Genomic DNA, 53,790 nt, shown 5'->3' with positions numbered 1-53,790 from the left:
CGGTAAATTCGTTTCCACAGACAGATACACACAGTCGAGTCAAACTTATGACACCTCGTCGCTTTTGCGTTGGGGATCAATAAAATAAAACCACATTCCGTGTTCGCCTTAAAGTTTTCCTATTTCCATTTCTGCGACACGCGACTCGCTGCGAATGTGTGGTCCCATGATGACTGATGCTAAATAAATGGCAGAGGTAGATGCTGTATTAGCAGATCAAACTTTTATTTTTGCTTCCCATCGATAAAATGACTAAAAATTTAAAATCTTAAAAGCTGTCTAATAACTATTTAATAATTCATTTCAAATCCTAAAAACTAAGAATATATTTTTGCATGTGAATCCACATATTGCTCAAGTATTAGAGCGATGATAGCCCATTGGGTAGGACTTCAGGGTGCCGACTTCAAATCCCAGTGCACCTCTAACTTTTGTAAGTTATATGCTATAAAAAAAACACTATCTTCGGTGATAAAGACATAGTGAGCGGTGAAGGAAAACATCGCGAGGAATCTTGCATGCCTGGGGGTTCTCCATAATGTTCTCAAAGGTTTGATTCCGCCAATTCGCACAGAGCCAACGTGGTTGACCGGAATGGGTTGATAATAATGAAAATGCTGACAATAACGAAAATTAAGTTGAAAACACAAGTGAAACCGCGTAATATTGATTAACTAACTTTATTAGTGAAGCTATAAATGCTCAAGTTCTCCTGAGGTATATAAGTATTATATATTAGGCGTTTACTTACTTTGCAGGGTGCAAATATGCATTAAATAAGTAAACTAACCGCTTACTTAACTACTAAGCTAAATTCCGGTCAAGGTTGGACTGATATTGTTCTACCTAATAGTTGTCGACGACGCGGTCGCAGAATAAAGTGTTTGGCATTGGTTTACGATCTATCATAAAATTAAAATACGATAAAATTATTAGAAGAGCAACCTGGTTAGAGCAATAATTCACACCCAAGCTTTTTTATCGATAACGTAGTCCTTTATACTATAGTAGGACTTTTCTTATAAGCTTACGTTTAATATAAACTTTGAACTTTTTAAGAGACATCTCCAAGATGTCAATGAGTAGGTTATTGTAGAATTGTATGCAATTTCCTTTAAACGAATTATGAATTTTATGTAACCTAGTACATTGGTAACATACGCATAAAAGTGCCACCTACTTGAATAAAGATATTTTTTACTTTGACTTTGACTTTAGTGCATAACTATATTTCATATGGATGTTCACAGGGTGATTGCCTGTAAAAATATTATATCAAAAGAAGCATATTTACTTTTTCATTCAAACTAATTCAAAACATTATAAATTATATTACTATTGAAGATAAAATACCGACACGTGCATAGTAACTAAGTTATCTAATAAAATGATAGGAGCCACTTGATTTTACTTTTGCATGGGATTTTAGAGCTGCATCTGATTTATATGAGTATGGCAAAGGTTTACTCAAAAACTATTAGCGTTTCGGTTTCACAGATAAGTCTCAGAGACATCTGTATAATAATTTCGGTTTTCATTTACACATATTTTATTAAAAAAGTTTTAAATATGTATTTAGAAAAATAAAATTGTTCCATGCTGGGGCCAAGAATTGTTAGGTATAAGGTTCTGTTCATACTTCCCAATTGCCTGCCCAGACTTGGGTAATTGGCAGTGTCCACTCCCGTACCTCAGAGAGTACGTTAAGCCATCGCCCCCAGATATTGTAACATGAGATAGTTTTTTTTTTTCCTCTACAAGTTAGTGATTTCAATCTCACCCGATGGTATGTGAGACAGAAATGTATCTTCTTCCACAGTTTTATCAATTCTCCAAGCATTTTCGCAGGGGTTTCGCAAACATTCAAATTCGAAATTCATTTCTTTCAAGTCTTTCATTTATTTTAGGTGACTTTTTCTATTTTAAGTGACTCTAACGCCTATTCGGAAGGCTGATTCTACCGAGAAGAGCCGGCAAGAAACTCAGCAGATTGTCCTTGTTGAACATCATTTTACAGTTTCACGATCTTTATAATTTTTCTATCTTGTGCAAAATGAGAGAATATTTTCCAAATAATATACATATAATTATTTAAATCGGTTAACATTTGACAGAATTATGGTATAAAATCGTCAAACACTTTAATCCCCTCTCCCAAAGGAACTAAGCTGAATTCGAGGATAAAAAGTATCCTTGTCTTATCTCGTAGTATGAACTCAAATCGTGCCAAGTTTAATTTTAATTCATTCAGTAGTTTTAGCGTGATGCAGACAGGCAGACGTACGGACACGAATTAAAAAAAAATACAGTTTTGAGTTCTCGGTTATAGAGTGCCCCACAAAAAAACTACAGAATTTAACCCGTTACAGTTTTAATAAGAACTAACAAATAATTTGCATTAAAATAAAATTGCAGCTAATAATTGAGTTGTAACCTATCCTATCTTAAGTCAAATCTACAAACGGTGCGTACCTAAATTTGATTGAAATCGGTTAAATATTAGTAGTCCATCGCTGACAAACAAAGTGACGCCTTATTTATATACATTAAGATAATGAATAGGGGTTAACTTATTATTTCCGCTGTTGCCGTGCTTTGGCAGGTGTCTACCTGCGTTTATTTCACCCATTGTGACGGAATATAATCGAGGGATATAAATTTTGGTAGCCGTGCAGTTCACATACAAAAAACTCGCGTCGCTAACTCGTGTCTTTGTTTTCCAAATGGGATTGTTTTTCTTATTCAAGACTGAATTGACAGAGTCATTTAAACTACTTTCAAAGTAATCACTACTATACTCTGTGACTCGATGAGATATTCCGAACTCGCACAAAGCCTTGGATTTATCAACAATTGCTTTAACAATGCCATCAGGCGTTGTGCTTGTGGACTTTATCCGCCAGTTTGTCTACCCTGATATGCAAGCCGCAAGCCGTGTGCAAACGTTCATCCATGTCTTCAGATCCGTTATGGAATGGTCTACACTATACTACTACGCCGGAGCGTATAAAGTAAACTTTCCATTACACTTTTTTCGGAGAGTGTGCTCAGGAGCTATTCGATTTAGTTAAACCATCTCCTTTCTACAATCGAACTGCGACGTACCGATAGAATCTGCACCGTTACGTTGTTGAAATACCACCAACACGTACGAAGCGTTTTGCTTCTTCCTTTCCGACACACCGCAAAGGTTTGGAATGCCCTCCCATCTTCCGTCTTCCCCGATACCCGATCTGGGTACCTTCAAATCAAGAGTGAATAGGCATCTTCTAGGCAAGCGCGCTTCATCTTAAGCTGCATCATCACTTACCATCAGATGTGATTGCAGGCAAGCACTTGTCTATATATTAAAAATAAAAACACAACAGCATAGAAACCGATGTCCGAAAAATATCGCCTCTCCAAAGCCAAGGATCTTGAACAGTTTCGATGATATACTGAAGATCCTAGCTGACAGACAGAAAAGTGCAATTAAATCACTCTGGGTGCCAGCCTTTGTTTATATTAATAGTATATCCACTAACATAGATAACAAGTCTAAGTTACTAACACCTAGGCTGATTTGATATCTGATCATAAATAAATTAAAGAGCCAATAAACTCTCATAACTCTTATAGATTAGTGTGCATTCATTTCCAGGGTTGCTTCGGCACATTCCACTAAGTGAAATTGCATTAAAGTCCTTAATTTTTAATAACTTTAACTAGGTTTTAAAATAAACTGCAATATTTAATACATATCTTTTCATCATAGATTACAGCAGTGAATGATTAGTTAAAATAACCCTCTTCCCAGTTAAAATAATTTCTTCGTCCCTCTTCTAAGTTCGCCCAGTGGCATGCACGGAATTTCTTACCAGGGTATGCATACAGCAGGAAAATTGCATTGCAATTATATTTTTGTCGGCCGACTGGCACAGTGGGCAGTGACCCTGCTTTCTGAGTCCTAGGCCGTGGGTTCGATTCCCACAACTGGAAAATGTTTGTGTGATGAACATGATTGTTTTTAAGTGTCTGGGTGTTTATATGTTTATATTATAAGTATTTATGTGTATTATATTCATAAAAATATTCATCAGCTATCTTAGTACCCATAACACAAGCTACTCTTACTTTGGGGCTAGATGGCGATGTGTGTTGTATTGTCGTAGTATATTTTAAATTTTATGGTATGCAGTAATTTTGTGCATGAATGAAGTGCAAGCCACTGCCTCTCCCCAAAATAAATAAGCCATTATCGTTAAAAGCACACATTATTAAATCAAAAGCAAACTTAGTAGCTTCTACTTCAAAAATGAAATGCTTATAATAAAATTGTTTATAAGATTTAGGTCAATAAAGTTTTGTTATGTTTTATATCTTTGCAATTTTTATATGAATAACGTCTTGTAGAAATTACCTACCATCTCAAAATATGTTATTTGTGTGACAAAAATGATTAAAGGTTAGGAAGGAAGCGTAAAAAAATATTTTAAAAAGTTTATTATAAACATAACTTAAATCTACAGCTTAATAATAACAGAAGTTTTAAGCCAATTCAGACAAATCACGCAAACAAAAACATCCAAGAGAGCAAATATCATAAAATACCAAATGGATATAATGGAGTATCCATAATATATTTTTTTTTTATATAATGGGCTATATAGGCCCTCTCTTCTAACCTTTTTGAGTCTTATATTATAATATTATATTAAGGAACCATTGACATAAAAAGCCAGATATATATACTCACTCATAGAAATATAATACCACTATCTTACATTTTTCTCATTCATTAGCTTAGATACTTACCGAAAACCTTACTTAAAATAACTTTTTAGTAGATTTTTCCACTCAAATCATTAGTGTGCGAATGATGTTATCAAATCACAATTTTTTATACAAATTAAGACTTTATATCATTTACCTACGATTTATATTCCCGCAACGTGTTACTTCAAAGGTTTCAGGAAATACACCTATTCTCTATATAAATAACTCTGAGATGTATTATTTTCACCAGAGTCGAAACGTATAAGCATAGATTTGCTATGTTTGAGTAGACTGGCACTTCAAGGTTGTTCTGTTTAAAAATTGCAATTGTGTGCGGGGACTCAGTTAATGTTTGAAAAAAAAAATTCGTGATAAACGCCAAAGAAGAAGTTGGTAGAACTTCTTACGTGAGTAACATATTGTTTTGTATATCAATGGTAATAAAAACTGTTCTATAATTAGTTAAGAAGTCAAAAAAATATAAACACAATTTTAATAGGTATCTTATAGCGCATTTTCATAATCAAAAGCAAAAGTTCACGTCCAGACTAATATATTTTATGTTTGTGTGTCGTAAAAAGTAACAGATGACACAAAAATCAATATTGACAGAAATATGTTATTCTGGACGTGACCTAATTATTCAAGTGGTATACAAAAATAGTACATGTTAAACATAGTATATGTACATGTGTTTTACTGAGAAAAATCACCACACAGAAATAGCAGTGTTAAATTAAAGTAATACCTATTTTCATGTATGTACTTGAAATATAAAATTTCGGTCACTCTTTTATCTGCTTTTATCTGCCGAAAATGCATATGTGAGAACCGCACATATTAATTATAAGGTATTAATGAATAAACAACGTGCAAACAAAATGATTCTTCACAGGCTGTAGAGTTACATTATTTTCTGTCTCTGAGACTTATCTGTGAAACTGTAAACCTAATAGTTTTTTTACTAAACCGCTGCTATAGTTTTTACTGAATCAAATACAGCCCTAACAACACATGTTAAATTAAAATCATGTGACTGCTGTCACTTTAACAGGTATTATGTAGTAGCGTAGGTATTATGCGCTCATAGGTCTTTTATCTTCAATAGGGTTGTCATAAAAAAAAACACTTAATAAAAAAATGGTTTAAATTCGCGAGCATAGAAAAATAAATATGCTTCTATTGATTTAATATTTTTACAGGGTTCTTTATGAAATATACTTATACAATCTTCAAATTTATTTTGTAATTCGGTAACACGTTGTATAAACAAAAAACTTCTTCGGAGTATGCCGTAAGAGTTTCTAAACCTCAGACTTTGTTTAGTTCTGAATTACGCGAACGAGCACGCGGATGACTAAAATCTCGATGTAAGGGGAGCTAGGCTAACGAATATTCCGGCGAATTATCGCAGTTTTGTTTACTCATATACTTCAATTTAATTTTGACGAATGACTATGGGTATGGTATATCTAAGGAATTGTTTGTTTCTAATTCCTCGATGATGTGAAAAGAACCTTATTACATAACATATTTTCTCTTACGATTTAGTACAATTTTATTCCTAAATAAATGTCGTTTTAGACTGCGTTTTGTAAAGCGGCCTTATTTGACAGATTTAAAACTAAACTCTACCAAAGTACAAGGCACACAAGATCTGTGAAATAAACAGCGAAACCTAATCGAGCTCATTACTTTTAAATATCACATCACGTATCACTACACCCCTAACACTAATATATAACACTATTAACCTAGCCCCACAGTAGTTAGCTTAATCACAATAATAACAAAATATCTTTAAATACTCCATTAAAAAGAGGTAGAGATTTATATAACACATATATTCTATAGCTCTATGTTTGAAATCATGACTTTATGGACGACGCTTATTTGTGATTATAATTTTCTTTTGCAATAAAACTATATTGTTCAAACATGTAACTTCAACTTTAAAATGCTCGTTTTGTTTGCTATCTTCTGGTTTCAGTTATAAGTGAACGAAGTTGCGGTTTTTTTATTTGTTTCCTTAAGGACAGGCAAAGATCAGTGACCATACAGCCTATTCAATAGTATTTATATTTAAGATTTACAAAAAATCCGTCTTATTTACGTCGAATCACATACCTAACTTTTAATCTGAAATATAATATCTTATAAAAAATATATTAAAAGGTTTCTAGTGTGGGCCTAGGTTTCGAGCGCGCTCTATTTATCAAGGGAACAGCTCTTTATATGTAAACTTCGACGTTATTTTATTTGCCATCTCCGTAAAGAGATCCGCGAGACTTCTTTCCAAGACTGGACTGATCTCCTGAAGGAAAACTTGGGAGTTCTCATTGATGACCCTGTTTGTCGCTGGTCCCAGTACTGGATCGCCGTCGAAGAGGTTAGTGAGATATATGGAGGATTCTCCTACGCGGAGTTTAACCTTCATCGGCTCAAAGGTAAGATACTCTTCATCTCCTCTCTTCTCTTTGTGGCCGCGCATTGTAACATTGCATGCGTAGTCCTCTGTAATAAGAAATGTATCTATAATTATCTTAGCAAATAGGAAAGCCTCTTACTTTTCGGAGTTATGTGCGTTTTTTATTTAAGCAATTAATACACCACTCGCGACTTTGCGTACGCTTAGAATTCTGAGACGAAACTGTTAACCGGTCGGTGATTGGTTTTATTATGATGAAATAGGGAAGCCTAGAGAAAGAAGGCGGAGTCTAAGAAAAATTTCATAGCGAAAACAAGGTGGTACATGGTGGTAATGGCCCAAAGACCCGGAGCAAACTACTCCTACGATTACTTAATAGGATACTCATGTGGTTTACACTGTGCAATTGGTCCCTAAATGTATTGGAATGCTTGGGCATTGTAAGACATTAAAGGACCGTAATAACAAACCGACGTCGAACTGAGGACAGTTTCAGAAATATCGACCAATATATGCCTAAGACCAAACCAAAGAATGCGTTCTTAGCTCGACGTAAGTTAATTAATATGGACCTAGATTCCGCGTTTGCAAGAATGTCGCGCAGTTTCGACAAATAACATGTTACGTATTCACATATTATAGGTGGTTATAATGGCACAAGATTTGAACATCTGTGTTGTAACTGCAATCCCTGAACCCCAGCTTGATATAGTTTTCGTGCCATACAACCAACGAATATATAACAACAATAGTTTACAGCACCCGATGACAAAATGTGTGTTAATCGGTTAACGTTACGCAGCAAGTCTAACGTGAGTTTTTGCTGTTACCAGTTACGACTCGACGCAAGTAGGTTAAAAGGCCCTCGCGTACTACATCTACCTATAAGTATTATCCAATATCCTAAACTGTTGTAACCTTCTCGATGGAAATTTACTCAGAATTTTCCAACAGAATGAGTGATATAAATAGTTCAATTATGTTATCTAGTTCTACTAATATTGCTAAATAAAATAGTGTCCTTTTCCTATCAGCGTCTTTGGCCTAGTGCTCAACCATGGTACGTTGATAGGCAGGCGATGATGATAACAGACTACTGAAATATTACATGCGTGTGCGTCTACGTGTGCGTGTGCGTGTGCGTGTGTAAGTGACTGTCTGTGGCATCGTAGCTCAAAATCGGATAAAACGATTTTGATTTCGTTTTTTTTTGTTTGCAAGTCGAGTTAGTCAGGAGTGTTCTTGGTCATGTTTCATGAAAATTGGTACAAGAAGACGCCAGTACAAAATGGTGGTTTATGTATTTATTCACAGCTTCCTCAATATGGGTATCAAATGAAAGGCTTCACTACTACGATACTATATGTACCATAACAAATTTTAAATCCAAGATGGCTGCCACCACAAAAAGACAAATTAAATTTTTAAATTACAATATTTTTTTTTTTCAATTGAAAGGTTAAGACCTTTCAATAAAAAATAAAAAAAAATAAACTAGAAGGCTTGACTTGTACAATAATGTACACTATTGTAGCAGGGGATTTTTTAAAAAAGCAAACACCGCTGTACAAAAGGCGAATCTAGAGCTAAGTATTATCTACCAGTAACCTTTCAGTGTGCTCAACGGGCATACAGAAACATCACTAAGAAATAAAATACAACATAACTTTTCTTCGTAAACTTCCTTTTGCAAGTTTATTGCGAAATAAGACTACATTTTAATGACTTTGTTCTTTTGACTTGTCTCGAAGAATACATATCTAAAGCCGTTAGTCTTGGATGCTACTACTAACGATCAGGATAGTTAAGCCGGACAACTGACATTGGAGCAGCACGCTACCTCTCTCGAATGAGACAGGAGACCCATGTCCTATGACTTATAACTCATAAATGGGCTAAGTATAAAGAAATGTACAGAAAATACAATCTAAGTTACATTATTCACTGACAATTAAAAAGTTAAATATTGTATAAGATAGTGGGGCTGAGGGGCGACCGTAGATGTCAATCTAATCTGGACCTGTAGAAGGTCAAAAAAAATCTAGTCTAGTAATCTTTTTCTAGTGCCCGTAGAGAAAATGATAACAAATCCTTTAGTCCACATGTTAGTGGCACTTTATCTAATGTGTAATTCTGTATGCCAGTTTTGCGGATTCCTGCCCCTTTTTTCGAGCTGCCCAGATTATCTTTGGAATAGATATCTCAACACCTATGAAATCGATATTAGATAGACCCATACAACGTTACTTGTATTGTTAAATGTCACGCTTAAAACACTTTTGATAATTTTTCAATATGACCAGAATTCTAAAAGTTCTAAAAATCTAATCTCTCAAATAGCAGCGTATGTCTTATGAGAAAAATCTGCTAGTTTTAAGTATTAAACCTTTCCAATTAAATTCGTATGACAATAGCCCCAAAAAACACAAGGTTATTATAACTACTACTCTGATCTGGTCTGGTGGGAGGCTTTGTCCGTGGCTAGTTACCACCCTACCGACAAAGACGTGCCGCTGAGCAATTTAGTGTTCCGCTGCGATGTCGTATAGAAACCGATGCAGGTTAGCCCGCCACCACCAAGAGCTAACCTTTAGTGGAATAAAAAAAAACAGCTTGTAATAATACTAACTGAAGGATCCCGTGATGTTTCCACGCCCCTGGAGCCGCAACAGCAACACTTGTATGTCCATCTTGTACTTCCCAGCGAAGTCAAGCCGTGGCAGCAGCAACTTGAAGTCAAACCGGTTCTTGTCCAGGTCTGACCTGTAATTTTAAACGTAATATATGATATATTTTACATAAGAGTTATACATATTATCATAAAAGTTGGAAATCTGCCTGCTGAAATCCGTGGAAGTAATTACATTTAAAAGTCGTCTGAAGGACTACTACCTCTCTTTGAGTGATGGGATTTGAAGTTGTTCCTTTATTATTGTTTGTAAATTATGTATTAAAATCTACTTTGATATATTATGTATGTTATATATTTTCATACATTATGTATATTTTATATTTATATATTACGTATATTTATTTAAATTATCTGTGTATATGTATCTATACATTTTGGTATTTATGTATATATTACATCACTATCCCGTCTCTGCAAAGGTTGCCTGGTTGAGTTTGCTTGCAGCAATAAGGCCGCCTTTGCATGTCTTGATTGTTTACTGAATACTCCTTACTGTTTCGTTTCATGTATGTTTTACGTGCAATAAAGAGTATCTTCTTTTTCTAATTTAACTTCTTACAACAGTGATTTGCCCGTGACTAATTCTCCATAAAAGTCCAAATACCTAACATTTCTATCCGTGGTAACCACAGAAATCTTAATATAGAAAGGAAGCTACATATAAATAAACTTAACTTCCTCAAAATAAGTTTAGTGATTTATGAGAAAGTTAAAAATAAAATTTATTTTCTATAAAACCTTCCAAGCCCAATTATGTTCCCTTCAGGATGAATTTTGTAAAATCGTTTTTAAAATGTAGAGGTCAAGATGGAGACCTTATTTGCAGAACTCAAAAATAAAATGGCGTCTTTAAATGGCGACTTTTAAAAGTAGATCGATATTTTCACGATGCAGCAGTAGTTGCTAAGACTGGTAATAACGCCAGAAATAATTAATTAATCTAATCCTAATCAATATTTAGATGACAAATTGAACTAAGTAGTGCTATCGTTTTCTACTCTTCCCTGTAGATAAGAAAGTTAGCAAGGCACACGCTTTCTGAGATTAGCACCACAGACGCTGGATTGGCCCGTGTAAAGGAGTTTAGTCAGCAGGAGTTAGAACGCATATTAAAAATTTCGCTCATCGCTTCCTCTAACTTTAACAGTGATTTTTGTGTTGGATAGCACGTTTTTATATTTATATATATATAGATTATAGATATTTTCATATTGATAGGCGGCATACTTGACGGCCGAGTGGCGCAGTGGGCAGCAACCCTGCTTTCTGAGTCCAAGGTCGTGGGTTCTATTCCCAAAACTGGAAAATGTTTGTTTGATAAACATGAATGTTTTTAAGTGTCTGGGTGTTTATCTGTATATTATAAGTATTCATGTGCATTATATTCATCAGCTATCTCAGTACCCATAACACAAGATATGCTTTCTTTGGGGCTAGATGGCGATGTGTGTATTGTCGTAGTATATTTATTTATTTTATTTATTTATTTATACATACTAATTAATAGATCAGTCAGTCACTGATAACTGGCTGATCATGAGGCCTCTCCACTGAATTAAGAATATACAGAAAACGTGTACACGACTAATATTGAAGCATCAAACACCACTCCACTTTAATAGTGTTTCTCGAACAGGCGGTGAATGTATGAAGAGACTCTTCATACATTTAGCAGTTGACAGTAATTATTTTACCTCTAATGTTCTAAACGGTTACCAAAAAAATGGTAAAGAGGGAAAAGTTTGTGAGCTAGCAAAATTCTGCGAGTTTAAAGTGAGGAGTGCTCGGGGCGTCTACTTTGTTTTTGGAGACAATGAACTGCATGCAATAATGGATGAATGCGGATTCTGTATGTTCTTAGTTCTGTGGGCCTCTGCCAATGGGACGGAATGGGGATCGCAGTGGATGATGAAAGTAGTAGCATAGAGAACGCTGCTGCCCGCTTACGTTATATAACCTAAGTTGCCTCGTACGGCACCCGCGGGAAGAACAGGGGTGGTGAAAACTATATTCTGATCTGCCGTCAAAACACGTAATAGTAGAACTATTACTATACCTTAAGAATCTGGATTAGATACTTACTTTAATTCTTGAATGATAAAGTTACTGGGTCCCAGCACTTTAACATCATTCACGACTGCAGTGAGCTTCGCGCCTTGTGGACCGCGCGCTAGGGCAATCTGGCCGAGGCTCAGTGGTTCAATGCTCGGCACATCTAGCTCGGGGATACCCTGAAATTATAATAAAAGAAACCTGTCATCATCTTCATTATTAACCTATTGCAATCCACTACGAGGCACGGGACTTCTCTCAGAATGAGAAGGGTTTGTAAGGTAGTAATTGTAGACCCACAAGAGCTACATAGTTACTTTAGTGACTCAGCTCTTTAAAAGAGATTAAAAAAAGAGAAGGGAGCCACCACGCTCCACATTTAGATTAGAAGAATTCACACGCCTGCGAAAATATTACGGAGAATTATCAGGCATGTCGGTCTGCTCACGATGGTTTTCCTTCACTGTTTAAACAAGTGATATTCAATTGCTTAGAACGTACATAGCTCCGAAAAGTTTGAGGTACGTGCCACGTTTCGAATTCGGTCCCCACGAAAGGTAGGCCCAAGTCCTAAACACTAAGCTATCACCAAAAAATTGTTTGAACTAAATAATCACTGAACGTGGTTTTGGTTGCTCGAAAACAACTGACTTTGCATAGATCCTATAGAAACAGTTCGTGGAGTTCTTTAAAATATAATTTAATTGCAAACTTTCATGTGAATGATTATAAATTAATGAATCTGATATTACTGAATAAACATATTTTTTAATTATTAAAAGGCCTATTCAAGTGCAACTCGGAGACCAGGCCTACTGTCTCATAAGAGAGAGAATTTAAGACCATAAACCCACAAATCTCCTCATATATTAGAAATACTCGTAATATCCGCAACTAATATCGGGACGCCGACGCGCGATGGGGTGGATACGGAAAATTTGTTTAAATCGAATCGAAGTCGAATAAAAGTTTGTTTTTACAAATAACCTCTATAAAATTTTTGGTGCTGCCAGCCAATTAAAAGATTTTAAGAAAGTTACAAAAAGGAGGAAAGAGGTTTGTAACCTCAGAACTCTGTTCTTTATAAAATAATTTGAAAAAATCTTTTATTGTTGCAATGGTTTGAGGCATTTGGTGGAACCAAATGTTTGCTGCTGATTTTACGTTCCGTGAGTACGCTGGTACTCATGGTACGCACTCACTCACGCACATTAGCCTCTGGTTTCAGGTACTGATCTTATGTCTTACTCAAAATTCAGAAAGCGGGTCAGGGAGGGCCGGATTAACCAATTATTCCTTACAAAATAATTAACCTATTCGCAATCACGCGTTTCGTAATAACCGATAATAAAGTTAAAAATAATCTACGAAGGCCGAATATGACAGGTCGATTAATTAAATGCAACCCTTAAAAGGATCTAAAGGATTTTGTGGCAAATAAATATTAGTCTTTAATTAATCATTTAACATTATTTTGGATTAAAAAAAATCTTTTCTTTTTTTTTATCAAAAATAATGTTAAATATAATACCATTTTATGTTTACGAGTCCGTTCCATTACATTAGCTCTAAACAATAATATTAGCTCGCACCTAATTAATAATTCAGCAGATGCAGAATACAAATCTGTAGTATGTTTATGTTTGTTTGTCTTGACATACTTGTTAGTTATGAAATTGAGTGACAATGACATACTTTCCAATTGGCTTCAAAAGCATTTTTTACGTTTTGACTTAATGCGAACGTAATCGAAAGTACTACTAACGTGACCTTTGTAGTACGCACGAGTGATCCTTAAACGTATATGATCTTCTAGTATTTACTATTAAGCATTACTTATCTGCAATTAGTACATTATGATATTGGTGTGCTCCAAAGGTCATATCACAAAATTCAAAAAATTCAAAATTCATTTATTTCAAGTAGGCCTAATATAAGCACTTTTGAAACGTCAAGTCTGTCTGTTGGTAGTGATTCTACCACCGGTTCGGAAGGCAGATTCTACCGAGAAGAAGCCGGCAAGAAACTCAGCAGTTGCTCTTTTCCAACATCAACAATTTACATTTTACATTTTAACATTCATTTTTCTATCTTGTAAGAACTGAAAGCGGAGCCGGATGCTTCCAAGCAACCTTGTCACACGGAACTGTATATGATAAGAGAGGCATAGCAAACCGTTTACACGAGAAGGATTACAGTTATTTTAATATTACTAGTCTACCCAATCAATCGGTCTAAACAATCTTTATGTTATTATTTAGTGTAAAGTATATTTAAAACAAAAATAAGAAGACTAGCTGATGCCCGCGTTCTTCGACCGGTTTTATTACGGTTTTTTTACAGATCCGTCCGAAACGAAAAGTAGCTTATGCTACTCTCCGTTTTTTCAATTAACTCTTATGCCATAAATTAAGTTCATTGGTTGCTTTGTTCCGGCGTGTAGGACGGCACAAACAAACACACTATTGCATTTTCAATACTAATATGGATAGGATAGGATTATACACGAGGCTGCATAAGGCTGATAAGAGGCATAGCACAACGTATCACACGAGAAGGGTCACAGTTATTTTTTTATTACCCATGTACCCAGTCCGTCCAAATAATCTTTTATTATATATAAGTGTAAAGTATGATTTATAAAATATCATCAACGTGCAATCTCAGCTGTACACCCTTTCTGTCTGGTGTTAGACACAGACATTTTTACAATGTTGTTATTTTTGTTTAACATTATTTGAATTTTTAAAAGATAGCTTTACACTTAAAAACAGAAAAGGTTCATTATTATAATAAACGTTAGAATATAACTATTATATATATATATATAATATATAACGTTTATTCTAACGTTTATTATAATAACGTTAGAATATAACTATTATATATATATATATATATATAATATATAACGTTTATTCTAACGTTTATTATAATAATGAACCTTTTCTGTTTTTAAGTGTAAAGCTATCTTTTAAAAATTCAAATAATGTTAAACAAAAATAACAACATAATATATATATATATATATATATATATTATATATATATATATATGTTCCAGTCTAGTATATATATGTGTATTCCATCAACCAAAGAAGATACTTTGTAGTCTTAAACCTACGAGCAATTTGTTTGTTATCGTTTGTGCAATAAATGACAACAAATTTAATTAAACATGTAAAGTACAACTTACTGTAGCGAATTTGATTGTATTCATTGATAGTGCACTTAAGTAAACACTATATGCTATTTAACATAGTTTCAAGGTCAGTTATCAATGAATTAGTAGCAGTTCGTGTTATTGCGCTCAGCAGGATATCCGATTACGCCAAATTACGCCAAAAATTGCATCAGCAGACCGAAGTATTGACTGTTATATGAATATATAACTTCAAATCACGCGAAGTAAGGAAAATTACAAGTATACAATTCAGTGGGTGCTGAAATCAACTGAGATTTGAAAACAACTGTCGGCTGATTTTAACGCCCAAGCGTAAACGATTCCAATTCTTACTTAAACAAAGCTGAATGTATAGTTAGGAGGCGATCTTTTTCTTGTTTAAACTACATTCAAATTCACAATCTGTCCATTTTTTGAAAAAAGGTTACCGCTAATTAAAAACTTAGCTTAGCAAAAAGTAATTGTAATGTTCAGAAGTTTTTCTGGTGAATTAAAAAAACTAAAATTTAGCCAACATATTAAATTAGAGACACGTTTGATTTTAACGCCCAAGCGTAAACGATTCCAATTCTTTCTTAAACAAAGCTGAATGTATAGTTAGGAGGCGATCTTTTTCTTGTTTAAACTACATTCAAATTCACAATCTGTCCATTTCTTGAAAAAAGGTTATCGCTAATTAAAAACTTAGCTTAGCAAAAAGTAATTGTAATGTTCAGAAGTTTTTCTGGTGAATTAAAAAAAATAAAATTTAGCCAACATATTCAATTAGAGACACGTTTGATTATTTTTCTTTTGCATCAACTGATTGCTCAATGAATAGTACATTGATTTGCTATTGTCATCAATGATCACCGATCAAAAACCTATGTTTACCTAACTGTACGTAACAATCATTATCGACCCATTACTGGGCCAATACAGAGCAAGGGTCTCAGCATGAAAAGGACGTAGGTCGTAGTCCAACAAGCTGACTATGTGCCGATTGGTTGACATCACACCCCTTTAAAAACATTATGGAAAACTCTCAGGCATGCAGGTCTCCTTAACGATATTATCCTTCACCATTTAAGCAAGTGACATCTAATTTCTTAAAACGCACATAACACTGAAAAGTTAGAGGTTTATAATGGAGATCGAACTCGATCCCCCAAAGGTAGGGGAAAGTCTTAACCACTAGTTTTTAACTTACAAGGCTTTAACTGAATCTCAAAATTTTTCTACAATACAAATGAATGGTGGAGTAAAAATAAAAAATAGTATTTCAATGTGTTTCCTATGAAAAATAAATATATTTTAAACATTAACTCAATTACCTCATTTACCTACACCTGACAAGAAATATGTTAAATAGCTGTTTTCAATATACAAAATACGTGCTCTTTACCGTTTTGATAAAATGTGAGAGCGTGAATCATTTCTAATGGACAAAGGACTATGTTGTCTTATCATTCCTATGTATCTTAGTATATAAGGCATAAGAAAAAATGTCTTTGGGATTCTCTAACAAAAATGGGGCTGCATAACGTTGTTATTCTGCTAGCACTTGGAATTGTTTGGCAGGTATGGTTTTTACATGTTTTTATTTTTAAATTATCAGTATTAGATCTTTTTAACCAGCACCTTTAAGGCAAATATCCCCGTGCGAATTATGCGAACATGCGCAGTTTTATGAGTGTGTTTAGATTTCAATTATTATGATATTTTTTTTCCTCGCTTTCGAATAGGTATTATTCCAATATGCATTTTTTTATATTGGAGCGTTTATAGCTCAATGGTTAGGACTTCGCCTTTACTTTCAATGGACCAATTTCGACTCCCAGCATGCACCTCTAACTTTTCATTAAAATATCACCTGCTACAACGGTGAAGGAAAACATCGTGAGGAATGAGGGACTACGGCCTAAGCCCTTCTTATTTTTGAGGAGACCCGTGCCCTGTAGTGGGCCGGTAGCGTTGATTTTTTTAAATTAGAATATTTAAGTCTCCAAATACACATATAAACCTCATCAAAGATTGCAATAAGCAAGCAATACTAAGATAAACCTACATCAGACGCCATTAAAACTATTAAAAGAAATTAAATTAAACAACGAAACACCATTAAAAGAAACAAACGAACAACAAAAATATATTTAATCTACACTCCATGATTTCTAATTTGGCCTCTGATGTAACTAATCTATTTATTACCTTTGTACCTAATGCACTACCATGTAACAATGTAACTAATCTGTTTTAAAAATATAAAAAATAAGTGCAATAAAATAAATAAAAAAAGATAGAATAAAATGAGATTTTCTTTATGTAGGTTTGTTTTTATTATTTTCTCAACAATTCGAAAATAAACTTTAGACTTAAAACAACAAATAGATTGTTTACATTGTGAGACAAGTAAGAAAATTTACCTATTAGATTTTCGTAAACAAATAGTTTAGCTCATTACGTTATTTTCTTTCAGAACGAATTAGCACAAGCCCGTGTATGCAATGCACGAAGTACTGTGATACAAGTGAGATTGCCCAAACGAACAAACGTTACGATCAAGTATCCTTCTCAAGTGGATCCAGTGAAGTTCGTGCCATATCCATACGCCCAGTCGGGCAATAACGGCCAATGTTACCAGTGCCAAGGATCAACCTGCCAAAAGTGTGGCAGCTATAGCCCAATCGCTCCTTCTCAAAACTTGACACCTGGTACTAGAACGAATATTATAATAGACATAGCCAAGTCCAATAAGCCAAGCAAACCAGACAATAATAGTACCAAACCAAGCAAAGACGATGGCACATTAATAGTTGTGCAAGACAAATCTACAGCATCCAGCGCCAGTAAAGCTGCAGCTCAAGGAGATGGAGGGACAGCCTCTGCTGCTGCGGCATCTACTTCCACGTCTAATAGTGCTGTTATCGCCGCTTTAGACGACAACGGATCTAACACTAAACCAGATAAGCAAAATATCTACGTGGAAGATGATACCCAGTCAACTTCGAGTTCATATGCTACTGCTACTAGTAACAAGAACCCTACTGCTATGACAACTCCACAAGAAACACCGTCTCAAAAACCTCAGAAGCCTATTAAATCACCGCAGCCTGAAATACCTATACTACCAACGTTGCCTGAGATGCTTATGCCACCACCACCACCTCAGATGCCAACACCGCCACCACTGCCTGAGATGCTCATGCCAAAACCACCAGTTGAGAAGCCTATAACACCACCACAGGATGAAAAACCTATGACCCCACCACCGCCGCCACCTCAGAAACCATCGCATCAGGTACATCCAAAGCAAAAATCAGAAGAACCAGCTTCACAACAGAGTCCTTCAAATCCCAAACAACCTCTTCCAGAAGCTCCAGCCCAACCAACAACAGCAGAACCTTCAACCGCACCGGCCCAGCAACCCAGCCCAGAGGCCGTTGAGAAACCAAAGTCAGCAGAAACGGGTGAGCCAGCAGAACTCACACCTAAACAGGCACCCGAACAATCCGCACCTAACCAACAAGCACCTGCACAAACCGCACCTAAAACACCAGAGGCCGAAACCTCGGCGCCTCAACAATCGCCGCCTGACAACCCGGCGTCTCAACAACCGCCGACCGAAAACCCGACGTCCTAACAACCGAAACCAGCACAAACGGGCCAAGACGTAGGAAAACCCACAATAACAGTTCAACAGCAGCCGCAGCGGCAGCAGCGACCGCGGTAGCAGATGCGAAAAACAACTAAATTATTTATTTATCAAAATAAATACTATATTCTTATATTGTAAGTTATTAATGTCGTTCGTAACTAATTATTAAATTCATATGCTTTTTGTGTAAATTGTGTTTTATTATTCATTGCTGGACAAAAGTGAAACTGTCAATATTTACCTGTGGACAACAGCTACGCACTGGAATTTCTTTCAATTTATAAGAGAGCGTTTATACGTACATAATCAATAAATCATACTAAAATTCATATAGATGGGAAAGTGAGTCTGTTTGTTTACATCACAGCAGAGGTGGTTTGTGGCTAGTAGCGGTACATGATCAATATTTATATTTGGATAGATATATCTTTTATAGATATTATTAAAGATAGATATATATTTTATATATAGACTACTAATTTTTTCATTGCCGAATTCTAGAAAGGCTATTACATCACACTACTATCGTAAGAAGTAAAGCAATGGGTGAGTCTTGGAAAAATAGTTTGCATCAGATAAATTAAATTATAAAAAGTTTTCCATTGACGAAATTTATTATCTATATTAATAAAAGCAAAGTACATACATTTTTCATTTTCGGCCGAAGCTCCTCCACTGAGTTGATGATGCATTTGTCTACATTTGGATCGTTTCGTTGACAAACTTTTATGTAAGGAGCTGAAATAGACGAAACAAAATTATGAGCTTAACGTTAAATAAGCTTTTAATTATTAAACATGCAATATTTACATGTCACTTTAACTAATTGCCATCGACCATATCTATATTATACCTACCGTTTATTTTTAATTAAAGGCAAAGGTACAATACCATGCAGCCTCACCAACAAGATCAATTAAAATGTATTAAGTATATTATTAAGAACAAGGAAAATTTAAATTATTATTTAGTATTTAGATAAAATTACAAACAATACATAAATGCAAGCGATGTAAGTTATTTTTGTTGCAGTATTTAATAGTAATTTCACAATTAAATCTCCTACGTGACATAACTATGAAATGTTTGCATTGGTAAGCACGGAAGTACCTACTCGTGCCCAGTATTTGCATCCTCTTTGCTTGTACCTACGCGATAAAACGAGAATAGAATAACATCCGATATTCATGGCCTTGTATCAGCAAAGTATTGAATTTCTTTAAGTAAGATGATATTTTATATCTGAGACTTTTTTATCTAATAGGTAGCCCATGATCGCAACGTCGTTTGTAGAAAAAAAACTATTTGAGACGAATGTACCAGCTACCTACAGTCTCTTGTAAGATATTAACGCAAAACCCCAAGTTTGTATACATTTAGGTTAACTTGTATCTTCACAAAGCGTAGCGTATATAAAGTTTTGATTTCTGAGTCCTTTACGAATTCCATAGGCTTATTTATGTATACCTGATAACACTGGTTAGGCAATCTGATAAGTCACGGTGCAGTTAAAGATGGATTATACTGATGGAAGAGTTATAGAAATATATTAAAACCAAGGCTTGGTTCCTAAAACCCTATAAATTGAAGATAATAATCCTCATACTCCTTAAGTTAGCACTACCCATACATTTTTTTTGTAAGACGACTTGAGAAAAAATTGTATGAGTAGTGCTTGTAGGCATATATGAAGTGGACACCACTCAATTTTTTGTCTGGTGGGAGGCTTCGGCCGTGGCTAGTTACCACTCAACCGACAAAAATGTGATTTAGCGCTACGGTACAATGCCGCGTTGAAACCGATATAGTTTCAATATAACTGCTATACTCCTGGGTTGGCCTGCTACATCAGATGAGCAGTCAAGGGCTAACTTGTAGTAATAGAAACAAAAATGCGCCAAACTTATATTCATGAAGGTTTTAGATATACTCGTAAGTATAAGATATATAACTAATATATATTAGGTACGAGTATATTAATAAAATGGCCTTCCAGCTTCGGCCTTTTCATATCCCACTGCAACTGGCCATAGACCTCTCTCTCAGAGGAGAGAGTTCCAGAGCGTAACCCGCCACGCTGCTCCAGTGTGGGTTGGCGGTTGATAAAAGCAATCGTTATATGAATCAACAACATAAAGTACGAAATACGGAGTGACTGTGCATCGAAGTGGTAGACTTTATTTATAGGTATTTTGTGATTGAAATAATCATCATTGGTGTCGACGAATGACACAATATACCATCATGGTATCATCTAGATTCTAGTCCAACGCATCTGTTATATAACTTGCTCTTAACAAATGTCGTGCGCTATTCTGAAGTACTAAATTAACTTTAAATTGTTTCCTATAACTTTAAACGCATAAGATATCAATATTGTAATACACTGAACTATTATAAACTCATCAACCTCAATATACTAGTGACCCACAGCTGGAAAAAGGCCTACCTTTTATTTGAGAATTAAAAAAGTCATACTCCAGGTTGATCCGAACCGTCTTTAAAAATGATAATCACATGACCGTAAATTGGTATAAATTTACTGGCATGTTATTATCATTTTTTAGAACCTTCTAATTAAAATAAAATATATATATATATTTTAACTCACTGCCTTTAGAAATAAAACTTTAAGACCATATTGATTTTCTCTACTGATCGACTGATATTACTAATGCAATAGTATAATCCCCGGTAGTTTGTACTCAATATTACTTATGCGAAATTATTTCAAACACATCTATATAGTTATGAGTGAATTTAAATTGAAAATAACACTTGCTTCGACGGTAAAGAAAACATCGTGAGGAAACCTGCAAGAGTATCCATAATGTTCTGAAAGGCGAGTGGAGTCCAGCAATCCGAACTTAGCCAGCGTGGTGGACTACACCCTTAAAACCTGCTCATTTTGGGGAGACCCGTGTAGTGGGTAATGGGTTTTAGGGTGTTACTTGGTATTTGACTATTTAATTAGGATTTTGAAGAAGGCAGAAATAAGATTTGCTAATGATGATACAAGGTTGAACTTTCATGAGTAAAAGCTCAAAGTATCAAGGTTGGTCATGTGCATGCAACTAATGTTACTACATAATTTGGGGAACTGAACTGACGACTCGATTATAATTTGATAATCCCTACTAATATTATAAATGTGAAAGTAAGTTTGTTTGTTACGCTTTCACGCATAAACCACTTAACCGATCCTTATAAAACTTTGTACACATATTCTTGGAAGTGTTAGAAGTAATATAGGATACTTTTTATCCCGACATTTACCTCGGTTCCTTTGGGAGAGGGGATGAGTGTTTGACGATTTTGCACCATAACTCCGACAAATTATAACCGATTTAAATTAAATAATTATTTTTGTACTATAGAGGTTATTATATATTTTTAATTTTGCCCAAACTGTGGTTGGAGATAGAACAGAACTCCTCAGCGGACAACAGCAAACCCCTCATTTAAGGCTTAGCGATACTAAATACTTTAATTGTTTTTAGATCTACAACTAAATTTTATGCCACATCAAAAAACTAAATCAAACGCCGACGAAGTCGCGCAACAGTTAGTAATAAATATTCTATTTTTGACAAAGTAACAAATATGATGTCCATTACAAGGTTCATCTCGCAGTATAATTATTGATGCGAAATAATTGCACGAATTTATAACTTGAAACCTTTAGATCGCAAATTAACAACACAACTACATATTGAATAGAAGCAGGCATTACTTTGCGGAATTCCATGATATATTATGAAAATTAAGCTTAATTTGCTATACTCAGCGAAAAGTAGAAGAATCTGTGTGGTTTAATTTATAAATTCTTCAATCTTTACAATAAATAATTGTTAACCATTTTTCATTGTGTAATCTCCTGAGCAGGCTCCGGTTTCGGAGCGAAACGTGTGTGAATTATCGAAGATCTGTTTGATGTGGAGTATAAAGATTGATTCACCATACATTCTCCATTTTTCGCGGAGTATAGCAAATTAAGCTTAATTTTCATAATATAACACAACTACAATTTTAAATAATAATTGTGCTGATCATAAGCTAACATTATGTTTATTACTTGGAATTTTGAATAAAGTGAATATCTACCAAGTTTTTATGCCCGCTTTCAGTAACGACGAACAAAACAATGTCTAAACAAGTAACGCCTAATCTAAGGAGATTCCTAAGCATACATCAACCGTTCTCTAATAGTTATCACCTAAGAGTTGGTAAAACGTTTTTTTTTCTATATTCCTAGGTTTCGTGAAAATGGGCATAAGTCAATTCCATAAGGAACTCGCTTAGGCTTCCGGTCCTAAATCTTAAGTGATATACACATCTTATGAAATGGGGACTGGGGAAGGACAAGATCGCTCTTGTTTATGAATTTTAATTTAATGAAATTTAAATTTGATTTAATATGTTATTTCTATTTCTGTTAACAACTTTTTTTTTACAGCATGCAATGATATATGCCTATCTGTAGTATTATAACCTTGCACCCCATAAATTGCACGACTCATGATGCGAAGCATCAGAGAGTGCTTTACGATCGAAAAATTTTTTTCGCTTCATTTCGGCGGCTATTTTTATTATTATAGCCTTGTTAGTTCACGGAATCAAGATATTTTGCATACTATTGTCGAGATAATTTAATGGAGATTAATTCCATACTTTTAAAAAATTGATTTACTGCAATAGAATTGGAAAAAAACACCAAAATAGGTCAAAAAATTTTCCTGTCCGTCATGTGTGAAACCCGAAAACACTTGTGAAAAAATCCATTATTTGAGTTAAATTTTTTTTCAAAAATTCTAATCGACGATTGTAGGTCACTGAATGCGAATGATTAATTAATTCAGTGTAGTTTAATTGCAATTAATAAAAAACGAAAACTGCAAGACTGTATATCTATATATATCCCTGTAAAATTAACATGGATGGTGATATATCTATATCTATAGATATTATGTACATTTTATTCCACCAGGGGCGCCTGTGCATCACTTTCCTAGTACAGCTGTTTTAAAAATTTTTTTTTTCTTTTTATTTTGCACGACTCATGTGTTTTTTTTTCGTTATTTATTGACAAATAATTGGATAGCTATTTTATTAATGAGTCGTGCACTCTTGGATTTTCTAAATTTCTTATCTTTATATATATATATTTCTTATATGCGTGTGCATGTCACTGAAGGAGTCCTAGACGGCTGGCCCTATTTTAATGAATTTTTCGGTATGCGTTTAGGTGGCACACTGGATGGTTTAGATTCACGAATCAGCCCGACAGATGGCGCTGGGGTCAGCTAGTCTTACATATATATATTTCTTGTGTGTGTATATGTCACTGAACTCTTCCTAAACGGTTGGACCGATTGGAATGAATTTTTTGGTATGGGTTTGGATGTTAGCCTGGATGGTTTAGATTCACAAATCAGCCCGAAAAATGGCGCTGGGGTCCGCTAGTATTATATAAAACATTTAATAGTAATGTAGCACATACTCCTATACAATATAGAATGTTGGTTCAGAAGGTGCAGGGAGTTCATAACATGCCATCTGGTTTAATTAAAGATGTCAAGGGAGTTGAATAACCTACATCACGAGTGCTTGTTAAAATTACGCAAGTGTTAATGATGTGGTCTATATTTACAAAACAACATTTTTACGACGTGCAGTCATCAAAAATCAAAAACACAAATATAATTACTACATACTTAATATGAATTACTTGTCGAGGTACTATAATCCATAAATAATAGGTACTATTAAAATTGAAAATCAGAAGTGATTTACACAGAAATAAGAACATACAGAACCCTCTTAAAGCAATTATTGCATGCAGTGTATTGTGTCCAAAAACAGTGAAAACGCCGCGCGCACGTCTCACTTCACACCCACGGAATGTTGCTTAATCACAAAATTTGCCCATTTTCCCCATTTTATAGTAAAAGTTTTCGAACATTTGAGATAAAGTAATTACTGTCAACCGCTAAATGGAATGAAGTGACTAACCGCCTGAAAAACACTACTAAAGTGGAGTGGTTTTTGATGCTTCAATATAAGTGGTGTTCACGGTTTCTTTATGTTCTTAATTCTGTGGTGATTTCAAAAGAATTCAAAACGAATACACAATTCAAATTCATAATTATCTTAGACTTATTTATTTGAACAAAATGTATGGCATCTTTTGCTAATGGATGGATATCCATGTTAAAACTATTTAAATTGATAATTAGTAGGTATAATCAGGTTTCATTTAGTCCGGAATCGAGATACGTTCTGTTAAATGGACGGGCAAGAATACCTAGTAACATATCCATGTTAAAACTATTTAAATTGATAGGTAGTAGGTATAATCAGGTTTCATTTAGTCCGGAATCGAGATACGTTCTGTTAAATGGACGGGCAAGAATACCTAGTAACATATCCATGTTAAAACTATTTAAATTGATAGGTAGTAGGTATAATCAGGTCTCATTTAGTCCGGAATCGAGATACGTTCTGTTAAATGGACGGGCAAGAAATCCAGTAACATATCCATATTAAAGCTGTTTAAATTGATAAGTATTAGGTATAATCAGGTCTCATTTAGTCCGGAATCGAGATACGTTCTGTTATTTGGACGGGCAGGAATACCTAGTAACATATCCATGTTTAAGCTGTTTAAATTGATAGGTAGTAGGTATAATCAGGTTTCATTTAGTCGGAAATCGACATAAGTTCTGTTAAATGGACGGGCAAGAATACCAAGTAATCCATGTTAAAGTCCATGTTAAACCGGTTTAAATTAATTATTAGGTATAATCAGGTCTCATTTTGTCCGGAATCGGGAACATTCTGTTAAATATACAATCACACACATAATGTCTTCATAACATAATTCCATAGGAATCAGGTTAGATGCGGTTTAGATCTAAGTTTACAAGCAGTGATAATTATTTTTTTACTAATTTTAACAACATAATTCTAAAACACCATACTGAATTTAAAATAATTTTATTATATTATGAATTATCTGCATAGTCCACCACGCTGGCTTAGTGCAGATTGGTGGACTCCACACAGGTTTCTTCACGATGTTTTCCTTAACCGTGATTGTGTTTGTGAAGTGATATTTTAATTGGTTAAAACGCACATAACTTAGATAAGTTAGCGGCTGGATTCGAATTCACTCGAAAAGTGAAGTCGAAGTCCTACCCACTGGGATATCACCGCTTCGTATCGCATATCACCGCTTTTATCTAGATACTACACCATTATATTTTCATCAGACAAGAATAGCATAAAGTTATTCAATAATAATTAAATTTCTGATTCACAGACAAAGCCATGGTAATAGTTAACTTAAGTATTTGACTATACGTTTGAAGGCCGATTGGCGCAGTGGGCAGTAACCCTGCTTTCTGGGCCCAAGACTGTGGGTTCGATTCACACAACTGGAACGTTATCGGGTGATGAAGATTAATGTTTTTCAATGTCTGAATGCTTATCTGTATATAAGTATTCATAAAAATATTCATCTTAGTACCCAAAACACAAGGTACGCTTACTTTGGGGCTAGTTGCAGATATGTGTATTGTCGTAGTATGTTTATTTATATTTATTTATTTAAAAAAAAATTGTATCAAACCGCAAATTTTACAATTATTTGAGCCATGCCGCAACAAACTGACTACGCTTTCTACAATCGAAGCGATAATTGATTACCTTTAGTTTTGTAGACAGTATTACTGAGAAATTCCGACCTTGACTTACTTTAACTTGAATTATAGTAGCTTCTTTTATTATCCATAATAATATAAGTTTAAATTCCAGTGTTAATAAAAAAGTCTAGCCAGTTTATCTTTAAAAAAAAAATTTAACTTGAGGCACATCATAATTTCTTGCGAGTAACAGATAATGTGTCTGGGTGTTCTTATAAAATACTCGTCTTTTTTTTAAATTCTACTTGACTGCAATCTCACCCGGTGATAAGTAATGATGCATTTTAAGATAGTAAAAAGCTAACCTGTAAAGTGTATGGCTGCTTTATTAAACCCATAGAACCTGATCGGTTTCTACGCGACCTCACGCATTGACGGTAGATAAAATTAAGAAATTATTATTTACCAAATTTTCCCCAACGGAGACCCAAATAACTCCCACTTATAATGCAGACACACATAAACACTTAGCTGTACTTTTGTCATAGCATCAGACAACGGATAGTTTTCACTGTTTAGTACGCAAATATTATTCCCAAAATATAGGCAATGCAAATTACGATATAAGGCCAATTATGAAAGCTTCCTTTGAACCTATGCTAAGCTTGGGTCAAAAATAAAGCGATCATATTGCACATCTTTATAAACAATCGCCTGAGGAAGGATCATTAAATTTATTTTTAGTTTTCACGGGATAAAAAGCAACCTATTTAAATCTTCTGAAAATTCAAACCTTGAGGAAAAAACTTTCGTAAATTAAATTCATCAATGCCTTTGTTCTCTGTATCTTAAGATTTAATTTCTAAGTCATAATCTATAAGTCGGTCCAGGATTCATACATAAGTAGAAATATAAGTAGAATGTAAAAATTGCATCGTAAGTAAAAAAGGTATATGATTCCCAGATTAGACCAAATGATAAAATGTTTGTTGCTACTAAGCAATTCAGAATTTGGCGATGTCCACCCTCGTGCCTCTGAAAGCAGGTTTAGCCATCTTTACTGGTTATTATCATTAACATGTGTGATAATAATAGTTAAAGTCCGCTAGGTCGCATTAGAAAAGCGTTTCTTAAGCCCTCAGTACTATGAGAAAGAAGGCCTGTGGGAAATTATTAGTCTGAGGTTTATGAAACCCTTGCCTTTAAGAGTCTGCAAAGCACAATAGATATTTCTAATAGATTCCGAAAGTGGCTAAGAAAAGAAGTAAGAAATGGCTAAGTAGTGTCTGGAAACTAAGTTCAATAATTATTATGTGAGGATTGTAATTGAGTCAAGTTTCCTGACCAACACAAACCAATACTCAATTCGGATGATTACAATCATATTTCAAAATTAGATAGAAATTTAAATAAAACAAATTATAATTTGATCTTTATAACAAATGTTACAAAAATAATCAAGATTAAGTAAGGCCTAATTAAAACTATTAATATAACATTTACAAAAACAACAAAAGTTTGTCCATCTTTAAATTATCAATAATATTTCTATGAATGTCTTAACGAGAGTACTGAGTAGGTATTCTTTTTTATTACTGAGTCTTAATCCAGATTAACCAACTGGCACTTTAAATCTTCTGACTTATATATTATTAAATGGCTTTAAAATGTGTGTTTATTATTTTGTGTTTTTAATTTATCTAGGTGCTGATCTAAATCTAAATTTGTTTTTATTGATGTTAATAACAAAACTTAACGTTCTTTTTTGAATAGTTCAAAAAACAATGTTGATATCGTCTTTCATACCCCTAACAAGGCTCCTGAACACAGTGAAAAACGATAATCGTATTTAACCATTGCATTTATAACAATTATAAACAGATTTTGTTGCTATAAATTCTATGTGAAATGCATGTAAAACTAATAATAATAATCTTCCAACTATTTGGAAACAAAAAAATACCAAATTCAGATTTGGGACTTACGTATTTCCGCTGCAATAAACTGCAGCGCTAACAGGATCAATGCGTTGGTCAGCATATCGACTTGCACAACTTATTTCGCAAACGCGTGAAAACCGCCGAGGTTTCGCCCAGCCGAGTCGCGGTGTGGACCGGCACTGTGCCTTCTCATTCCACCACCAACTGCACATGTGAATGTCTCGGTACTCTGGAATTGAGCATTTGCTCAATGTTTTACCGCTTTCCTTGTCTCTACATCTTTGTTGGAAAGAGATGGAGGGCGTTTTCCGCTCGTTGCAGGTGGAAGCCGGGAACTGCTATCCTGAATGCATTCTGACGCAAACACGTGACTGTAGTATTCACGTGTCGGTTATTGCTTCATGCTTCGACAGCGATAAATTCAACAAAGTAAACGTAACAACCAAAGTCTAAAACTCTTTATGCCTAACACTAGTATTATGTACGTACGTTAAATATATTAACCCGTGACTTCGTCCGCGTTTATTTTTGTTTTTAAAGCTGGGATGCTTACAGTTAAGTTGGCAGAAGCAGCAGTAAAAAATAATCGATTGTGTAGACAAAGTTTACTGGAGTCAGTACATGAATAGGACCCGCCTTGGAGGTTTCAATGAACGTCGGTTTCAGCTTTAATCACTAGCAACGAATAGCAACCGTTAAATTGAGAGACAACATCGTAGTCTTAGTTTACTCAATTTGATATAATGCTTAAATACGTATATATATGAGAAAGCTTTCAATTTGTATTTGTATACCTAAAGCTATGTTTAAGTTGTGTATTCTTGTAGGAAAATCGAGTGTTTTTCAATTAAGTGTAGCTCAAAAAAGAACTATTTCGTTTAGGTATAGCTCGCGATAACTTATTAATTAATTAAAGATCCGATTAGAATGAAATAAAAGGTATTTTACTGCTATATGAATATCCTTGATGAGAGAGCGATTTATTTGAATAAACCTGCAATATAAATGTAACCCATTTTTGCTAATAGAATTTGAGAACACGAAAGTTGCTATTGCGACTTAACTAGGTAAGATAATTAGAAGATAAGATTAAGTACGCCATTTTTATATCAGTTTTGTCGGAAAAATTTTGCTACTTTGGGTTACATTTTTTTCATTGCAATTTTCTTATGGTTCTCTAATTTTTCGTCATAAATTATTTCCTATGTTACTTCGTGATAGTTCAGCTTTCTTTTGGTGGAAAAATTGTTGAAATCGATTCAGTACTTTCGTAGCCAAACAAAATTGTTCCTCTTTATAATATTTGTATATATTAAGTACAGTAAGAGTAGGAGCCCTTTGAATCGATTTAAACAAAAGAGAGCATCTTAAGTTCTTGTATTTTTAGGTCATTAATTCTATTGCGTGCTCTTAATCTGTTATCTTTATATACAAATCGTATTTTTTTTGATTTTCTGATCTGCCGTCCACTAGCTTGACTAGCGTCAAAATAATTATGTGCCCAAAAAGGGGCGTGGAGAAATCCGCAGGGTAAGCTGCCAATCCTTGTACAAAGATGAGTACAACATCTTAACACTTTATCATCATCAATCCATTACCGGCCCACTACAGGGCACGGCGAGTGATATTTAAATTGCTTAAATAAAAAACGCACATAACTCCGAAAAGTCAGTGGTGCGTGCCGTGGCTCGAACACGGTGTCCACGAAAGGAAATCCAAACCCTTACCCACTAGGCTATCACTGCTTCAATACTACCAGACTCGCAAGTTTTATCTAGCCGAAGATTGAGCATACGACCAGTGACGTACATAGAGGGTATGCACAGGGTATGCAGATGATATAAAATGAATAAAATCTCCGCTACGAGTTACAAATACTTAGTAGGGTAGGCTTTTTATAACTCTTACAATGGTTATCCTTAAGTTTTATATAGCTCGTACTGGAGATTTTCTTCATTTTATATCATCTGCATACCCTGTTCATACCCTCCATGCACGCCACTGCATACGACCATACATAGTTGCAGCGCTGCACTGACGAAACTCAGTGGTAATAAGTGCAGTCTTCTCTATTCATGTAATTCAATGTTATAAAAGTTGGTATACTTAATAGCTTCTTTTTTATTCGAGTAAAAGCATTCCCGTTCCCTTATTGTAATTCCTTTCTACAAAGGTTGCCTGTGAGAGATTACTTGAAGCAATAAAGCCGCCTTTGCATGTCTACATTGTTTACTCCTTACTGTTTCTTTTCAATCAATCAATCAATAAATTTTTTATTTAGCTTGAATATGGTACATGCAACATGTTAACATAGGTGTTAATAAAATTGTATAAGTGTCACATATCCTGCCAAGATTGGCGTGCAATTGGCATGTATTAACATACAAGAAACAGAACGTGCAATAAAGTGTTTCTTCTTCTTTCTTCTTAAAATTTAGCCCTTGTTGTAACCGGAACAATAAATTGCTTAGTGGCACGTCGGTAGGGTGGTAACTAGTCACGGCCAAAGCGTCCCGCCTGTTAATAGCTCTACCTTAATCGCTTAATTCGTGTGTTGAAATGGCTTAAACTGGGTTGAAATCCTAGCATTACCTACATTTAGGGCTAAACAACAAAGTAAATAAATACTAACCCGCTTCCTTTCACGTGCGTAACGGCAAGTACATGGGACGAAATAGGCTAAGAGGCTGTGTCTACTTTAAAAACATTCACTTGATATGATTATTAAAATCAAAGATATGTATTTATGTCTCAAGGCACATTAGTACCATAGGCGTACGCAGAGGGTGGCAGTGGAGGTCAGCTACACCCCCCGCTCTGAAAATCTCGTAGATAATGTATGAACTCGCCTGATCAATAATAAAAGTTTAAAAGGGGCCTTATGCGCAAATTCTTGAATAAACCGTGGCAAAATGCACGGTGCTATTGGCATAAAATAAAATAAATAAGTCGTCAGCCGCAATTTTATTTTATATATTTAACTAAAGCAGGATCATTTGCGGCTGTTTGCACTACACACTACACTTAATATACCTAATGTTTCATAGAGGAGCCATTGTATTGTGTATACGACGAAACAGCCGCGGACGATCTAACCTAAAATAAATCTGTTTCACCAACTCTTAGGTGGTGAACGGTTGATGTATGCCTAGAAATCATCTTCGATCAGGCGTTACCTAATTAGGCATTGCCTTGTTTGTCGTTAGTGAAAAAGGGCATTAGTACGTCTCGTATTAAAGAATATGTAGTCCACTGCAAGTGGTTGTACTACAAGTTAGCCTTTGACTACTATATTTAGTGGTAAGCGTCCTACGTCTACGTCTTTGACGGTATGGCGGTGACTAGCCCTGGCCGAAGCCTACCAGATCCAGATCAGATAAAGTTCGGAAATTATTAATTCCCAAACTGCCCTTACCGTGACCTGGGAACTCCAATTTAAAAAAAAACAGCGCTCACAGCTGCCCCAATCGGTTGTTAAAACGTAATTTCTAGTTTATATGTAAATCGCTTTAGTCCTTGAAATAGGCAAAATACATGTAAATTTAAGGTAAAATGGAAGAAAAAATACTCTTATAATTCTAATTATCTTTAAGGTCTATAAATATAAAAAAGACTCTATGGTTTTAGTAGAGCACTACTAAGACCTCTTTGCTATTAAAATGTGGATTGTTTAATCGAACCGAGATAACAAGAAGTAAGTTATTTTATAAATTAATTAACTGCCAGGAATAATTTATTTAAAAAATAATTTATTATTTTAAGAGGAACAAACACAACATGATCATCTCCGAAAATCCTACTAAAAAAATGGATTCGATGTTCAAAATTATCTGTTTTCAGACTCCAAAGTAAAATTTGCCAAAGTACATACCATTAATCAATGTAAATCATAAACACTATCTGTTGCCAAAAAGGTTTTAGATCGCCTACAATAAATATAGCTGTGATGAGAAGAAAACTAGTGTTTACTTCATAGCTGGGTGCCTCGTCTAAGCTAAGATGGTATTATTTTTATGTACTTTACAGGTGGTGCGGATTGGTGGACTCCACACACCTTTGAGAACATTATGGAGAACTCTCAGGCATGCCGGTTTCTTCACGATGTTTTCCTTCACCGTTGAAGAAAGTGATATTTTAATTGTTTAAACGCACATAACTAAGAAAAGGAGGTGCGTTCTGCGATTCGAACTCGAACTCAGTCCCCCGAAAAGATGAAGTCCTACCCACTTGGCAATCACCGCTTCTACCACTTCTTATTATCAATATGAGACAGAGATCGTGAAAGCCCACCAACCATCATTGTACCCGCGTTGCTTTGTCCGGTGAGAGGGGCAATCGGTGCCCAGTATCGGGACATCAATGGGATAAAGCTGTCTTCCGATCTGAAAGGTGTGGTTGCCGGTGTAATTACAGGCAAATGAGGCTTAACACGTACGCCTCAAATGGAAACAGGTTGGCACGTTGCAGAGCGGGCTTGCATACCCTGTGAAGTGTTGCTGTGTCTATAAGCGATAGTTTTCCATTAAGCATCAGGTGGGCCATCTGCTTGGTTGGTCAATTATGACCGTAACAGGCACATGTTCAACCTAAAGCTGCAGGACACAGATCTATGTTGATTCTGTAAAGAGGCTGCGGAGATGCCGCTGCACCTGCCCCGCTCTGATGCATAAACGCAGCACTCTTTTGGGGAAGTATATAATACAACCAGAGGATGCTTAACTTCTTCCAGCAAGGAAAGTGCTGCTATTCCTGGTGGTAACCAATGCTTGCTGGGAGATCTAGACAGCGGCGTCACAATAGATCGTAGCCGGTCGACGTGACACCAGGGACCAGATGAACCTGAGCCGCAAGCAGAAGAAGAAGAAGATGACCGTAAAAACAAATGATGATAATGAAGGCTTAAACATGACTGCGAACCTTTTCTATTGTCTTCTACACTAGAAAATGTAAGCAGTAGAAGAAGAATAAGTATTCCCAAAAGCGACCATCATCTCTTACAATAAAGTAGCGTACGGCATTAATTCCGTTTCCGTCGGCGAGCGGCGCGGTGCCGGCCGGTGAGGCAACGCGTGGTCAAGGCGATCCGGACTGCGGATTATTGGCAACAGTAGAAATAAGATCTCACTTGGCATGGCGGTTTACGTAACCCTACAGTGTCATCAAACAACCGTAATAAATATAGTGAGAGGGCCAGATCTACCATGCCAAGGGACCAGAGTTACCCAAAGTCGTATTTTCTTTGCGTTCCACACTTTTCCAAAGTAGACTAATTTTCATCGTCATCAGCCGGTGAGAATGGGGTCTCCTAACTTGAGATGATCAATTTTCATACTAGGGACTGGTTTGAAATTTGGTATTAAAATAAGACTTCACGTAATCGAAGCTGTGGCAACAGCGTATTTTTCACGACTTTTTTGGGGCCTATGAAAGTTTTTGCTCGATCCAAGGTTGACTGGGATAGAACGCTTTAAGTTCGCCTTTTAAATATTGTTTATTTTTATGCAATAAAGTTAAAAATAAAATAATAAACTTACTAATAAACATCGACCATAAAGGAAATAGGAACTCATGATCTTATTTCATAGAAAACGGGATGAATGAATAAATGAATACACTTTTATTACACACATACTCGTATAAAGACAGAAAACAGATACAGAAAAGTTGTAAATAAAAATTCTTCACACAGCAATCCCCAAACGAAACAGAAGCGAATAGGCATGACTAAGGTTCCGAAGATTCAGACAAATAGTGTTTTTTTAAAATGCTAATTGACTGTGCCTCTCGTATTTTAATCATTCCAAAGCTTAAAAGCCAAAATAGTGAAAGATCGATGGAAGAAAGATGAATTATGCGCCCTTAAGATCAGTTTCCTTGCAGTACAGAGAACTTCACCTGAGCGGCCCACAAACTCAAATAAGGTGGAGAAGAAGGAAAAAACACAAATGTAGAGAATAGACATGGGATTTATAACTAAGGGGTGAAAATTTGTCAATGCCACAATTACTACGTCCCATAAAATAAAAAAACATCTCTATGCAACACAAACTTTTATAAAAACACTTAAATCCGATGTTCTATTGCTTCACAAAGCAGGACAAGAAACAAAACACCCTCGCATTTCAAGCTTCTTAAAAGTCGAAGTAGTTAACTTTGTACCTACCATCTACAATTGATTTTGTCACCATCAACACATTACCTGCTCACTACATGGCACCGGTATCCTCTCAGAATAAAATATAAATAAATAAATAAATATACTACGACAATACACCCATCGCCATCTAGCCCCAAAGTAGGCGTAGCTTGTGTTATGGGTACTAAGATAGCTGATGAATATTTTTATGAATATAATACACATAAATACTTATAATATAAAGATAAACACCCAGACACTGAAAAACATTCATGTTCACACAAGCATTTTCCTGTTGTGGGAATCGAACCCACGGCCTTGGACTCAGAAAGCAGGGTCGCTGCCCTCTGCGCCAATCGGCTATCAAAGAATAAGAAGGGATGAGGCAGTATACGGCACGCTGGCGAAGTGCGGATTGCTAGACTTCTTACACACGCCTTCAAGGACAATACGGAGTACGATCAGGCATGCAGGTTTTCTCATTCAATGCTTTTCTTCAACTTAAAACAAGTGATATTTAATTATTCAAAACGCCAATAAAAAGTGGTGCAAGCCGAGGGTCGAACTCGATCCCGAAAACTGAAGTCCTAACCACTGGGTTATCACCGTATCGATCGATCAAACGATCTATTGACAATAATCCGAAATTACCTATTCAGATTTTTCGTCTGTACATATGGGAATTGCCTAATTTCCTTTTTAGTTTTAATCGATCGATCCAACGCCATCTAACGATAGTAATCCGTAATGGTAATTAGTTAGATTTTTTGAGGAGTTAAGGCGTGAAGACGTGACAGACAAAAAAACTCATACTTACATTAATAATAGTTACCTTTAGAATTAGTAACTAGGTAGCATTTAAGAAGCTTCTGTTATACTGTTATAGCATTAGTTGTTTTGTTTGCATTAGTATTTCATTAAATTGTTTATTTCTCAACCGACGCGGCGTGGCGGCGCTGCTACTGCTATTACAAGAACCATCCGTAAACAGCGGATGCGTCTGTAGGATGCTATGTAAACGAGGAATCGATTATCCGCAATTATGGCAGATTAGAAAACCTTATTCGCCAAGGTTTGCGAAAGTAGGAGCATTGAAATTTGTATTGAGCGCTTTAACCCTTCATTCGCAATGAAAGGTTCACACAAAGTACACTAAGCTGTAATTGATATCTTGTCCAAGGCGTAGGCCTCATCTCTTTTAGGAGGAAGGGATGTAGAGCTTCCCCCCGCCACGCCATCCGAAGTTTTACGACCTTTAAGGATTAGAACCACAAACATTCTAACGCCTCTCTACTCTGGTACTGACTACTTATTCGAGAAAGAAAATCTCAATACCAACCAAAATTTTACTGATTACCGGAATCGAACTTAAGACCTCGTGATGGAGGTATTATATTTGATTACCAAGTAAGCATTCGCGACTTAAGATCATTCAGTCGAATAATAAGGTTTACGAAAAAAAAACAAAACAAGAGTCTGTGTACGCGTTAGAAGTTATAGCTACTTCTTCAGCGTATGGAAAAAAATAACTAAAATGCAGTAGTGATTAACGATAATAATATTTTTTTATTCACACTGTTTGTACTGTTACGATACACGTGTTCTAAATATAAAAATACTAGAATATACAACTTGAACATAGTTTTCATGCCACCTAGAACTAACTTTACGATGTAGACTGTCGTGTGCGCGCGCATCGTAAAAATTCTCTCTCATCATTTTTCTTCATCGCGCCAAAAGAAGTATAACTTCAAAATCTGACCAATTTTGTTGTATTGTGAAATGATTTTGGAAAAGTGCAACTGCTGAGTTTCTTGCCGGCTTCTTCTCGGTAGCATCGGCCTTCCGAACCGGTGGCAGAATCACTAAAAACAAACATACTTGACGTTTCAAAAGTGCTTATATGAGGCTTAATTGAAAAAAAACGCACCAATAAAAAACTAAGATGTCTTACTTATTTCATACTTTATTTTTCAATGTAACAAATCATTGTTTCAATATCTAAGGCTATAAAAGATTTACAATAGTTTGGTAAGCGCTGAGTTTCATTAATATCGACGAATACTTATATTGTGTACCTTACTACGTTTTTCAATAGAGGAAACAAGTAAAAATCACACTGATATACTCCATATTACAAGACACAAAAGGCTGAAAAAATTACTGCACGATAAAAATAAAACGTTTTCTTTGTAAAGAGATCAAAGGACTGCGCGTAGATACTTTTATCACACAGTCCACCATTATACCCCACGCAATTTTACCAGCATTGTATTAAAATCACAAAACTCTTATACCTACTCATACTTTATCTTCCTACTTTCAACACAATCTTAACCGCATTTTGTGTCATAAAAATCGATTTCTAAGCGACTTCGTACCGGAATGCTAGATTGCTTAGCGATACGTTTCTGTCGGTAGGGTGGTAACCAGCCATGGCCGAAGCCTACCAACAGGCCAGAGAAAATTCTGAAATTATAACTTTCCAAATTGCCCCTGCTGGGAATAGAACCCGGGACCTCCTTTTTAAGACCACAGCGCTCACGGTCCTCAAACTTACATCAGTTACGCATTAATAATAGAACTTATTCAGAAGAACAAGACTTTCTAGATAATTAATTTAATAAATAGATGTACTCGCTACTTCCCAAATAGCAAAACTAAATTAATAATTCAACTGTTTTCATTTCTCCATATATAAATATGAAAGTAGGTACTTGTGTATTATATGTCCTTTTACTAAACAATATTAAATATCACACTTTTTTACATCTTGCTTGCTAACATATTCAACAAATATAAATTATATATAGGAAAATATTGTGAATATAAAGATTTTCCGTGAATTTTCAATTTATATTAATTGCAGTTCTGAGAAAATCTTCTTTTCCTATAATATTTTTTAATAATTATACTTATAGATAAATCACCACTAGTGGACTGAGACAAAAATAGACGAAGGGGGTAAGTACAGTCTAGATTTTCTTCCTTGTCTAATACAATCTTTTTGTTATTACAATTTTCTTGTTACTTATAGTGCAAAGTTTTTCTTCAAATTGTAAATAAATATAATAAAAACACATTTACAAGAAGAAAATCTCATTTCATTGTTGTGTTGGTTTTCATTTATAGCAATCGTTTTTTTTAAAATCTTCAATACATACTTACACTCCAAAGTACTAAAAAAATTGTTTACATAATAAGGCAAATTAGATAATTTCAGTTATTAATTATTAAAGTCTTAACATTGTCCACCAGCCAAATGATCGCCCGTTCAATAATTTACTTATAAATAACTTTTACTTTAAAACCATAAACAGATATTTATGTTAATCCTTAGGCAAGATTTCGTTAAAAGGAATTGTGGCTACAATTTTATTCGCAGTATCTAAAAGTATTTTAGATACAGTCTTTTCGAGATACGGCAGCATTGTCTTCAAGAATTCGATTCTGTTTTGGTTGATCGCCTCGTTGGTTGCGTCTCCTGCAAAAATATTTGTAGCAATGTTACACTTAAAAGTAAAACGTATATCTCGATCGCTTGTCTGTCCTCACAATCGAGATTTTTACGATGTATGTGTTTTATATCGAAATTAACGTTTGATTTTGATGTATTATTACCTTATTTAGAATCGTCCTTACGGGCAAAGTAAATATTTTAAATGTTTTTGAACTTAAGTTGTGGGAGTCATTTTAAGACTGAAATTATCAGTTTAATTAGAACCATTTTATTGAATCCGCTTTATTTACTTTACTAATACTGAGTTTATTATAGTGTGAGTTGTATTATTCTTGCGTCCTTTTTACTTTATTTTGTACCTACTCTTGCTTTACTTACATGTTATGCCATAACTAAATTACATTTGGTTACCCTTTTTTTATTATTTGATCTTCTTAGAATAGCTAGACAAATAATAAAAAACGAAAGTATAATTTATTTGTATTATAATCGTGTGGTTAGTAAGTAAGTAAATAGTGTTATCCTTTTCAAAATGTTCCTTTATAAAAAGGATAGAAGTACTTTAAACCCTCTAGGTTTAGTTTAGTAAACCGATTTGTCTAAAACCGGGTTAATAATTTATCTATAGGTATACAAACCTAAAGCTTTGTTCCCGTTGAAGAGTCCATCCAATCGGATGCGATAATCTTTGATGGCGATGTCAACGTTCAAGCTTGTGAAGTCAAGATATTCCTTGCCTTCACGATTCACCAGCCGTGATCGTAATAAGATCTCCGCGTCACATTTAACTGAAATTATAACATTCAGGTAATATATTTTAGAGGTTAGATATTATTACAAAATCTAAATATAAAAAAGGCCCTATCAACTGTATGTGTCATAAACGTTCATCCAAAACTCTTGGATAAAAACAAATTTGCAGAGTGTTCTGTCTATAATATAATTTCAAGGAATAAGGCTAGATTATGCGAATATCGGACGCAATATAATAAAAAGGATTTATACTTTCCCTTTAAAGTTCTTACTTCAAGAGGCCTATTCTTTAAATAAATAAATAAATAAATAAATATACTACGACAATACACACATCGTCATCTAGCCCCAAAGTAAGCTTAGCTTGTGTTATGGGTACTAAGACGACTGATGAATATTTTTATGAATAATATACTTAAATACTTAGAATATATGTTTAAACACCCAGACACTGAAAAATATTCACGCTCATCACACAAACATTTTCCAGTTGTGGGAATCGAACCCACGGCCTTGGACTCAGAAAGCAGGGTCGCTGCAAACTGCGCCAATCGGCCGTCAACTTTAAAGTCGTATACCAATTATATATAAACCCATATTATTGTGTATTATTTTAAGAATTTATACAATATCAAATATGCCTACGGTACCTTAATACCAAGTTTCATCAAAATCATTGAGCCATTTTAGTAATCGTTTTGCAATTTTAGCTTATAAAGGTAATAACAAAACTGTTCGGTTCTATCTAATAAAAACCGTTATTTTTTTCGGGATAAAATGCTGCTTATGTTAAAACTATCTCCTCTGTGCAAATATCGCTCCTACTTCTTGCTGCATCAAAACAGGACATTCTACATTCATATTTGGAATACTTACTAGTAGGGATAGTGTAATGAAATTACTAACCTGCATCAGCGACAAGATTTCCTTCACCTCGTAGGGGTAAAATCAGAATTTGCGTGTCGAGGTTATACCGACCATCCAAGTGAAGCTTCGGGAAGCGAACCCGCGCACGAATACTAAGTGTGTCCAAGTTCACCCTGAAATTGGAATAAATAATTTTATTATAACGGTATCGAAGGCACAGGTTTGATTGTTCCTGAAATCCATATTCATTTAACAGCAATATGCTTCAAACGTAGGGTTTCTTTTTTTATTTCTATGTCATTGTTAACGCGTTTATGCGAATAATTGTGTTTTGTGCTCATATTATACAGCTTTCTTTCGTAATTGATTACAGAGTGAAAACATTGATTGGTTGTTTACTTTATATATATCTAGAAGTTTTTCATTGGAATACAGTTTATTTTCCTTGAAACATTCACATCAAAAGATGCATTGGTTATAAATCAGAGGTTAATTTTAAGTCGTCTGAACAGACTGTCTTATTGAAGATTGTCAACGTGGACAATCACGCTAAGTTCTCGAAAAGCCATCTACCGTGCGTTCCTAGCATTAGCACGTTTATCAATTTCAATCGATTGAACAGATTTTAATGCGGTGGCATTTCAACGAATCACTGAACGAGTGAGTAACAAGTACGAGGTAATACACGAGAATTTTCCTAGATGGCGCTACTATTTCGTAAGTAAGTAAGTAGAGTATTGATAACTATTCTGTTAACCAGCGTACCGATAGGATAGACGCCCCAGCTGCGTTGTAATTTGATACATACTCTTTCATCTGTCACATTATTGATATCTCATATATCTTATATCTTTAAACGAGCAATTCTTGTATATATATATAATTGGAATCTCGGAATCGGCCCCAACGATTTTTATGAAATTTAGTATAAAGGGGGTTTCAAAGACACTTACGTGACACTTTTGATGGTAAAGTTCCCAGCTCCTGATACCTTCACATCTTTTCCAGAAGCCTTAAGCGGTACCAAGTCACCGCTCACTGCAACTATCTGCAACATAAATTATTACAAGAATAAGTGTACCACGAATATACCCAAGCGAGAGGAGGAAAAGGTTTCGTGCACAAAGAGTTCCTATAAGTAGGTATTCTTTTATTTTCATTTGACGTGTGCGAAAGTAAAAACAAGTACACGCGTTGTTATATTGCGGAAAACAATCGTAAAGTATATGCAAAACAATGCTTAATTTAACACGTTTTTAAGATTATATATTAATCATAAAATGTTTTAAGAGCGTTTAACGACGCATTGTCATTCGCCCTTGCACCTCATAATGATTACATTCATCTGAGTAAAGTTTATCTCCAGAATGTCAGGAGAATAGGAAAGGTGGATAGCAAGTTCAAGGCTTTGCGGATATATGTCGATACGATACGATTTCTCACTTTTCTTCGGTACCATTAATTTACCAAAATGGGTGAATGAGCTTAGTGCTCATTTAAGACTAGAAATGTTTTAAGCTTGCCACTGGAAACCATAATTATTTAATTAACTTTCAAATTACGATTTTTGGAGTAATCGTAAAGAATATGTTCCATATAAATAGAGGATTTTCTTTAATACAATTAAGCTAAGTTTACATAACTTTTATACTGTAATTGTTTTATTAAGTAACTAGCGTTATCTCACAACTTTGTCAGAGTATAAGTCAACCTTAAAAGATAGACATAAGCTGTCGCGGACTTTTCGTTAGAACTTTTAAAAGAGAACAACTTTGCCACACATAATTTTTACGAAACTTTAACCGTTTACGCATCATACGCAGCGGAAGCTCTCAAAAAGAATAAAAACCCCGATTTTGAAACGTGCTTCATTGATGCTATCTATTATTGTTCTTAGCGTGGTGATATATCGCCATAGCTATATAAACGGGCTATCCAACACAGAAATAATTTTTCAAATCGGTCCTGTAGTTCCCGAGATCACCGCGTTCCAGTAAGCGAACAAACAAACAAATAAACAAACTTAAGCTTTATACATTAGTATAAGATATAAGATTATGCATTGAAAAGAATAATGGAAGATAGAATTGAATTAAAAAAAGGTTTTTTAAAATAAATTAGCTTCACGTTAAAGAAAAAAATGCATGCCTCACATATGAATATGCCTCAGCATAGTCTAGTCAAGAGTGCAATATGATTGTTTTGGATGTTTATGACATTTATGTGAAATTCGTAGAAACTGAATTTAAACTGATCGAAAAGGGGCAAGCATCGCTTCCGAGCCATGCTGGACTCTTTACCTAGACATATGAAAAAATTACGGGACCAGTCGCAAAATATTCAGTCTCATTGCAAAGCAGATGGAAAAACTAAAGGAAGACAAAGCGAACAGCTCCAACAAAGTCGCCTTTGAGCATATCTATTTGCATCATTTCATTTCGTAAGTATTTACGTAGTGAAATTGTTGTTCACCATACTGATTACACAAAACTGAATAATACATTTATCTTGTAGCTGCACCGTATGGCAAAGCGCCTACGTCTTATGTTTATGAAAACAGGGCGGCAATTTGAAGGACGTGGTCCTTGCATGCCCTGCAAGTGTTTATCTGTTCATTGCCGCTGGTTTTCATCTTATCATAAAGTTGACAATCGGCTTGGTCAGTCACATTATGACTATAAAAAAAGAATTGCGTCAAAATTTGCTTGCAAACCACGCCACCATACTATATCGGCCTGGATGCAGCTAATTAAATTAAATGAAACCGTGACTTAATTTAATGCTAAAAAACATTAAAATCAGTAAATAAACGTTGGCATTATAGTTATTTCGTACGAAGCTGGCATATTCACGATAGAAAAAATCTTCTATTTATATAATCAACAGAGTTTATTCAACTAGGAAATAGAAATACTATAAATCGGCTCATTACACCCATTAATAAGGTAAGGTAAGGTTAAGGTTTGACCTTATTAATGAATTGTCGTTGATGTCAATGTTAAGGTGATGTGTATAAATTAAACTAGTATTATTATACATATAAGTTTATCAATTACCTCTGGAATGTAAAAAGGCTCCAAACTTGGCACGTTGAGTTCAGGAATGCCGGAAATTAGCTTAGGCCGTAGATTCTCGATTGAGTTTCGAACGCAGTTTGAAACGGTGCTCTGATCTCGTTTGCATATTTTTATGTAGTCCGCTGAAAGAGTAATGTATAATTGTTTATTTACGTATAGGAATTTCACACAGTCATCCACATTGGATTCATATTAAAAATATATTCTTAATGACAACTATTAAATGGTTTTCGCTATACAAAAGAGTTCAACGGTGACACAGTTATTTAACAAACAAAAATTCATTTGACTGACTAAACAGCAGTTTTACTATATTATTAGCACATAAAAAAGCAAGTTAAAGTTATTTTTTCACGTTAAGGTATATGACTACTCACTCACTTTTATTATATTTTTATTAGCATAATCTGGTTTATGATCTACTTAGTTTGTGGCTTGTTGTATTAGTGTAAGATCATAATAACATTCATTTAATTTTAAGAACAACAGACCTTTTTTTACCTACTTTTAAGTTTTTGTGTTTTGCTTAACTAAATAAAGGATATTTTTATCAATACTATGTATTATATTGCAGATAGCATATAATACCTACTAATGTTATATATACAAAAGTGTGTTTGTTTGTAACTTATGTTCGGCTCAACTATTGACAACTATCTTGATTAGTTTTGGCACATCTATTACATATATAATTTCAGTATTCCGTGATGTTTGTCCAGGATGAAGTCCGAAACTACAGAACCGATTTTAACTGTTTTTTTTAAATATCTGCGTTGTTCCATTACAAGAGATAGGATAGTTTATATCTCATTTATAATTGAAATATTATTTTATTGCGAGTTATTTCTTTAGTACCAATGAAAACCAAAGCAACGCTTGGCCAGGGGCTGCCAGTATTATGTAGATTGCATTCTGGAAACGGAACTAGCATACTTTTTATAAGGGAAAACACAGGAAAACGTTTCCGAGAGATAATTATTATATGAGATATGGCCTTAGTTACCAAAGCACGGCTTCACAATCAAACTGAACCTGAAGAAATGTTTGAACAAATAGCTTGCACTCTACGGACATTTTTATTCAGAAAAACGCAACGGTTCCCGCGGGATTCATGTAAAACCAAAAAAAGGTGATGAGGCTGACGCAACAGTAATTTTATAAAGCTGAATCAGAAAGGAAGAGATCTGTACGCGACCCAGGGTTTTTTAACGTTTCATTTAGTATTACGAGGAAACTGGAATGTTTATTATTTGAAATTATAATCTTCTCTTCGAGTATAAGAGGTGGAATCCCCCCTCCCCTTCTAGTATCCCCGTTGTAACTAGCCTTGTATAAAATGCAATTTATGTACCTAGCACGGTCGTCAAACATGAATATTACTTGTAACACGTCAATTAACACGACATTGTTAATTAAAAGTGACACAAAAAAGTCAGACATGTTTTGTGCATATTTGATTTGTATTTGTTTTTTTTAAATTGGCACGGTTATTTACAACTGGTTACTGATTCTTATAAATCGCATGTCTTCATCAGTTATTTAAAGCATCTTAGTTAATTGCCTGAGAAAGTATGGAGAAGTAAAACTCGAAAAACAGCTGCAGTCTTAAGCCTATCAATAATAACATTGCACTAATTTACTGGTTAGAAGACAATAGGATAACATATATACATAACTTTAGCTTGTTTTATACTGTATAGTACTTGTTTTATAATATTTCTTTGACCTATAATATTTTAATGACATAGCGATATATTTCTTAAGTTAATTATTATTTATTATTGAGTTCTATGGTCTAAAGTAAAAGACCGACGATCTATAGTAAATAAATGAATTAATTTTATAATCTGTTAAAATTTAATTTTTAATTTCCTTTATTGCTTTTTTTTAAAGATAATTTTGTTAATATGAAACGACTGAAGAACGATCTCACGATCCTGCCAATGAATGTGTGATGTCAATGTTTTCCTTACAACATATCTTCATAAACCCTGACACGACATAAATACGGCTCAAAAAGTTATTTTCTAGAAAAGTATTATCGGTTATTTTCTTGAATTTTTTTTAAGTTATAAAACCCCGTGTCTACATGATCATGACTATCTTCCTATTACCGGCTCACTAGAGGGTGCGGTTTCCAAAATTAGAAAGGTTTAGGCCGTAGTCCACAACGGCCGACAAGTGAAAAAGGGTTAATCTGACTGGTGGGATTCAAACGCCTTTTTACGGCTTACGGGTGACCTCGCGATGTCTTCCGTCAACATAAATCCACGTCATATTTCATTTAAAAAAATGAGCGTCTCTATCTATATTCGTAAAGCGGTAGGTGCTTAGAGGTGCCGGAGAACGAATTTTGTCCCCCCGAAAATGAGTGTCGACAAAATTCGTCGATATGTCGTCGTAGTGGTTAGGAAACCACTTGGGCATCAGCGCTTATATATCTACAATGCCAATACAATGGCATAGTATTTACTGAAGAGACACGAGGAGTACATAAAACGGAAGCAATACGATGCATAATCAACGTGCATAGAATTACCCATTTACTATGCGAGTTCTACAAGATTACATCTACTTATCCTTAACAAAACAAAACGATCATTATGATACATCATTACGTAATTTCATATTCAACACATATCCTAACATTAGACGACACGTGAATATCATAATATGGCGATGTCGTAAGATTTTTTCAAAATGGAATTTGAAAAAGAAAGGTTGTAACTATTTCCCAAAAGTTTTTTTTTTTTTTTAGTTTCACACTTAATATTTTTAGAAAATCTAAAATATCTTGACAAATAATATTAATTTCTTCACATTTATTCACATATTTATAACAAACAAAAAGACCCGATCGTATATTAATACTTACTAGGTACTTTTAATTATTTAAAAAAAAAACTATTCTATAAATACAGAATAACTTGCATATATTTATAAAGGAACTTAATTATACCTTTAACTAGTAATTTATAAATATATAATTATTATATTAATGACAGGAAGTTGTCAGAATGAGAAGAGCAGACTTCACACGGCCTTGAGAATATTGTGGATAACTCTAAGGCATTCAGGTGATTATCTTCACCGTTCAAGCAAGTTATATTAAATTGCTTAAACTAAAAATGCAGATAACGCGGAAAACGTTTTTCAGTTGCTGGGTGTATATCTGTATTTTATAAGTATTTATGTTTATATTCATAAAAATATTCATCAGTTATCTTAGTACCCATAACACAAGCTACGCTTACTTTAGGGCTGGATGGCGATGTGTGTATTGTCGTAGTATACTTATACTTATGGTAAATATAATATTTATGATTATAAAGTTTACTTTATAAATTTACTATAACACAGCAATCTAGAAGTTATCTTGAGTTTAAAAAGTTAGATCTATCTATACCGTAACATATTGGATAACTTAATTGAACAGTAACTTAGTGTAAATTGATCGTCCTTGACCATTATTCAAAAAAAAATCTGCGGAAAAGAATAATTAACTCAATAAGTAGGTTACGGTACAAGGTTAGAGTTTTTACACAAACTGTTTTCCATTTGACCTTTGTAAACCATGAGATGTTTGCAATGTTGACCAGAAACGACAACACTTATGGCAAACGAAGATAATAAGGAAAACTATGTTAACCCTTCTGTAAGTACGTGTTTATTTGTAATCGATTAATAAACCGTTAAAAGCCTAAGAAAATCTCGTGCGCATATATTAATCATTATTTTTTTTATAACTCAAACTCTAAACTGGTATAACTTTATGGCCTTATATCTTAGTTCCGATAACCCTTTTAGCGTTACTATAGGATGTGTTTTGCATAGTTGTTATTAATAATAATAGTAGGAAGCTTATAAATTAATTATAAATTGAACGGGTTCCTTTATGATACTGTTCCGCCTAAACGAAACCTGATTTTAAATACACGTGACAATATTATGTGACTAAAAAAATTAAACCAAAAAGCACGCGATAATCAGGAAATACAATGATTAAAATATATATTGGTGAGAAAACCAATGCAAAAATAACTTTCTTTCTTCTTTTGTTGTTAGGTTCCTAACGTAAAAGATCGCTGAGCAAACTTATAAATGGTAATGGGCTTTGTCAGGACCATCTCTTCGTGATCAAACCTTTAATAAATAAGAAGATTTTATATAGTGGACGGCTGCCGTAGGTAGTCTCCGACAAAGGCCAAACGATTTAGCGTTCTGGGACGATGCGGCAAGGAAACCGATTAGGGGTACGGATTTATAACTGCCATACGCTTAAAGGGTAGCCCGCTACCATCTTAAACTGTTTCATACAGTGCAGTGCAATTCATAGATGCACAAATGCACTGCCTACACTAAACATTTCGTACAACTTTAATAGAAGCAACATTTTTCAATTTTTCGCGATCTTCCCGCTTTATGCCTTCCCAGGTTAAAACCGGGGTTAATATACCCTGGTTAACGCCACTGATCACGTACCACAAGTAAGATTATTTTAAAGCTCTTATTTATAATGGAAAAGAAAGATAAAGAGATCTAAGAGCGATCAAAGTTATCGACATTGCTGCGCGAAGCTGAAGTAGCACCGGGTGTGGCACGTAGCTTTAAAGGTCAAGTAAGTTGGGGTTCCAAGACGCTGCAACGCATTGGAAATGGCGCTTTAGTTTAATATTTCGTATTGCCCATTAACTCGACGGCCGTCGTCAAACGAGTCAAAAGGAGTCCTGGTTCGAAGCGACACAAGACTGTGGAATTTAAAAATCCTGTCACAGCGGTTGGTCTAGCAGTGAATGTCCATCGGTTGATTTGACAAAGATGTTGGTTTGTATTGACTGGGTTGATATCTCTTACAACTACAAGTCATGCATAAATATGGCTATAAAGTAATGAAGCTATGACATATTGACAAAACTCTAGAATACTTTTATTGATTTTTAATTAAATCACACACATAGGGAAAATATAAATTCCTGGGAAAAATCACGGGAAGAATCATGAGAAAAGTATTGATTTTGATACAGTTTAGTATCAAAATCAATACTTTTCTCATATATCTCACATATTGTTTAATGCTGCATATAATATATGGCACTCGTACTTTTGTCCCTGATCAGTTTGCACCGCGTCAGTGATCAGAGTCATCCGACACGCATCGTTTACTAAGTATGACACTATGCGATAATATGTGACGTTAATCTATATGTAGACGTTTAGATCAGCGGCAGAGAGCGAGGTCTCCGAGTTTACTTTTCTTTGCACTCAGCAAAGTTTCAGTTTGTCCATATATTTAGATATTTTTTGATATAAATAATTTCGTTCATTATATAGGCTCATGCTTGACAACTTTAGAGAAAATCAGACGAAAACCTGCGCGAGTTTATGAGATATTTAGTTTGAGATATTAGCGATAAAGACGAAGACGAGGCGAGACGAGAGAATAACCCAGGTGTAATGGTAAAATTGTGAAAGGGATACAAGATCGAATAGTTTGTCAGCCCTCGCTGAAATATATTTGAAAACACCGAAACACTTACGCCGATGATCAAGACTATTTTTAGTGTACTTTCTCAAACAACACATAATATTTACATACCTCTGTTGGCTAAATAAACATTTTATTTTATAAGAGTCCATTGCTGCACTAAAGGCCTCGCCCAACAGGAAGGTTAGCCCACAATCACCGGATGGGCACACACAATTTACGGGTTGGTTATCGCAGTAATAATAGCACAGAGGAAGCTGCTTCCCGCTCTCTGTTCTATTCTCTTATACACCCGCAGGTAAAGGGGGGATGTATCTGGTGTCACCACACGGCACAAACATTTACTGAAGGTAAATTCAGTGATCTCTTTTCGATTCGTAAACAATATAAGTATAGGCAATACGAATAAATTTAAATTGTATGAATACAATGTCACAGGGAAAAAATTATAAAAATTAAATTAAAGAAACATTTTATTTATTGTTAATCTTAATGACGAAGTGTATTAAGTACTTATAGATATAATTCAGTGCTCATGAAAGTGATGTATGTCTCTTATGGCAATAAAAGTCTTTTAAAAATAGACAAAAAAAACTGGTTTTATGTATTTCTTAAATATGTGTTTCAGTTTTTTTTATTTTTTAATACACATTTTAATTTGATTTTTGAAATACACATTTTTAATATTGCATACCGTGACGCGAAACTTGGCGAGCTGCCTTTATTCTGCATAAGCTAAGATCTTATTTAACCAATTTCTTTGCAATAAACGACTTCATTAAATGCTTGAATGCTACAGGTAATGATTTACAAGGGGAGTTTTATTAAATTGAGTGCGACTCTACATAAAACCAAGACGTAGCCATTTTTATGGTTACAAATAAAAAGTTATGTATTATCTCTGAACTGCTTATGCTTCAAGCCAAAAAGCGGCCTTAAATATAGTTTATGTTTATCCATTAAAATATCATTCATGAGCCTCCCAAAAAAGTAGAAGAAGAGTATAATTAGCATGCTATTAACTGTAAAAAAAAGTCATTAAATTATCACTTTAGTGAACTTTTATACGAGAACACCTTAATTGAGACTGTATCTCATTATGGCCGCTCAATTTATAGCTTCTTTACATCGACGTAGGATAATAAACATTTCAATAATGTAAATGCATGGATTGTTTCCTACCGAAAAGAAAAAAAATATTCGCCTACAATTGCTTATTTAAACTTCATACAAATAAAATAAGTAGAATTATATCATTTTATTTCTTGTTTCAAATCAATACAACTGTATTTTTAATCCAGGTTAGTAAAAGCTTTAACGCTTACTACAGGCTCGTTAAGCAACAATTTTTTTTTAAATATTTTTGCGCTCATCTATGATAATAATAAAGCTAGAGTTGTTTATTGCTACCACTGAGATTTGAAAAAATTTCGTTGTTATTTGATACATCAACTATTGTCGTGAGAAGATATTTACCATCGCGTTTCGACTTTTTGAGCCGAGCAAACGAATTAGGAGCACGGACGGGTTGTTTGGGATAAATTGTGCGGACAAAGTCGCAGGGAACCTTTAATCTCGTTTATTATAGATCAAAGTTTAACGTGCTCTCCTAATTACATTTAAAAAGTTTGGAAGTACAATCGGGCCAGGCCCGTTTGGAACTCTGCACATTATATGATGAAGATGATGAAATGTGGCAGTTCATCTAGTTACCTAGTAGCACCCGAAACTAATCCATATTAAACAAAACATAAGTAAATATATACAAAAAGTCGATATAAACAGTCGACTATCTAGAAACGGACATAAATTAGTGATATCTGCATATCGTCTGAGAAAAGTACAGAAATCCTTTGTGGGGATGGGTATATGCTTTTATAACATGATACCGAAGGTAATATTAGATCTACCTTTACCTAAGTTTAAACAATATATTAAAACACATTCAATAAATCGTGGTTACTACACGATTGATGAATTCCTAAACGACAAGGCTGCTTGGAAGCAGGCCACTCCGCTCCCATCTCTCACAAAACAGAAAAATTCTAAAGATTGTTAAACTTTAAAATGATGTTGGAAAAGAGCAATCTGCTGAGTTACTTGCCGGCTCTTCTCAGTGGAATCTGCCTTCCGAACCGGTGGTAGAGTCACTATAAACAGACTTGACGTTTCATAAGTGCTTATTAATTAGGCCTACTTGAAATAAATGAATTTTGAATTTTGAATTTTGAATTTTATTATTATTATAAAAGTGTGTTTGTTTGTTTGTCCTAACTTTACGCCCTTACTAAGCAAACAATCAACTAAATGTTGATTGAAAAGACGGACAGCACCAAAGCTATATTTTATCCCCGGGAAACAAACGGTTTCCAAAGGATTTGCAAAACTAAATATTACGCTAATAATCAGTATAATCGAAAATCTTCGTTTTCAGATCAAATAATTAAGTTAGATAGCCATCCTTATCGACATAGTAAAGTGGAAAACAGATGGCAATACAAAATTGAATCTTTAATCGGATAAGAATTGGATTCGATTGAATATAATTAATTAATCAAGGGCGTAGGTCAACGTTGCAAAAAGCCTAATGGCATGATATAAGTACCTACAGTATCATTAGGCTCTCCTAGCTACACCTAGTACCTACCTGCGAAACAATAATGTACTTAGGTAACTAGGTACTTGTTGTTGTTTGAATAGAATGAAACATTAAATAAACCACATCAATTTCCGAACGTGGTAGAAATATCAACTATATACGTATAAAGTAGGTAGCTACCTTATTTGTAAGAATATACACGTATACAAATAAATAAAATTACAGCGTCTTCGTGTGATTTGGCTCGCAATATGATTACTTGAAAGATGATAAAAGTAATATAATTAGCTTGACTCAGTCAGTTAGTTCGATCCGATTTCGACGGAAAAGATCGCAATTATCACAGGCAGGGATTTTGCAAACTAATCTGGTTTACGGTTAATAGAAAGGACGTTCTTCACAAATCTTTGCCTAAGGAAAAGTGTAATAATACAACCTATCTTCAGCAATGTATTCCGCCTTTGTTTTTGTTATCCTTTTAATCATGCAAGGATCGTATATTTCCCAAGGATGTAAGTTATCGCTATGCAAAATTTTATCAAGACTGCTAAGCACTGATTTACTGCTAAGCATTGTTTTGAATAGGTAATCATAAACAATGGGTTCGCTGGTAATTTTGGGATTAAAAAGTATCCCACGTCAGTTTCTAGAAAGCTATCTTTTATAGAATATTGTCGCGTGGTTGAGTCAAACAAAGCTAACAAATATACAGACACTTTTACATTTATGGTATTAATATGGATAGGAGGAACTTTTACAAATAAAGTTTTCAGAGTTCTCAAGGAGTAATGAATGAAAACTATGATCATCATCATCATCATATCAACGCATTACCGGCCCACTAGAGGGCACGGGTCTCTTCCTACAATGAGAAGGGGTTAAGACCGTATTCCACTACACTGGCCCATTGCGGGTTGGTAAAAAAAACTATTTTAATTAATCAAATGGCTATCTATTTATTACTTTACTAAGGGTTCTTTTTCCAATAGTTCACTGTCTGCGCGATAATTTGAAACCTTCATTCTTAAGAAAAAAATTGCGATTATAAAGTGGCAACTGACACTGTTTTGAATAAGGTAAATATTCGCAACTTTACACAGTAGTAAATAGTTACAAAAATAAAATATAGCAAAAAACTAATTAGCTCTTTAGGTTCATCAAATTATTCTATTAGTAATGCTTGAATGCTATTCAATTCATCTATCGATAAGGCTGTTATGAGTTGTAAATTCAAACGTAAGCAATTCTTGTGTGTTTTATGAATATGATTCATGAAGTAGTACAGAAGTGCAAGTAAAATGAAACGTAAGAGTTTTTTTAAGCAAATCTGCTTTGTAGAACCGACTTTTATCAAATTTTTATTTTATTTTTAAAAATGTTATTATTAATGTTTAAGTTACCTTATGTATGTTTTGCCTCCTATACCTTTTCTACTACTAATATATTATAATCTAACTTTACCTATGCAAAAATATAATACATTAGTTGTGTTTAACCTCACATACTCAACTGCTTATACATGGGCACCTTTCCTATGTTTGACAATTTGAACGAAATGTACATTTTTTTTTAAATATTACAAACATTAATTCACAATTTTTAATTTATTTGCGATATCTTAACTAAGTTATTTGAATATTAGCAACCATCCAAATATTCAAATGTATAAAATTGTCATATTATGCTAAATATCTTATTTTGTATAATAAGAATATATAAAAACAGTTTACATTGTATGTAATAATGCTAAACAACAAAATATTATAGATACTCTAGTAAATTAAGAAAACTTTGTTAATAAATGGTTTAAAAAAAAGTATATCTTCAGTCGATAATAATTATTATCTAGCTTATTCAGAACAGGAAATGTTGAAATAATTTTATACACAATAGCTATCAATTTATACAGTTTCGCAAAATACTCACGTATTTGCGCAAAGAGCCCACCGTTGATGACACACAACAGAACTAGAAGTGAAACAGAACTGTAAACCATTTTGTCGTTTAAGCGTTCACGAGATATTCACTCTACGACAACACGAGCACTAAGCAACAGCCAGACAAACCAATAGTTTTATATAGCTTAAGAAGTGCCTGATTATGTATTATCAAGGTGAGGAAACGAGCGTAAGAAATTAAACCTAAAAGGACATTTATTGCTCTGCGAATTATCACTTCACATTTTGGAAAAGTCATGGGTTTTTTAAAGTTTCCGAAAGATTTCAGCGGTTTTTCATGTTTTCGGCGTCAAATCCGAATTTAATTTGTGTTTTTTAAAAATACTACTCTTAACTAATTAACTGCATTAAACCATAATCACGGTTTTTTTTTTGTTTTTAGTGAGGAATTCAATCCTTACATTTGCAAAGATTTTCATCAGTTCTGCAATGTACCTGGCCTTGAGCTTACACAAAAATTACGAATATATAAAACAATAAACGTATCAACTTATTATTGACCTGCCAATTATCACTGGGAAGTCATAGCACCTCCATTAAAGGGGTTAAGAATAAATATATTTCTGTCTACATCTGAATAATACATGCTATGCATTTTTACAGGAAACATAGCTTTTTAGAGATGATCTATGATAACCAACATACAACGACTTCCCTGGGGCGCAGCGGTGAGTGTTGTGGGTTCAATAGTGGAGGTCCCGGGTTCGATCCCCGACAGAGACATACGAGTATATAATTTCTAAATTATCCTTGATCTGGTCTGGTGGAAGGCTTCGCTCGGAGCTAGTTACCACCCTACCGAAAAAGACGTGCCAAGAGATTAAGCATTGCGGTACGATTTCGCGTGGAACCCGATAAGTAATATAGCTGGTAGTGGCCGAGTTCAATTCCCAGCCCGCAGCTCTAACTCTTGTTCCGTTTTAAGCAATTTAAATATTACTTGCTTTAATGGTGAGGAATAGGCGAAGATGGTAACTAACTAATCTGTTTAGCGTCATCATCATCATCATATCAACCCATTGCCGGCCCTTTACAGGCACCGGTCTCCTTGCGCAATGAGGTGGGTTTAGGCCTTAGCCCACCACGCTGGCCCAATGCGGGTTGGTGGACTCCACACGCCTTTTA

At 34.5% G+C, this 53,790-nt stretch overlaps 3 protein-coding genes across 6 annotated transcripts; 1 reads left to right on the top strand and 2 right to left on the bottom strand.

Moving 5' to 3' along the window:
* Positions 1-4,463: 4,463 nt before the first annotated feature.
* On the bottom strand, positions 4,464-28,675 carry LOC120623529 (circadian clock-controlled protein daywake-like). Of its 3 annotated transcripts, none has more exons than XM_039889581.1 (5): positions 28,376-28,675; positions 19,394-19,485; positions 11,958-12,106; positions 9,813-9,946; positions 4,464-7,269 (listed from the first exon to the last, which is right to left on the bottom strand). In XM_039889581.1, the coding sequence occupies exons 1-5, from the start codon at positions 28,428-28,430 to the stop codon at positions 6,971-6,973; spliced, it is 729 nt and encodes a 242-aa protein (XP_039745515.1). In that variant the 5' UTR covers positions 28,431-28,675; the 3' UTR covers positions 4,464-6,970. The 3 variants fall into 3 exon arrangements, with proteins under 3 accessions (XP_039745515.1, XP_039745517.1, XP_039745516.1); XM_039889583.1 differs by lacking the exon at positions 28,376-28,675 and adding an exon at positions 19,605-19,888; XM_039889582.1 differs by lacking the exons at positions 19,394-19,485; positions 28,376-28,675 and adding an exon at positions 15,123-15,368.
* On the top strand, positions 16,553-18,938 carry LOC120623527 (predicted GPI-anchored protein 58). 2 transcript variants are annotated; one of them, XM_039889579.1, is made up of 3 exons: positions 16,553-16,670; positions 17,569-18,390; positions 18,464-18,938. In XM_039889579.1, the coding sequence occupies exons 1-3, from the start codon at positions 16,620-16,622 to the stop codon at positions 18,764-18,766; spliced, it is 1,176 nt and encodes a 391-aa protein (XP_039745513.1). In that variant the 5' UTR covers positions 16,553-16,619; the 3' UTR covers positions 18,767-18,938. The 2 variants fall into 2 exon arrangements, with proteins under 2 accessions (XP_039745513.1, XP_039745512.1); XM_039889578.1 differs by having other exon boundaries at positions 17,569-18,938.
* Positions 28,676-36,414: 7,739 nt separating the features above from the next.
* Positions 36,415-52,752, bottom strand: LOC120623528 (protein takeout-like). The gene is made up of 6 exons (XM_039889580.1): positions 52,634-52,752; positions 42,603-42,745; positions 40,500-40,594; positions 39,586-39,719; positions 38,565-38,714; positions 36,415-37,950 (listed from the first exon to the last, which is right to left on the bottom strand). Exons 1-6 carry the CDS (start codon positions 52,701-52,703, stop codon positions 37,796-37,798), a joined length of 747 nt encoding a protein of 248 aa, XP_039745514.1. The 5' UTR covers positions 52,704-52,752; the 3' UTR covers positions 36,415-37,795.
* Between the last annotated feature and the right edge of the window lie 1,038 nt (positions 52,753-53,790).

The sequence above is a fragment of the Pararge aegeria genome, chromosome 4 (genome assembly GCF_905163445.1).
Source record: "Pararge aegeria chromosome 4, ilParAegt1.1, whole genome shotgun sequence".
NCBI lineage: Eukaryota > Metazoa > Arthropoda > Insecta > Lepidoptera > Nymphalidae > Pararge > Pararge aegeria.
The sequence above is the reverse complement of the archived record's forward strand: the minus strand, read 5'-3'. Positions and strand labels throughout refer to the sequence as shown.

Excerpts from the sequence above, each read along its gene's own strand:
- LOC120623529 (XM_039889581.1), bottom strand. The coding sequence starts at position 28,430 with ATGCTGACCAACGCATTGATCCTGTTAGCGCTGCAGTTTATTGCAGCG. Across the intron at positions 12,107-19,393 it reads TTCGGCCGAAAATGAAAAAT|GGTATCCCCGAGCTAGATGT; the intron begins GTATGTACTTTG and ends TTATAATTTCAG. Across the intron at positions 7,270-9,812 it reads AAACATCACGGGATCCTTCA|AGGACTACGCATGCAATGTT; the intron begins GTTAGTATTATT and ends TTCTTATTACAG.
- LOC120623528 (XM_039889580.1), bottom strand. The coding sequence starts at position 52,703 with ATGGTTTACAGTTCTGTTTCACTTCTAGTTCTGTTGTGTGTCATCAAC. Across the intron at positions 40,595-42,602 it reads AGCCTTTTTACATTCCAGAG|ATAGTTGCAGTGAGCGGTGA; the intron begins GTAATTGATAAA and ends TTTATGTTGCAG. Across the intron at positions 39,720-40,499 it reads TTTACCATCAAAAGTGTCAC|GGTGAACTTGGACACACTTA; the intron begins GTAAGTGTCTTT and ends TTCCAATTTCAG.
- LOC120623527 (XM_039889578.1), top strand. The coding sequence starts at position 16,620 with ATGGGGCTGCATAACGTTGTTATTCTGCTAGCACTTGGAATTGTTTGG. Across the intron at positions 16,671-17,568 it reads CACTTGGAATTGTTTGGCAG|AACGAATTAGCACAAGCCCG; the intron begins GTATGGTTTTTA and ends ATTTTCTTTCAG.